Genomic DNA, 72,089 nt, shown 5'->3' with positions numbered 1-72,089 from the left:
TGCAGTAGTTCTATTGCAGAAAAATGATGAAGGTGTAGAGCACCCTGTGGCCTTTTTCAGCAAAACTCAGAGGGATGCTGAACTAAGGTATAACCTTATTGAAAAACAAGCTTATGCTCTCATAAAATATTTAAAGGCATTCAGAATTTATATTCTGCATTTCAAAGTGGTTACGTATGTACCTTCAACCTCAGTAAAAGATGTCCTAGCTCAACCAGATATTGATGGAAAGAGAGCTAAATGGATTGCAAAATTCATAGACTTGAACACAAAGGTGAAGTCCACTAAGCTTGTCAAAGGCCAGGGCTTGGCTGAGGAAAATTGCAGTTTGTTAGACACCAATTGCATAGGTTCAAATTCAGGTGGTGAGCAGATAGAGGAAGCCGCAGAAGAGCAAGAGCATAATCAGTCTTTGGCTAAAATCTAGCCACCTGTGAATGGTATTCCAGTTTAGTTCATTTTTTGCAGAAGCTAGAAGTCCCTCCAGGGCTTAGCTCAAGTCAAGTCTGGGCCATTAAGTTCAATCAACCAAATTCTGCATTAATAAAAACCTTCTTTATTGGAGAGACACATCAGGGATCCTCTTAAGATGTCTAGACAAAGGACAATCTGTGGAAGTCATGCACCAGTTCCATTCTAGCATCTGTGGAGGGAATCATTATTGGAAAACCACAACCCACAAGATCCTGAGAGCTGGGTATTATTGGCCTACTCTGTTCTCTGATGTGTTTTCTTTTGTGAAGTCTTGTGACAAATGTCAGAGGTTTGTAGGAAGACAACAGCTAAAATACCTGCCCTTGAAGCCCGTACACGTCAATGGTCCCTTCCAGCAGTGGGGCTTGGACTTTATAGGTGAGATCAATCCACATTCCAGTGGCCAGCGCAAATGGATCTTGGTAGCCACTGATTATTTCACCAAATGCATTGAGGCTATACCCACTAAAAATGCTAATCATCAAGTTGTGATAAAGTTCTTGAATGAAAATATTTTCACTAGATTTGGTTGCCCAACCAAACTAGTCATTGATAATGCAACAACTTTCAGGGGAAAATAATTGGTGGACATGTGCGAATCCATGGGCATTCAATTGGTGCATTCTACCTCATATTATCCTCAAGGCAATGGCCTGACAGAATCATCTAACAAGAGTCTTGTAAGGATAATCAAAAAACTGTTGGAGGACAACAAAAAGAGTTGGGATTCCAAGTCGAGGTTTGTACTGTGGGCTGACAGAGTTACCAACAAGAAGTCCATAGGAAATTCTCCATTTAAGCTGGTTTATGGCGCTAATGTTGTTTTTCCTATCCATCTGATTCTCCCTGTGGCCAAATTCTTACAAGAAGAACAGGATGAAGACAATGACATGGTGAGAAGAATGAGTAATTTGGTTGAATTACAGCAGATCAGAGAACAACTGGTTGAGAAGTCAAGAATTTATCAGAAGAGGATCAAAGAAAACTTTGATAGAAAAGCAAAAATGGACAGTTTTCAGGTTGGTGACTAGGTTCTCAAATGGGATGCATCGAAGGAAAAGAAGGGAAACCATGGTAAATTTGATGCCTTATGGATAGGACCATTTATCATAGCTCAAATTCAGATGAACAATACTTTTATTCTGCACAATTTGGAGGGGGAAGGTATTTTTGATGGCCTAGTCAATGGGCAGTTTTTGAAACTTTACTTCATATGAGGCTTTAAGGCCTTAATATTGTAATAGGTTTTTCAGTTTTTGTTTTTATGCAAATAAACTCCATGCCCAATGGAACACTAGGAGATAAGTTTGTTTTGGTTGTTACTGGAAAAGCAGTAGTCTGCAGTTCTTAAAACCTCACAGGGAGGCTTTCATCCCCAGAAGGAGCCAGTGTTAGCCCTGAGGTGCAATGCTGCTATTTTGAAGACTAAAGGAGGGAAATGGTCTATTTTGTTGTTGTGGAGAGGTTCCCATACAGTCCTTCACCTCACTTTTCTCACTCATCCACTCCCATTCATGTTCACTCATGTCCTAACCCAACCCTCACACCATAACAAAACCCACTTTCACCTTGGCCCTACTTGAATTAATCCATTTTTGCCCCATGCACTAATGTACAAAAACCCCCGAAAACCTTACCTTTCCGTCCATATGCGCCCTTTGCACATTTCTCGAGGTCATCCCGTACCTTCGTGTCCCTCGCCGTCGATCTTCCCACTGATCTGACGATCCGCACTTCACTCGACCGATGCTATATGCTCGATCAATCATCACCATTAGATCATTTCCGCCAGATCTAACGGCTATCACGCATATCGCTCGGGCAACAAGTGAGAGGGATACCCGCCCGATAAAAGTGGTTTCCTCTCTCTCCTCCACTACTATGTGGTGTGCGATGAATGGAATCGGGCAGGCTCCGACCTTTACCGCTTACCGCCTGATGACCGCCTAATAGAAACCATTTCCGCTTGAATAAAACTGCTCCTGGGCATTATCCTTCGAGCGCCTCCTCCACCCAATAGCCATTTGATCTACCCATATGAGATCTGACGGCTCGGACTTATTCTGCTCCCGCCATGACTTCAAGCCTCCAACGATTTATCTCCTCTGTCCATTCCTCCCAATCCAACGACCCTCGTTCACGATCACCACAGTTCATCCTCCGCCACCCGACCAACATCCCGACTGTCGATCCACGCCATCCAACGGCCCACATGCCCTCGTACCCCACTTCCCATTAGTCACCTGAGGAGGAAATTTGTTGGCTCTGTCAGTGTTTTTGACAGTCGGACAATTGAACCGAAATAACGAAATACATGGCCGAGAGGGGAAAAACAACAGCATGATGCAATCAAACTAACAGAAATGATCGTGGAACATCACAGCACGAGCGAGCCACTTGACAGTGCGGTGAAATTACCAGAATTTGATTACCGTGTTTGTTAGAAACAGAGCCCTCTAAGCTCATGTTTGTCTAGTTATGGCATCAAGTAGTCAGAAGATAGAGGGGATAGATTAAGACATCTCGAGCCTCAGAGAGTTCGAGAGTATTGTAAAAAGCCTATAAATAGCTGAAAGTTAGAAGGAATAAGGGTTCAACTTTTGGAGACTGTGGAGACTCTGTTCCTCCCAGCATCTCATCTTCATTCCAGTAATACAAGCTTCTTTTGCTATTACATGTTCAAATGCCATCTTCTCCTATGTTTTAAGCTTGCACTTGAATAAGTTATTCATGTTTTCTTCTGTGTCTAATGCCAGATAATTGTCATCTTATCTCTGCGTTGATAAATTAGAATTCACAAGCTTCATTTACTTTCTGTAGCCAACAATTCATATGTGTTTATGTATGTATTTGTTGGTACAGTCAGGATTCTCCATCTATTCATTGAATCTATAAACTATTGAGAATTAGTGGTCTAAAGCCTTGTCAAGCTAAGGGTGTTCATGCATGTCTTGAGTGGAAACAGAGTTGAAACAGTCATTTGACTTGATCCAAACCCCAATCCATTCCAATAGTTCTGAAAACGATATTGAAGATTTATATGTTACTAGGCATCTCCGAGCTACAACTTAGGAGAGTTTCCTGGAGTGATAACAGGTATGTTAATTAGATTGTAATTAATGCACAATACATTATTGTCTTCTCAAATCTCATCAAGCATTCATGAATGCTCAATCACGACCTTTACAAAAATTGCTTTGACTCCCAATCAATTCACCGCAGAGGACAAAGTTGTTTTTTTTTTTCACTGGAAAAATCGTAATCTTTCATTATATTTGAAAAATTACATGTAGTAGATGCTTTTCAACATATGCATCATTTGTCCTTATCCATCTCTGTGAATCAGTAAAAAATGGTGCTCTGTCTTACCAAAAATGGTGCATGTGTATCTATCTTGTTTTCACCACGCAGGGTGTTCATAAAGAGACTGTTATAAACTGATATCTACAATATATACATTTACCACGCAGGGCAATGTCCATACTATAAGGTCTGAAAATAAGCATAAATAAAAACATACTGAAAATATATACATATGTGTAGTCTGTGCATGTTCAAAAAACAAAAATTAGGGACTCTCTGCCCTATGATATATCTGATCAGTATATGGCCTGTGATAATAATGGTACTCATTTGTACCCCTTTGTTCCTGTATCAACCACTGTCCTCTGGGAAGTAGCGTGGCCTCCTTGGAAAGCCCGTCAGCACTGCAGTTATGTTCCCTGTAAATATGTTGACAAGAAATAGAGTTAAATTGAGCTTTGAACATATTCACTTCATCCAAAATATTACTGAGAGTGTGTGCATGACAAACAGTAATATTATTGAACCAGTTTACAATGATTTTTGAGTCTCCATATATCTGTAGGTTGATGCAATCATGACCAAGTGAGAAATGCAGTAAATGGCGAAGTGTAATAAGTTCTGCATAATTATTTGTCCCATTTCCAAGCCCCATCTTAACCTTAAAATAATGTTGTTCAGTAAGGTATAGTATAAATCCACCCCCACATCCTTGGTTCTGTGCAACTCCATCAAAAAAAGCCCAGGGTGTATTTTTGTCTATGGGGGCAATATCATGAGGTCTCCTAGGTCGGGGTCTAATGGGATCAAGCAGTTCGTGGAAAGTAGAAATGATTTGGGTCGAGATGTGCGGTCTTCTGAGTGCAATGTCTTCAAATCGCAGAGGACAAAGTTGATTGTCCTCTTCTGCATATTCTCGTTCGACAATCACATGAGGTTTGACTCCCATACCATTATTGGCTCCTGTCCTCATGGTGTGATTGCCCATACTCTACCACTGCCACTCCTCCCGCGACGGAACCCAGTCCACCCTCCATTCCCGCTACTCTTGTGTTATTACCACAATTTTTTTAACTTCGATTTTACAATGTTATTAGCACAATCGTATAACGCATATATTACCCTCCCCTATATTACCCTTCCCCATATACACCCTCCCCCATATACCACCTCCCCCATATATTCCCTTCCCCATATAACCCTCCTCCATATATACCACCTCCCCCATATAATACATTTGTCCTCAAATATCAGAGTGCAATTTTTTACACCATAAGTGAATTTTTTTGCATCAGAAGTACAATTGTTTTACATATTTTTAATGCATTCATTGATATCAATAGTTGGAGTAGTTCTCTCTAGAAAGGAGAACTATCCTGAATGGTCAAGGAAGATTAAACACACTCTCATCTTTAATAAGTTGTGGAGAGGAATTTGTGAAGGAGAAGGAGATAATGAACCTGCAAAGCCCACCTTAGACAAGGAGATCACCATTTGGAAAAACAAGAACATCAAGGCCTATGCCTTGATTGTAGCATCTGTAAATGAAGAGGTGAGTCACCATATTTCACCATTTTCAAATGCTTTTGAAGCCTTACAGAAGTTGAAGGAACTCTATGACTCACACTCTGAACTTGAGTTGTCTGATAGATGATTAAATTGTTCAGTCTTGAATTGAAAAATGATGACCCTGTTGCTTTATCATCAGGACTAAGATCTATTATGCATGATATTAAAACTACTGGTGTTCTAATAGACAATCCTTTCATAGCTTATGTCAAGGCACTATATCCCACTTATTCAAATTATCTTGATTCATTTCAAGAAAGTGGAAACCTCAAGGAGATTACCTTTGACTTCCTCGAGAAGAAGTTTATTGAGAGAGAGAGGGATTTTGGGAATAAGACAACTCCTTAGTCTTCTGAAGGAGTTGTGTTTCTTGCACATAAAGAGAAGAATCATGCACAAGATTCTTCTAGAGGAAGAGGTGGTCGAAGAGGTAGAGGAAGAGGTAATTGTAAAGGCGGGTGGGGGGGAGGGGAGGCAGATAATTCCAAGGAGAAAAATCTGATCTTCATTGCATGCATTGCAATAGAGATGGACATAATGCATCCACATGTAAGTTGCCTTGGGATAGAATTGAGCAGGAAAGAAATGAAACCAAAGGTAAAACCCATGACAAAGAGAAAGATAAACCACCTGAATCCGCTCATTATGTTGTGGCATATTGCAATATTGGAGTAAATGAAGACTTGTTCAATGCTTCACTTGCTTCATGGAAAGATGATTGGCTGCTTGATTCAGGAGCAACTTGCCACGTGACTTATAGGATAGATTTTTTTGAAGAATTCAGTGACAATGTTGATGGAGCAGTATATTTTGCAGATAAGTCAAAACTCAAGCCATCAGGGCTTGGCACCATTAGGCTCAAATTTCCTAGTCTTCTGGACTTTCTTCTACATGATATTTTATACCTTCTAGAGTTGAGGAGAAACTTGTTGTCTTTAGTCCACATCCATCAGCAAGGACACTCTATTCATATATTTGATGGCAAGGTCGAAGTTATAAAAACAACAAATCACTCACTTGTCATGACGTGGAAAGAAAAGGAAAGACTTCTGAAACTACAAGGTACCTCTGCTCATGCACAAAAATTCCCATACAATTCTCATTATGATGAAGGTACATTTCCATCAAGTCTTTTATGGGATACTAGATTTGGAGACTTGAATTATGACAACCTTCGTATGTTGAAGAAAAGTGGTGTTATTGGTTTGCCTACAATTCCTAGGAAACTTAAACAATGTGATGCTTGTATCTTAAGAAAGCACAACAAGCAATCTTTTCATGATTCACATTCCACATCACATAGAAAACCTGAACTTACTCATTCATACTTATGTAGCCCAATGCTTGTTCCTTCTGCAAATGGAAATAAATATATGATGACATTTATTGATGAATACACTAGAATGTGTTGGGTTTATTTATTGAAGAATAGATTTGATGCTTTTTGAACATCCAAGAAATTTCATGCATGGATTGAAAATGATGCACAATATCATATTGGCTCTATTCACACTAATAATGGAAAAGAATACACTTCAAATGAATTTGAAAACTATCTTTGCCAACATGGGATCAAGTATCAAACAACTGTGCCTTATAATCCCCAACAGAATGGAGTAGCTGAAATAATGAACAAGACAATCTTAAATATGGTACGTTCCATGATGTTTTTCACGAATGTAAAATTGATGTTTTGGGCTGATGCAATTCTATGTGTTGTGTATGCAAAGAATAAGTGTACATTTAATGCTATTAGAAACAAGACTCCTTATGAAATGCGGTATGGACACATTCCTTCGGTAAAGCATCTCAGGGTCTTTGGTTCCACCTATTATGCCTTGATACCTAAGGAACAAAGAAACAAACATGGTGCAAGGAGTTGTAAGTGTATCTTCTTGGGGTATTCAAATGCCTCCAAAGCATATCGTCTCTATGATGAAATTAATAAGAAGTTTGTTGTATCTAGAGATGTGATCTTTCTTGAATGTTCCAAGGTTGACAATGTTGTTGAGCAACAACTTGATCGCTTTGATAATCAGATTCCACATCTTGAAGGGGGGATTCCTGTGTTGATTTTTTGAGTAGCTTGGAAGGTACTACAAGCCTTAGGGTTCGAGGATTGGAGGACAAAGTGCCATAAGAGTCACTTGTGGGCTTGGAACCTAAGCTAGGGGTTTTACACCCATCGGGATTTGGGCCAACCATGAGCATATTTCTATGTGTGATGGATGAAGATGATAGATCTCAGTGAGACAAATTTAACGCAACGAGAATCATCCGATTCCAGGTTGTAGAAATGGAGATATGAATTTTTAAAGTTTATAAATGGGTTTTGGACATGTATGTCTAGGTCAGCTTGGTGTTAAGAAGACATGTGACAATTGTTCAAGCCCTATTTTGACATTGGAGGAGCCCTTCTATTGGTGTGTAAATAGAAGGTGTTGGAGGACACTTTAGACCATCCAACGGGTGCAACATAAGGGCAACGATGAAGGAGAATTAGAGCTCGTTCAAGAGGAGGACATCTATGTTTAAGGGTCATTTCAACGAAGGAGGAAGGCTGGTTAGAAGCCTTCTAGTGATTGTTTGAAGTGCAAGTTGACTTGCTGTGGAGGTAGTGAAGGAGGGCAGTTGTTCTGGGTCATTTTTGTGTCTGATATTTGGCTGAAGGTACCTTGAAGTAGGGCCGCATAAAGGTACAAGAGTCTCAACAGAGGCCGAGCATTGTTTCAGAGGTTGCAGGGTGTCATAGAGGTGGATTAAGGGCTGGAACTTAGCCCTACAACCAACATATTATAGGAGCCAATCAAGGAGACTAGGCCGCAGTAAATTGGAGGCTTTAGGAGTTGTTTGGTAGGGCTAACATTGAATTGTTGGGTGCCCTAACTAGACATCCAACGAAACTAAATTTTATATTAGTCCCGGAAACAGCTTAAGGTATGTCATCTCCTACATAATTGCCAAGTGTTGGATCAACATTTTAGATCAGTTTTGGATCGAATTATTGCAACCTATAAGTGCCATGTATTGAGGTCAATTTGGGCAGTTGGAGACCTCAATTAGGAGCAAAACTTATAGTGAAGGAGGGCAGTGTGTTGGCTACCCAAAGTAGCCCTAGACAAGCTATCTTGAAGCGACGAAGAATCGCTGAAGGTTGGGTGAATATTGGTGCGAAAGTGCTGCACTTTGATGAAAAAAGTGACTGCTAGCTTGACAGATTGGAGCTCATGAATTGGCCAACCTAGAAAGAAAATTGGATCAACCCGTGTACATGCAACAAAAGTGACTTGCAACAGTGTTAGGTGGCAGCCCTCCTAGAGTCTCGATGTGTTGTCCTTTGAAGGACGAAGGGGTATATAGTGAGTAGTGCGAGAGCAAAGGACCGACATGACAAGATACGCCATATAGTCTGCGCAACATGTTTGTCATTGTATCTTGTATACCATAGACTGCTGTATTATTCAGATTTTGTTTAATATAACGAAGATTGGGTTGTATATTATTGTATAATATTTGTTAAAAATTGTGTATACTCGTGCATATGTGATTTACTGCTTTATATTTTCTGTTGTGCAAAGTAGTTCTTGTTGAGATTCTTGGTTTGGTAGCGTCAGAGATTCCAAGATTCTATCCTAGACCTAAGATCGTGGAAATTCAACAACTGAATCTAGAGATGTGATCATTCTTGAATCTTCCAATGCTGGCAATGTTGTTGACCGACAACTTGATCACTTGGATAGATTCAGACATGAAAAGTTGTTTCAAGAATTTGGTAATCAAATTCCACATCTTGAAGGAGGGATTCCTACACTGGATCAATATGTGGAATCTTCTTCTCAATCACTCCCCCCCCACATAAAGCTCCAACCACTAATGACACTTTGAGTGAGATGATTGAAAAAATTGGAGACTAAATCTTGATTCAACCCCAACTCTTTCAACTGAGCAGCCCGGGTCATCTCAGAAAGGTCCTCCAAAATGGTTGGCAAAGACACTTGAAAGTGTTCGTCCTAATGAGGTTGGAAAGACAGGAATAAGAAGTACAACTAGGCAAAAATGGAGGTGATGTAGAAGATTCTGATTCACCTATTGATATGGATGTCTCTTATGATTGTGAACTGAATTTGTCTACAGATTTTAAACCAACTTCCTTCAAAGAAGTCGCTTCTCATGATTAATGGAAAGAAGTAATGCAAAAAGAATATGATGCCTTGATAAAGAATGGCACTTGGAAGCTGGTTGCTCCTCCATTGGGAACCAAACCATTCATTAGGATTCAATGAATGGCATATATCTCTATCAGATAATGCTAAACTTATTGCAAAGTGGAAATTAAAGAATCAACCAAGTTTCATGGATGTGTAGCGACAACAATTTTAGTGAGGATGACAACATTCGTTTCCACACATGCCAAGGATTTTCTTCAAATAGTATATCTTGAAAAGTGGATCGACTTAATCATGGATTTAGTATGCTCCACTAATCTCGCTTCCCACTTGATTTTGGGACTACCAAACTCATCTAACTTGTCTAAAAGCATTGGATGTTCCACACCTAGCAACTATAGTATCTCATTGCATTAGTGAATACATAGTCTTCTAAGATGACAGTGATTCTTAGCTCCTCTTTACACCAACTAATGTCTAATTATTTCAAAATTCAAGTAACATAACAAAAATGGTGACATTTCCAACAAAAGAATTTGAATCTTGACAACTTCCAAATTGCCCACAACATCATTAGAGTTAACCTTATATAAATAAATACATAATCAATTAACCTATAATTTTTTTTTTTGTAAGCTCAGGTATTACTCATTCTATTACTGAAATTTTTCAAAAAGATACATCATCCAAACCATAGAAGCCCGCCCTCAAGGGGAAACTGGGTCAAAACCACCTATAATTTTTCAGTCCAGCCCAGAAGTAATAGGCTCTCAGTCTGACCAGAGTAGCTAAAACAACATAGCAGTTTTGAAACTTACAACAAACCCTATTCAAGACTATATTTCTATTCCTACTAGCCATCTAAAGAGACAAGAGCAAAATCAGAACAAAACAGAGTAACAGCCTTAAACATATCTTTCTTCAAGCATTTTCCTTTTCCACAGGCTGGCTGACTCCTTGCGCAGGATTCGGCTGGCTGTCTCCTTGTACAGGATCTGGGCGCTCACTCTTCAGAATTTGAAGAATTTCATCCATCTTTTCTTCCTGCTTTGTCAAGGCTATACGGATATAGCTCAGCTCCTTGCGCGTATCAGGTTTCTCCTGTAGTAAATCAGTCATTTCTTTGGCAACCTGTTCCAAGGCCTTCGCCATCAGACCCTTCATTACCCAATACATGTGTAGAGACTGCTTGAAAAGAGTCCTGCGTCCACGAGTGTGGCCCGGGTCGTGGAGGATAGTTGCCCATTCTTCCATCTCGTCTGACGATTGCTCCTGTAAGGCCTCCTCTTCAAGATATTGCATTATCCTACGAATAGCAGGATCGGCATTGTTTTGAAAGGCCTTTTCCGCCGCTCGAATTTGGTGCATCACTGTTCTTTTAGGCTTCGCGGATTGCTGCTGTCTCTTTCCAGAATTTTCCCCTTCCTCGTGCTCTGTCGTGCTCTGGTTCCTACCTCCCTTCTGAGTTTTGCTTTGGCCACTGCCCAGGGGACGACCCCGCTTGCGAAGCCCCAGACGCCTATCTTCAGAGGCATTCTGTACAGGCTGATTTGTCACCGGCTGGGGCATGCTTCCTTTCGAACTCCTCTTCTGCATCTCCTTAAAACTTTTCCCTGAGACTCCATCGCCTCCCTCTCCTGATTCATCTTCTATATCCCAAATTGTGAATGGTGGGTCTCGTTCTATGGGACCTTTGCCCTTCCATTGCTGACGAGCTTCATCAGCTGCACTCCGCTCCCCTACACCACGGCCTCTCTGTCGAGTTTCCATATCACCTGCAGTCCTGTCACTCTTCCTTCTCTGATTATTTCCCACCTTAGAATGCCTCTGCTGGAAAATACCAAAATACTTCTGAACTATCCCGCAAGGGTGATTATTTATCGATCTTTGTTTCTCTTGACTTCGGAGATTTATAATATGTTTAACATAGAACGAGGCCCGAATTTTAATTTCCGGCTGCTTCCCATCCGACTCCGGTACCTCGCTGCCTTCAGCCGTTCCATCCTTAATCACGTCCTCTGCTATGTACCCTGACGCACCGTTAATCTCCCCTCTCAGCTGATGAGTAATAATTACCGCATCAGAAGTGTAATCTTTGGTACCCATCCCATCTGCCGCCATAATACCCCCTTTTAATTCCTGATTCATCATCGTGTGGATTTTCATGCCATTTAGCACCTTATTCGATCGAACCTTAGGCATGGTTCGATCGTGCCCCCGCCAATTAATAATCCCTTTCATTGATCGGAGTGTGATCCCCGATAGCACCATCATGATCTACCTTAATGATCGCGATCAAATCTTTCCATTCTCTATTTGCCTCCGCATTCCTCCATTGGCTATCTATCCTGCTTTCCTGGCCTCTGCTGCCCCAATTGGCAAGCCAATCCGCAGGTTTATTGCCATTTCTTCTAACATGATTAATGATACAGTAGTCTATTCTTCTAATCATATCCGCTATCTCCTGTACGATACCTGCTGTGCGCCAGCTCTTTGTCACCTTTTCCCACCCCTTACCATTCCTGAGTTTCTTTACCATTTCAATGGCAATCTGGGAGTCGCCCGTAATTTCCAAGTTGGAGTACCCGTTCCTGATAGCAAGTCTTAATCCGGTATGGAGAGCCCAGAACTCGGCCTCATTGTTGGTCATCTCCCCTCCCCAGTCAACATATATCCATCTTACTTGTCTATTGCTGTCACGGAATATACCCCCGAACCCTGCATCACCAGGGTTGCCCTTAGAGGCCCCGTCAAAATTTAGTTTTATAAATTGGTCCCTAGGATAGGTAAACTTGTCTGGGCTTTTAATCCTCATGTCCTGCTCTCTCCTTAATTGATAGTGCACCATCTCAAATTTAATATTGAGTCTGTTCAAAATTTCTTGCTCCCCTGGATCTGCTTTCCAATCTTCGTCTTGCCATCTCTACACCAGAATGGTTTCTCTCATCACCGCAACCACCCGCTCCCAGATCACCTCAGGTTCCTTATTGACATTTTTGAAAATTCTAGCATTGCGTTCCTTCCATACCAGCCATATTATAAAACCTGATACAAGATTCCAGGCTCTCTGTATGACTTTACAGTGAAAAGTTTCTTCCCTCCATCGAAAAATCATTTCAAGAAAATCTCTAACCACCACCCCGGATTTATTAAAGGTGCGCTTGGTATTAGACCATAATTGATTAATAAACGGGCAGTGGATCATAATATGATCTCTGTTTTCTTCGTTTTTTTTACACAGATAGCAGCTCGATGGTCCCGAGAAACCCCGTTTCTGAATGCGATCCCAAGTTAAGATTTTGTTTTTCGAAGCCAACCAAGCGAAAATGGTCACTTTGGGCCACCAAATTAGATCCCAAATTTTTCTCCAATCCTGCTGGCCATCATTATTATTGTGAGAATTTACCAAATAATAGGCTTCCTTAGCTGAGAAAAGACCTCTCATGGTATTACCCCAACGTAGAATATCTTTCCCATCTCTTGCTCTGATTTTCCTTGAGTTCATTTCCTTTTTGAATGCCGTTTGGAAGTCAGGACTAAGATTCTGATCCCACTCTATCCGGTCCTTCCAGGATCTCCAACAGCCTTCCATGTTATCAGGTTTGCAATAATCCTTGACACAGATTCTGTTCCCCTCAATTCTTCCTCTGATTTGATGAAGGCTTTGAATATTATTTAGTCGTTCTCTTTGCTGCCATCTGTCGTCCCAGAAGTTAGCCTCATTCCCACCTCTGATTTCCCAGAACACATGCTGCTCAACAATGTCTCTATTTTGACTGGCCAATTCCCAGACAGCGGATCCGCGGGGAGTTTCTTTTTGTCTTAGAATGTCTACCTGTGAGTCTGGCATTCGATATTTTGTTCTCCATATTGATTTCCAAAGGTCATTTCCCCCTTTCAACCACCTCCACCAAAGTTTAGCTCCCAGTGTTTGATTGAGCAGTTCTGGGTCTCTTAATCCTAACCCACCTCTCTCTTTCCTCTCTGTAAGCTGATTCCAGGCCACTAAGGCCCATTTCTTCTTTTCCTCCGACCCTCTCCAAATGAAATTTCTGATAATTTCTCTAATCTTCCCATAAACTCCTCTCGGGGCCGCCATAATTGATAGAGGATAGATGGGTATGGCCTGAAGAACCGATTTAGCTAAAACAATTCTGCCAGCAACATTCAGGACCCTAAAGGCCCAACTCGAGACTTTTTTTTTCATTCTATCTAAGACTCCCTGCCAGTTCTTTAATCTTTTTGAAGTAAAGTCCAGCATGTTACCCAGATATTTTGTAGGTAGTTCACCCTTTTTGAAGCCCAGAATTCTAATAAGGTGAGTCTTCACTTGATCCACCGTGTTGAAGATAAAAACACAAGATTTATCCCGGTTAATCTCAAGTCCCGATGCCTCAGCGAACAAGTCCAGAATTTTCTTTAGATGTTTGACTTCTTTAACTGTTGGTTCTCCAAAGAGCATTATATCATCAACAAATTGTTGATGCGTTAGAGGAAGTCTGTCTCCCCATAAGCGAAGTCCTTTTAATCTGTGAGCTGCTCTTTCCTGTGTAATATACCTTCCTAGACCCTCTGCTGCTAAAATAAACAAGAAAGGGGACAACGGGTCACCCTGACGAATACCTCTGGAGGCGTTAAACGTGTTCGAAGGGTTTCCATTGACTAAGATTGAAAAGTTAGGGGAAGAAATGAGATTATGGATCCAAGTAATCCATCTCTTGTGAAAACCAAAACATTCCAGAACTCTTTCGAGGTATCTCCAGTTAAGCCTATCGTATGCCTTGGATAAATCTAACTTGATCATCATTCCTTTTCGTTTTTTATCTTTGAGGGAGTGAATAACTTCTTGAGAGACAACTAAGCCATCCAAAATCTATCTCCCCTCCACAAAACCAGTTTGCTCCGCCGAGATTAAACCTTCCAGAAGGGGTTTTATTCTTTTGGCAATTAGAGAGGTTATGATCTTATACACTACATTACAGAGAGCTATAGGCCTAAAGCCATTAGCATCCTCCATATTTTCTCCTTTAGGAATTAGAGTAAAGAAGGTTGAATTAAGAGCCGGCCATACCTTCTGTTGCATCCTTGACTCTTCTACTAAATCCAATATGTCTTTTCCAAGAAAATGCCAGCCAGCCTGGTAAAAATCTACTGTAAAACCATCCGGGCCCGGAGCAGTGCCCTTCCTCATTGCTTTCACTGTATCTTCCAACTCTTCCAAAGTGACCGCCCTCATTAAGGCTTTGTTCTGGTCTTCCGTAACTAGTCTAGGTATAGCTGTACAGATCTCCTGAATGGCTCTCGCTCGATCCACTTGAGGTTCAGAAAGGATTCCTCTATGATGATCAACTAATGTTTGCTCAATTTCATTTTGCTCCACCAACCTTATACCATTATTCCCTTTAATGGAAAGAATTTTGTTTCCCTGTCTATGCTTAACCATTGCCTGATGAAAAAAATTTGTATTTCTTTCCCCTTCCCGAAGCCATTTAATTCTAGATTTTTGTCGCCATAAAATTTCCTCTTGCTTGCGTCTTTCTTCCATTCTTCCCAGCAGAATCCCTTCTTTGGTGATGCTTTCCTCAGTCCTGCCTTCCAAAATTATTTTCTGTTGGAGATCCTCCATTTCCCCTTCTAGTTTTTGCTTATCTTCCAGGATGTTGCCAAATTCTTCCTTGTTCCATTTCTTAATCTTCATCTTCAATTCTTTCAGTTTTAATTGAAACGTGTGCATTTTTCCTCTACCCTGCACTTTACTTTGATTCCACCATTCTTCTACCTTTTTTATGAAATCCGGATCCCGTAACCAGAAGGCTTCAAAACGAAATGGCTTCTTACCCTTGATTTTTTTAATGTCTATTTCCAATCGGATTGGCCAATGGTCCGATCCCAGGGAGGGGATAATCTTGGCCTCAACAAAAATATCCTTGTTTAAGATGTCTTCAGATATTAAGAATCTGTCCAGTTTTGAGGCAATTTGGTTCTTGCCTCCTCTTCGGTTATTCCAAGTGTAGACTCCGTTAATAGTTTTGATATCTACTACTCTTAGATCCTCTATCATCTCATTAAATTTATCCATGAACTGATCCAACCTTCTAACCCCTCCTTTTTTCTCGTCCAGGGATCTGATTAAATTAAAGTCTCCTCCAATGATCCAGGGCTGCACAGAATAAAGATGTCGAATAGTTCTTAAGCTCCTGATGAAGTTTTCTTTTTCTCCAGGGTTTGTGGGTCCATAAACACCTGTAATAACCACCTGTTCCTTAGTCCCTACTATCCTACCCAGCCCGGTCAGGATTCCATGCATGCTAGTCCAATTATCTAGAAGGATTTCATTCGGATTCCACAGTATTGCTATTCCCCCTGCAGCTCCTATAGCATCCTGTCCCATAACTTTGTAATTCAATCTACTTTTTTCAATGATGTCTTCTAACTGGTGTACCACAATTTTAGTCTCCTGCAATATCAAAATGCTAGGTTTTTCTTTTTTGAGCTTATCTCGCAAATATCTTTGCTTTCCCTTACTATTCAAACCCCTAATATTCCAACTAACAACAATCATTTAAAACTTTTGGAAGGAAGGAAAAAATACCTCTGACAGAGGTATCACTTTACCAGAGTTGATCAATGTTTCGCCCACCGATTGGATGGTTTCATTTATCGTTTTCCGACCTCTTTTTCTGCTACTTTTGCCAGCATTGCCCATTCCCAACATTTCATTCTCCTGCTCCCCTCCCTCCGTTATCTGTTTTTCCAAGTTTTCCCCTTTCCGCTCCTTATATTTCTGGAAAGCTTCCTTGAACAACTGTTTTTGTTTTTCTGGTATAAATCTGTTATCCAAATACTTCCACTCCTGGATTAGTCTTTTCATTAACTTTTCCTCTTCGGCCTCGCTTTCCATTTGGTTTTCAATTTCCATCTGCGATTCCACTGTTTCTTCCGCCCCCTTTTCCTCTGTTTGTTCCTTGTTCGGTTTATTTGGGCTTTTTACTTTCTCTTTCTCTTCTCGGGAAATCTCCATGGGCGAGTTCTCTGGATCTTCATCATCATCCAGATTTATTTCATACCCCTCATTGTCATCTTGCAGCACCTGAAACTTATTTTGACTTTTTATTGTATTGGATGTTTCCTGCAATTTGGGTTTCAGGGTTTCTTTATCTTGCCTTTTCTTTCTATAGACTTGCTGGAAGCCTTCCTTCTTGTCTGCTGTCTTTCCGGATGTGTTCATAATCGATCGGCTGCGTCCAGACTTCATCGTGATATTCTAATTCAATATTTTCCGGGAGTGGTTCAGCCAAGTTCATGAAAACACAAATTCTGGCAAAGGCATTATACTTTCCTCTTTTGGTGGCCTCTGCGGTCTTGACAAAGCTACCTATTGAATTTCCTATTCCTTCCAAGATTTCCGGATCCCAAAACTCATCAGGTAACCCAAACAGCCTAACCCAAACCGGGGCAGCCATTAGTTTTTCTTTGTCAGGGTTATATCGCTCTTCCCAGTGCTTCATAAACAGACCTGCATTGTTCAAGAAGTACGGCCCTTCCTCAAAAATTCTGTTCTTGTCTTCCAGATTCGTAAAGATAGCGGTGAAGAAACCCTGCGCTCCTAATTTAAGATCTACATGACCCCGAGGTCTCCATCGCTGTTCTATCCATCTATTTAACTCCTTTTCTGAAGGCCAATAGCCGATAAATTTGCAGATTAATGCATGATCCTTCATATAGCAATTGTATTCCTCCAGTTTATTATAGGGGATGATATACCTGGGTTTTTTCTGAGCTCGAGGAAGGCATTTTCCTCTCATTCGCTTCTGCCATAAGTTGCCCATTACCGGGGCCAGATTTTCTTTGTTTCCTTTTGGTGTTCCTCCTGAACTGGTTTCTCCCATCACTATATTCTTGAAGGAGGGGTTTGCACCCCCCCCCTTGGCTCCTCCATCCCGTTCAGTACTGTCGGCTAGGGTTTAACCCTAGTTCTCTATTAAACCAACCAAACTGAAAAAAATTCGTTGCAGCCGAAAGAATCGCTGACCAAACTAATCTATCTAGTCTTTGATCCGTCCCCCGACTGAGGATTCCTCTGTCAACCCTGCCCAACTGCCAATCAATTAACCTATAATTAATAACCATTATGTAATTGATTAATATTAATTTAATTATAATTTGTCAAAAATATTAATAATAAAAAATCATTTAAAATAAATAATATAAAAATTATACATAATTAAAATTATTAACCTTATTAACATTTAAAATTACATTTAAGTCATTATATTTAAAAAATAAACCATAATTTACTTTAATAAATAATTAATAAAAAATATTAAATTAAATTAATATAACATAAAAATAAAATTACCTAAAATTAACAAAATTTAATTACATAAAGGTTTTTTTCACACATGAACCTCGCATCAGTAACCTCAAAACCGCTCTCACACAACAATTGTATTAGCTGGTGTTGTAGTTCATTTCAAAGTTATCTTTAAAATAATATCTTCTAAACCTAAAATTTTTGTAAAGTTGAGATTACTAATAATAGAAATAAAATATTAAGAAATATATTTTCTTTTAACTACCAAATATTTAGTATTTCCAAGTTTATGTATTATTGTAGATTTGAAGTTAATTTTGTGATCTAATTCAAAATGCATATTTAATTTTATTTTATTGGATTCAATCTCATATAATTAATTAATTAAAATGTAAAAATAATTATTAAATTATTGTGTAATTAATTAAGATTAAGTTATTTGACTTTATATTTTTGTGATTTATATTAATTTTGATAAAGTTTTTTGGATTAATTACATCACAAGTTGTTGGTGGAATTTATGCTAAATCACATCATGATTAATTCATGCGCCCGGAATTTCTCTTTCCTTCTGCTGCTGGTCCTCTTTCTTCACGGGCTAGGATATTTTACATGGGATAGGCTGATAAAGGAATGGTCTGGTTCTTTCCCGGTGTGGAAAGATGGGGTGGACTTGCATCTGCCTCCTTCGATGTTGCCTCTATGGAATTCGGTTAAAGCAAGTCTCAGCAACTTGGGAACCATGCGATCAGGCACTAAATACCTTCTGATTTAGAGCCATAGAAGAACCAATCAGCCTGCAAGCGTGAAGCTTATTTACGCTAATCTGATCTTTGTCATTGGTGGGAGTCCTCTTCCGTTGTTTCCTTCCCGCTTCTGGAAGGCTTCATGTCCTCTCAAAATGATCATCTTTTCCTGGCTGTTATATTGGAATAAAAATCTTTCTTGGGAGGTCCTTCAGAGAAAAAATTGGCAGGGGCCGAGCAGGTGTCCCATGTGCCTCAACGAAGTGGAATCAAATCTGCATATGTTCTTTCAATGCGCCTCAACCCTCAATATCTGGTATGATTTGTCTTTACAGTTTGGGTTTCCTTACATGATTTTTTCTTCTGTTCAGGATGCTTTTATATGGTGGAGCAGGCAATCCTCGGCCTGGAGGTCGCTGCTTATTATATCCTGTTGGTTTTTGTGGATCTGGCGAAATGCACATATCTTCCAAGGTTCAAGGGAACCCCTACATGCTGTTCTTCAGAAGATCCTAGTTTTCCATGAATCTTCACACCAAAACGTCCTCTCGCCAAATGTTCATGATACATGACTCTGTGGCTGTTTATCTTCTGACATCGATGGTTTTGTCTTTTGGGATCTCCGTTAAAAGGAGAAGCTGTCGGATCCTTCTTCATTATGCGGGCTGTTTCTTCCAGTTTTGTTATCTGTGGCAATATTGGACAAGCGGGCTTTATAGATGTGTTTCATGGGTTTTTCCTGGTTCAATCACTGGTTGATTGGACTATCTGTCTTTTGTTATTATGCAAATAGTGGGGGGCTTTATCATATAGCTCATTCATCTGTCTTATGTTTTTCCTGTTTCAGTCACTGGTTGATTTGGACTATCTGTCCATTTACTCAGCAATTAGTGGGGGGCTTTTCTTATAGCTCTTTCATCTGCTTTATGTACTGAAGACCTTTTATATTTTCTTAATATAAATCTATACTGGTTTTTTTTCTCTGAAAAAAAAAAAAAGAATTAATCATTTAATTCTTTTTAATCACATCATAAATTTTCAATGCTATAGTGTTTCATATTAGTATTGCCTTTTATCCCTACAAAATCTCTCAAGGTCAACAATGAAAAAAGTTATCTTATATGATATTAAAGAAGTGTAATATTTTTTTATCAATTTATTATTAAATTTTTATAAGAGTTTAAATATTGGAAAAAATTATTTTATCTTTTCCAATAAGTATTACGTCATTAAAAAAACATAAAAATTAAAAGGGTATTGGAAAAAAATTAATTTTAAAAATTAATGGTCAAAATTTAAAAATATTAAGTTTTAACTCACGTTTTTTTAGATTAGCAGCTTTGGCATCTTTGTTGGAACCACGTTAAGAAAGCATCTTTTCCATCCCAATGTCACTAAATGAATTAAGTAACAACCTTTGCTATATTGAGTTAGTATTGGCATTTTTGAAGATAAATCGATTATAAATTTTAATTTTTTTATTAATAGTGATTTTTTTTTTTAAGGACAAATCTATTCAATGCCAAACCTTAACATTCTCGATGCTTTGGTGTATCTGGTAACTGAGAGGAGTTATTCTATTTAATCACAAGAACTTATAAAATAATTTACGCACAAACCTACATGCAAGCATGGGACTTGCATGAGGTCCATCTGGCCAACGTGTAGCTCTCCCAGATTGAAATTATACACGCACACACACACTCATTTGATGTCTGTTGGCTCATTTTTCTTCACTTCCTCTAGGTTTCCGACCCAGTTTAAGCGCACCGATGGTTTCATGGTCACTTTGCGCATAGATGGAAGTCACAATCACAATCACTTCTCTACGACATTTGCCATGGATTTTAGGCATTCATGTTCAGCTTTGTAAAATGTTACTACCCATTACCCAATTAATGTTTTAACTTCTGTGTGTAGTTCAGTGGAGGGTTAGGTATAGTTAATTCTTTGCAGCCTTAGGGTGAGCAAGATGAGGAGCCTTCGTGGGTTACAATGAGTGGGATTTGAACTCTTGCCCCATCTCCTATAGTATTGTAAAGGAAACAAGTAGCTCCCACACAAAACATGAACTAGTGGTAATTTTGGTAGTGTTTTCCATTTTGGTGGCTCTGTTGATAGTAATTGGTGGCAGATGCTATGTCTGCAAAAGGCACAAATAGAGAAGTGTGTCCCTTGCCCTCAACAATGCAACATACGATCAGTAATACAATGTATTCAACACTCCATGTAGAGTGCTCAATCTATTCATAGTTCAACGACCTTTTTTTTTCATTTCCATTTAGGTTTTGAAGGTTGATTAAATTGCTTATGCCATTGTTGATATTCATTCAGATTTACAAAGAAAGTGCACAGGGGAATACATTCTGCCATCCATGCATGTGCATTAGATAGGTGTGCATGTGTTCACATACAAACAACTATAGTTTGCAACTAATTACTATAGTTTAACCAACATAATAAGCCACAGAGGATTTGGGTCAGTATATAAGGACATTTTAGGTGATGGTAGAGTAACAACAATCAAACTACTCAACATAAATATGGCAAACAAGGAGAACACGAGTTCAGAATCGAGGTATCTCATTGTTAATTTTGAACCATAGGTTGTGAAAATAATTTGAATCAGAGACTGTGAACCTTGAGTTTTATTCTTCATCTTTCCACTGTTGTTATGCTAGGATTATTTGTGGGTTAACTTGAATATAAATTTTCTAAAATATTCTATAAAAATTAAATATTTCATTAATCATTTCTATTTCAAAATATCCTATTACTTAGTTACATCATGCTTCACACCAAAACCATTCTCAATTAAGCTATTGTTATGTCTAAATGCAAAAAGCTATTGATGTTACAACGCATTATATCAAGATTTATCACTTGGGAGATCAGAGTTTTTTCTCTAAAGAATTTTAATTGCAAAACATCAATCCTCCAATGACGTGAAATAAAATTTATAAGAACCTCCTCCAAAGTTGGGCTACAACACCATTTCAAACCTTGCAACATTCCCATATAATTGCTTTGGGTCTAGCTTCAAGTCATCCTAGAAATAAAACAATGCTTCACTACCCGTGGCTTTAGACACAGGATAAAATCATGATTTTGAAAGAGGTAGGCTTTAGAGTCTCCATGTCATATTGAGTTTTTTTTGTGAGGGTGCTTTTGTTCTATATCATTAGAAACCAAAAGTTAGTATAATTATTTATAGTTCCCTAATTAAAATTTCCAAAGATTTGGCCTTATATGTTAGTAATTTTAAATTGTAACATATAAAGGTTTTGAAGAGCACGGTGTCATGTGATGTAATTGGTTAATTAGCAGGTCAATTAAAGTTCAAAAGTCAGTTGGCAAGTGACATGCATCATGGAAAGCTAATTAATTATGAGCACCCTTGTAGAAATTGCATAGATGTTATATATGACAATGTTATGCTTCAATGCTCCATATTATCTAATCCACTTCATTCTTCTTTTAATCAAAATTTTGCTAAGAATCTTTGTTTCCTTGTATCTTATCACCTCAACATCCTTGATTGTCCTCCTTTTATGGGACTTGTATTCAATTGGATTTTAGAAAATATCCTTGTTTTCAAGGGCTTTAATTGCTTCACCCTAGTCTCTCAATTCAACAACTCATCATATTGATAGTAAAATGTCATCTAGCTTTATATTAATTGAAAGACTTTAAATGACACACTTTTAATTCATATTAATATAATCACTTTGTCTATGTTAGTCTAGCACGATTTATTTTTAATGTCAAGTAAATCATTTTGCTAAAGTATATTAGGCATGTTAGTACAAGATTCAATCTCTAGCGTACATTGTTGGACATTGACAAGTCATTTAATTTATATGTTTGCGCTAGTTTATATATAGTGTATTTTAATTTAATATTATAACAATTTTTACTATTAAATTGAAACGCAAAAAGAACATAATTACCTTAAAAGAAATTTAAACCCTCCGTTCGTGACTACTATTAAAAATATTTGATGGATATTCCTTAGAGATAAATCCCTACCATCCACCTATTAATTATTAATGATTAAGTCAAAATTCTAAAAACTCTATTCTAAAATAAACATGTCTATCAACATAATAATAAAAAACTATACTTTTGTATACAACATATCCATTATATATATATATATATATAAGAGATCCATGGACTTCATTTTTCCTCTCCCTATAAAAGAAATGAAGTCTTTGTGAAAACAAAAGAAATATATACCTTTTTTTGTAAAGTTAAAGTTTGTATTGATTGATAACAAGGGTTACAATTTATAAATTTGATATGGTTTGCCATTGGATAATTTCAATCAAATACTGGATATGTGCAGTTCCCCTGCATCCAGTAGGAATTGAACCCGCGAGTTCGCCAATTATGAGTTGGGCGCTTTAACCATTCAGCCATGGATGCTGGATAAAGATCATCAACATATTCATTCTATAATATGAGTATAGACTCAGATCTAAAATTGGGTAGTTCGGGATTGGGACCCATTTACATTCTTTCTTTCTCTCATACTTGATTCATGTCAAATATTCTCAATAGACATTCAAATAACATTTCATTGAATTAATTTGATAATAAGCCATGGACGAAACAAAATATGTGAATCAATTAGAATTGATTGTATTTATTGTTCGGTCCTTTGGTCTTCCACTCATGGTGGGTGGGATAATAATGAAGAAGTTGACGTAAAAATATAAGAATTTGATCTATTTCAAATGAGTATATTCATGTTCCTATTTCCCTAATATAATACTTTATGGCTGGATATTATCATTAATATATAGTCTCATTCCTACCTATTCTTGCATCCTTTATTTCCAGAGCTTTGGCTCCCATTGGTCAAGAACCGGACTACTAGTTACGAATCAAGTATCGAACCAATGGGAAGATACTTGGATCCGATCTAAGATCATTATATGTTCGCTCCAGTTCTTGATGTTGGAACAGTCTCCCTTTCTCTATGGGCTATGAGTTCTAGTATACAGGGTATATCTGCATTTATAGGAGCTTCAATTCTCGTGCTTATTTTCATCGTTGGTTCAGTCCGTGCATGGCAAAGAGGAACATTGGAATGGTCCTTAATTTCCGAGTGGGGGAGGGAAGTAAAAAATGACATAAAGCCAATGATGAATCCTATGAAGTTACCTTTACTTGATCAAACAATTTTGAATCCAGATATTTCAACTACCCCAAACGATCTGTCAAACGAATTGGGTCAGACTCTCCAGTTTATGAACGCTCCTTTACAGTATTAATTGTGGTTTCATCAAATTCGCTTCATTAATAGATTCGCGATTCGACTCCGATCGTTACGGTCCAATACCAAGATCTGGACCTAGACGAGCTTACCTCATTATAACAGCGGGGACTATGACCATGAAAAAGGCTCCTTCTGTAGTGAGATTTATTATACGAACAAATGCCAGAACCAAAATATGTAGTTGCCAAAAATTCAAACTCTTCAAAAGAGTTTTAGTCCAAAATCTGACCCTATCAATAAAATCTTGAAGTCTAAAAACAATAATTGGCCCTTTAGGGTTTGTACTAAGCTGATACATACATAAATGATATATAAAAACTAATAAATTAATAGAAAAACCTTCAAGAGGAATGATTAGAGTTGGTGGCTTCTACTTGGATAGGTTCCTTATTATTGCTAGGAGAGCAACCTCGTTTTGGAGGGAGGCCAACGTGTCTTTCAATGTGCCCAAGCCCGTCCATGGATGCCAATTTCCTTTTCATTCAATCCAGGGAATCTTAACTTAGTATGGCTTGCATTAGGTACACACTCTATAACTTCAACTAACACTTTAGAGTTAGTAAGAGTGCATTGCTCATCTGCCAAGGTGTGTTCTACCTAGGTCAGTTCATCTTGAATGGGTTATGGGGTTAGTTCCTGAAACTTAGTTAAAGAACTTTTAACTCACAGTTGAGTCTAGGTTCATCCATGCTCCTGTTAATACACTGCAATCGCAGTGAACTCATGCTTGTTGATGTAACATATCTTTTGGCTCAAGTTGAGAATGGGGAACTACAGAGTGAACATAAGCAACTAGCCCAGGGTTGAGATTCCTAGAGACATCAGAGAAAAGAAGCAAGAGAACATACATCATGGATAAGGGGCTATGGCTTACACCCTTGAAAGTGATATCTAAGAGTGGCAGGGGGATTTCAAACACACAGTTAGGGGAGAGACCGACACTGAATCCATGTGAGAGAGATACAAAACACATAAAAACAACCAATGTGAGAGTGAAAGGAAAATGACAAGGGGAATAAACCATAACCTTGTGAAAAGAAACATAAACTCGCTTTATGACTAGCACAAAGAGTGGAAATAAGGGTGGAAAGAGTATGCAGGTGTAGTTGTCTCCTTCCATGTTTGAGTTGCGAAGGGGAATGTGCCGACTACGAGCTAGAGAGACAGCGAGAAACCACAAAGGATGGTTAGCGATGCCAATCTATCAAACTCAATTCATTACTAAAGAAGACATAGGTCTAGACTGCCCACAAAATGCCTAGCCATAACACCATAATCCTTGAATCCTTTTGCTTAGAATAAATACCACAAAGTAGAGGAAGAGTGTTTCATTGAAATATTTCCCGAGTGTGGAGAAAAATCTAGAGACGACCCAAAAAAAATACATAATTAAGGTTTCGAGCGGAGTACCAATGCATTAGCTTTGGCAAGCTTGGGAAGGAGAACCAAATTAATTAGGTTGAGCGACATGATAGACCTTGCAAGCTAGCTAAGCACCATGGCAGATACACAATTAGGAGATTGGATTGGACATTGCATCAAACAACATGTAACAATGCGAGGACATGCCGTTGGCACTCGAATTAACTTTTTAATGCCTTACATGACCTTTGAAACCTCAAGTTGGGCGTGTTGCCATGTCCCTTAGTCATGTGTCTCGATGGGATGATAATAGCTCGGCCGCACCTCCTCGCATGTTTGACACCCCATCTGGAGGTGTATATATATTAAATTATAATATTATCTTCAAATCCATACTATGTCATTTTTCCTTTCCTTGTAAAAGAAATTGAGTCTCCATGCAGAAATTTCTCCCTCAATTAAAATAAAATTAAAACTTTACCTTTTGGTTAAAGTTTATATTTCAGTAACTACTTTGTTTTACTATATATAATATATATACTTCGTAGTAACTAATAGATGAAATGACATTTTTTGGATAGAATCCACTAATACAAGTCCTAGCAAGATTGTGTTTATTATTGTTTAAAATGCACTTTTAAATGCAAATGGATTCAACACCTTAAAATGCTCGAGAGACACTTGAATTGTGTAAATTAAACAACTAAAACTTGTGATTCTTAAAAATCTCTACAAATTTTGGACTAAATTGATTAGAAAAAAGTGTTTCGAAAAAGGCCCTTTCAATTGGACTACATGTATATACATACCTATATTAAATTATGTGGAAAATATTTTGGGCATTTACATTTGTTGGTTCAATGTTTGATTTAGTATAAATATTAAATGGATCACAAAATGTAGAGAATTAATCAAACTTTTATATAAATTCAATGTAATTAATTGTTTAAATTAATTTATGAAAATAATTGATAATTAAAATATTTTTTTTCAAGAAAATATATTCTCTCTTGGCCTAAGGGTGAGAGTGAGGTTCCATACAACAATATTTATGGGCATGTAGCCATTACATCAATATTTCTCATCATCACCTTAATTCAAAAAATTGAATGCACAAGAAAATAACAACCATTATACCCAATCGCTTAAAATAATTCTAATTGAGAAAATATAATTAAATTATATAATAAAAAATATTAATTTTTATTAATTAAAAACAGTTTTTTATTTAAAGTAATAAGTTAATAAATAAAAAATATATAAAGGTGGTAAAACTCTGCCGATTAGAAACCACCAACTTATCATCTTAAAGTTTTCTTTAAATCATAATTATAAACAATAATGAATATTTTAACTACTTATCAAGAACTCAATTATGATAAATTTTATAGCCTTTAAATAAAAGGCATAATCCCCTCATTATCTATTAATTAAACCATGGCACTAGGAAATTATGTAGCGGAGGAGTTGTTGAGAAAGTTATAGAAATTTCGGTTATATTTAGAGAAAATCCGGTAAGGATTTTTGTAAATCCAAGTTATAGTTGTTAAACTTCAAAATTTTAGGTGTCCTAGACGTTTTTGATGGTGCTGAATCCATTTCCACCATCAAAAACACGATTCAAACACTGTCTCTACAAGATATTTTGAATTTTTTTTGCCCTCATACAACCAAATTTAAGTATGGTAAATTTTATCGCCTATAAATTGATTCAAAAAATCCATTCGTTATCTATGAATTAAACTATGGTACTCGTAAACAAGACTGGGTGTTACCATGTTAGTGAGTTAAATTCAGACTGGGGTTAACAAAAAGATCTTTGCCGAATCATAGCTTAAAAATTAAGTGAAAATGAAGCTCTCGACCTAATTTTATTCTTATAATGAAAAGTCAACGTATATGATTTGGCATTTTATATCACTCACCGAATTGATAATTGCTACGCTGTATCCCTTTGGCGGTGTCTTGGGCTATAAATTCCTTCTTTGTCTCCCTCTTTCTGCCATACGTTTTAATTCATTCATATAGGTTATTTGTGGAATCCACATAGTTTCTGTGCGGAATTCATATAGGCTTTTATTCTGCCTTGCGTTTTTATTCATTCATATAGGTTTTTATTCTGTCGTACGTCTTTATTCATTCATATAGGGTGTTATGGGTGAAACAAGAGGGCGGAGTAGTTAGCGGGTCTTGCAACCCTCTCCTTCCTTTCAGATTGACCGAGAACTATCAGGGTTGGACGGGCTCGAAACTTTATTCCTGGTATGTAATTTATGTACTCTTAAATATTTATTTGATTTAATCATAAGTAGTAAGCAGTCATGGATCGGCTCTACTTCTTGCTATTTGTGCCCTAATCGCTATACAGGGTTTCCCTTTTTCAAAATTTTAGGGGTTTTTTTGGTACATCGGCTCCCTTTGTTGCTGTTAGGTGCCTTAGTCGCAATGGAGGGTTTTCCTTTCTCCAAATCTTCGGTTTTTGTTTTTTTCTTAAGTATTTCCCTTTTTTATCGAAATATTAGGGGTTTTATCAAAATTTTTCCCTTTAAATTTGATCTTCTTTCCGTACCCTTTTGTGATTTCATGAATTCTCTGTGCTGGAATTGTGTTCATGTGTTTTCCTTTTACGGCGAAGGGCTGCCTTTTGATTTCGGCAGATTGGCTCATTTTCCGACATTACAGTCATTTTTGTGGTAAAATACCCTTTCCTTTTCCGACATTACAGTCATTTTTGTGGTAAAACACCCTTTCGTGCCAGAGCTTTTCGTGGGCTGAAAACCACTGGCTTAGGAATTGTGCCGGAGGGATGTCTATTCTGCCAAAATCGTAGGGATTCCTTCCCTGTTTTCCCTGGAATAGAGGCGGGGGCATGCCTTTACCATGTCCCCTGGCGTCCTCGTATACGTGTTTCCGGTGTCTATCGAGATTGTATACAGGCAAATACATGTTTCAAGGCGAAAACAGGGTTTCCAGGCGAAAACAGGGTTTCCAGGCGAAAACAGGGTATTTCAGGCGAATACAGGGTATTTCAGGTTAATACAGGGTTTCCATGGCGTAGAGAGGCGGATGTCGGTCGCATAGGTTGAGGGATGTCTATAGGTAGTTGATTGTTATGTAAAGTTATTTATAAAATATAACTGATTATAAAGTAGAGCTTTAGTAAAGTAGAATTGTTGTTTAATTCTGTCTTTTACCATTTTTACATATTCATGTTATAATTTTTAATAAAAATTAAATATTTATATTTAATAAAATATTATATATTTTTAATATGATGTTAAGGGATAATCTATGCCATATTTTAAAGCACCTTTCGGTGTAAAAATATTGATCTGAAAAAAGCCAATTACTTTACAACTTGGATTGGAAGATATGCAACGGAGATATAGAGTGATTTGTCTAGTATGTTTATGATTTTAATCAAATAGAATAAAAAGTTATTTTCCGTGTATGAAAGAAAAATTGGATGTTTACTAATTAATAAAGTTATAGATAAATAATTTTTATTGGTGAAAGTTTAAAAACAGAGTTATTATTTAGAAAGTGATATAAATTATAAATTTATTTACTGCTAGCTTTGAGGATGGTGGAATGGGGCGGAGGGGAGCTACACTCCCATATGTTTTTAAAGGGAGGCACACTCCCATGTTTTTAAGATATTATTTAGAAAGTGATATAAATTATAAATTTATTTAGTCCTAGCTTTTAGGATGGTGGGATGGCATGGAGGGGAGGTACACTCCCATGTTTTTAAAGGGAGGCATACGCCCAAGTTTCTAAGATGGGTGAATTAAAGATTTAATTATCTCTTGATTAGCAAATTACATGAAAACTGAGAAATTTAGATTGGTTAATTTTATGGAATGTCCTACCAAATTTAAAAAGAAAAGACAAACTAAACTATGCTTACATACCAATTAAGAAACTTGGATGTGAGAGAATCTGTTCAAATTGAAAATGAACATACAAGCTAATTTGAGATGACGTTGCCAGCACAATTACAAGGAGTTTTCTCAAAGTTTTTTTAGTTACATTTTTACAAACATCAATTCAATCTGGGGAGTTCCTTGAGTCAATGCCATTTTTGTAGGGTCTACGATATTGGTTGCTTCTTTATAACATCATAGCTGTGCCTTTTTCATTAACATCGAAGGCTTGGATCTGAGATGGTACTCTGAGTGGCTCAACTAATATTGAAGGATTTGATTTGCTCACATAAGCTATTTGTTGTTGCATGTTGTCTTGTATGTGGCTAAAAAGTTCTTATATCCTTTTGGAGCTTTGGGGTTTTTGTAATGTTCCAAATTTTAAATTTGTGGAATTTTGTTTCAGAATTTGACAGTGTTAATTTCACAAGCAATTTATGCAAATCAAATCACAAAATCAACGATAAACACTGGAAATATTAACTGCAACTCAAGAATAGACAAAATGCACATGCAACAAAACTCAGCCTTATTTTATTAGGATAGAGAATACATGCAAATCTTGGAAATGGCTGAGAGAATGGCCTCCCACAAATATTTTCCACAACTTGAAACTGGTCCTCCAAAAATAAGCTAGTATTCTTGAAACTCCTTTGTATTTTGAATGAATCCAAATGAATCCACCAATGGACGAGTTGGGTATTCGCCCACTCTCACTACAAGATGTCTTCAAATGGACCTCCTCCTCCTCTTTTATAGACTTATGGATAGATCTCCATGCCTTTAGAAGTATCTTATTTTACTATTTTATTATAATTCTAGAAGCTCCTCCATTGACTTGATCTTAAGTGACTTTAATTTTATTTTGTCACTTTTGGTCCTTTTCTTTCAATTAATTATTTTTCCTTAATTAAATGACTAATAAAAGTCATTTTTAATTAAGAAAATGGGAAATCGCTCACAATACTCTTTTTGACCACAGGTGTCACGCCCCTACACCTGCGGTAGTCTTTCAACCGCTTATAGCGAGGTGCGGCACCACCGAACACTTTCTTTCCACCAATACTTATGTTCGTGGACTACGCCTAACTCACTTTTTCCTACTTAGTTTGTGTTTTGCAACCAAGTATTATTGTGTTTAACCTTTATACCAATGAACACCCATACTCATTCATTATCAACAACATTATACAAGAGAAATGCACAACAGTATAAAGGGAGGGGCAACTCCCTGTAATATGAGTCTGCCCGAATATCAATATATATAATTTTTCCACCTTTACAAAGTACAGACTAAGTCCTTGGGAAACCCCAAATTATACTTAGCCAAATTTCCAACTTCGGCAAACTCGGTTGCCCAGCTCGTCGGCACCTCCGCATGGTCGCCGCACGACTTATCAACCCGTCGTTCACCTTGTCGCACGTCTTCGCCGGTTCGCCCTTCGTTTGGTCGCAAACGCCCAAACAGTGTACACCTGCCCACACGCAATCGCACTTTCCAACTCTTGACAAATGCCCAAATCGTGTGAACAACACGTAGTACCGCCTGCCCAACTCTACGACCTCCAGTTCCAACCTTCGTTCACCTTCGTGCACACTTGCACGATGGGCGGGCGCTCACCCGAGCCACCAAGACACCCATGCCAAGACTTCGCACAAACGAGCGCTACACGTTCACCGTGCATGCCTCACCCGATCATCGGGCGCACCACCCGTGCACGCCTCAACCATTCGTCAGGTGCCACACACCCGTGTACGCCCTCACTCGACCGTCGGGCGCTCCTGCCCGCACCTTCACCCACAACCGCGCTTCACCGTGCACGACCGCCCAAGAACGGGCACATCCTTAAATCTGCGCCTTTTCCTTTAGACTTGCGCACTTGCAGATCTGCGCCTCTCTACATGAGCGAAGATGTATGAGCGAATGACTTGCGATGGTTCAAATGCCTCCCAACATGCAGCAATATATACCCATCGCAATGTGTGTGGGTGGGGCTGCCCAGCCGACCACCCAACCTTGTGCGCACACCCCTTGACCATGTTCAAGCGCCCACACATGAGTCGGCCCGACCTCCATCGTCGTCGGCCTCCAAGTGATTGTTCCACACTCAAACCGGTGTATAAGTGTCATCGCATATCCATTATCACATGTCTTCGTCGCAAGTTATGTCGCACGTCTGTCGCAGCTCCATCGCACAACCTTCGTGCGGCCCAACTCGCCTCTCGCCCGCGTGCGTGCTCGGTGCCCAACTGCGTTGTACAACCAAGGACGTTACATCCTCCTCCACCTAAAATCGTTGTCGTCCTCGCCAACATATCATCCTGGTAGCCATCCACCAAGATCATAAATATCCATGATGTCAACTCCTCCACATACTGCAAACCTCTCTGCAACATATCTAGAACCACCGTCTCCATCATGTCTCGCCTCGGCAACCATCTGTCACCATGATAACCATACAAATATATACACCTCGTCGGTATGTCATACATCAGAGATCATCTCAATCCATGACCATCGACCATCCTGTCACAATCTCCACATGCTGCTCCTCATCATGGAAGGTTGGTCCCTCCATTTCAAGCTACATGCTCACTGCAACATCTCGTGTCGACCTCATCAAGTGTCATCGTCATCTGAACTGCTGCCATGATACTCCAACAAATGCTAACACATCTCTGTACACTGACGTCCCCCATGTCTGAACTAGTTGGGTAGCTAATCCAACTGTCACGCTCAAACCATGAGAATGCACATCCTCATGCCACCATCAGTTGTTTCTCAAAACATCCCGTCACATCCTCAACTCGTTCAAGAATCCATCTCCATACAAGTGTAAGCCATGCTCAGGTCCATGAAGTAGTTCTCATCTCATCTGCAACACGCTGTCCATGATGTTTGGTGTCAATATTCTGCATGAAATTAGCCACATCTATACCAACATCATCCATGTGTGTATCTCCTCAATATGAAGAGATCATCTCATCAATCTCCAACACTTGGTGTGCCACATCCAAGTCCATGAAGCAACCTCCATCATATCTACAATGTGTCATCCCTAAAGTCTGTCATAGAAACAAGTATGCACTTGTCTCATCTATCCATGCACTGCCCATGATCATAGATCAATCAGCTCCCATGTGTCAAAAGTAGTTGAGTCTCGGCTCAACCCATGCCCAAGTGTTGCCACCAAGGCATCATCATCGTTGTAACTCCATTGCTCCAAAGTGTCCCCAAGTCCACCATATATGAAGTCACCAAAAGTCACAACAATCTCATGTCATCATGAGCTCCTTGAGTCATCTCCAACCAACATCTCAGCAAGCATACAAGTCTCGGCCCAAAGGTCTCTGCAAGATGCCTCAGCTCTCCATGTAGTAGAAATGCTCCATAGTCTGCTCACAACTCCATCCAAGTCCATGGCCTTGTTGTACAAGAGTGCACAACCTCTCCATCGGCTCATAAGTAATAAGTCTCCATGTCACATCAGCAAATCCACCTGCACGACATCCCTGCTTTGGCACTCCTCATTGGATGTCCATAAGTGACACCTTTACAAGTGCTCCCGCATAATGTCCCTGCATAAGACTGCCATGCTCCATGTCTCCAACCTGATGTCCATGACTAAGTTGCCCATGTAGTCCAACCAAGTAGACCCATCACAACAACCGGTCATCCTCATCCAAGCTGCAATCTTCCGTTTAGTGAACTCGGCCACCCAAGCATATCATCATCCTCACGAGTCCCTTCCATCATAGCTCCTCCACTGAAGGTTCCACCAAGAGTTGCTCTTGGTCTAGGCCATGAGAAGTCCACCCAAGCATCATCGTACCCCAAGTGTGTGCCCTTCAACCTGTCCATGAGTCATGCCGGGCACTTAGCCAATTCTGCATGTGGCTAAAGCATGACCCAATTCTCCACAATGATCATCATGTTCCTCCCTTGTCACGGGCCTTTGTACCTTCTACCATAAGGTCACAGACAACCCCAACAAGTCTTGCAACAATCAACAATCCTTGCTTCTCCATACAAGGTCTCATCATATACATCCATGTGAGATGCTCCCTTGCATTGACAAACTGATTTTGCCCTTCCCTGCATACGGTCCATCTACCAAATGCTCAAGTGAAACACAAGTATCAACAATACTTACATCATCATCATGAGGCTCCTCCATATGAGTATCCTCATTCATCCATGTCTGCAAACTGCACGATCCTGGTCCAACTTGATCATCCTCAAGTTCATCCTCCATCGTTGTCACATCTGCAACATTCTCAATCATCACGGCTTCCTCTTCCTTGTCAGCACAATCTGCAACTTCATCTTGCTCCATTGTCCAACCAAGTTGAAGAAGTTCGTCTTCAACATTTTTTTCCAAGACTTCAAGTTTCTTTCGAATTCGGGGATTTTCTTCTTTTATCCGCTTCAACCTGTATAAGGTAAGCAAGAGCTTTGCTTTGCATTCTTCCAAACCTGCCATGCCTTGTCGTTAAGCTTGGTCCAAGCACTGAGCTTCACCTCTGCTAAACCTGTTTTATCATTCACCAGCTTCACCAAGTTTCCAAGTGTACCCACACCTGCACTTCGTCACGATCAACCCTGCTCTAACACCAGCTCTAACCAAGCTCTGATACCAACTGTCACTCCCCTACACCTGCGGTAGTCTTTCAACCGCTTATAGCGAGGTGCGACACCACCGAACACTTTCTTTCCACCAATACTTATGTTTGTGGACTACGCCTAATTCACTTTTTCCTACTTAGTTTGTGTTTCGCAATCAAGTATTATTATGTTTAACCTTTATACCAATGAACACCCATATTCATTCATTATCAACAACATTATACAAGATAAATACACAACAGTATAAAGGGAGGGGCAACTCCCTGTAATATGAGTTTGCCCGAATATCAATATATATAATTTTTCCACTTTTACAAAGTACATACTAAGTCCTTGGGAAACCCCAAATTATACTTAGCCAAATTTCCAACTTCAGCAAACTCGGTTGCCCAGTTCGTCGGCACCTCCGCATGGGCGCCGCATGACTCACCAACCTGTCGTTCACCTCGTTGCACGTCTTCGCCGGTTTGCCCTTTGTTTGGTCGCAAACGCCCAAACCGTGTACACCTGCCCACACGCAGTCCCACTTGCCAACTTTTGACAAATGCCCAAATCGTGTGAACAGCACATAGTACCGTCTGTTCAACTCTACGACCTCCGGTTCCAACCTTTGGTCACCTTCGTGCACACTTGCACGATGGGCGGGCGCTCACCCGAGCCACCAAGACACCCACGCCAAGACTTCGCACAAACGGGCGCTACACGTTCGCCGTGCATGCCTCACCCGATCATCGGGCGCACCACCCGTGCACGCCTCAACCGTCCGTCGGGCGCCACACACCCGTGTACGCCCTCACCCGACCGCCGGGCGCTCCTGCCCGCACCTTTACCCACAACCGTGCTTCACCGTGCACGACTGCCCAAGAACGGGCGCATCCTTAAATCTGCGCCTTTTCCTTTAGACTTGCGCACTTGCAGATCTGCGCCTCTCTACATGAGCGAAGATGTATGATCGAATGACTTGCGATGGTTCAAATGCCTCCCAACGTGCAGCAATATATACCCATCGCAATGTGTGTGGGCGGGGCTGCCCAGCGGACCACCCAACCTTGTGCGCACACCCCTTGACCATGTTCAAGCGCCCACACATGAGTCGGCCCGCCCTCCATCGTCGTCGGCCTCCAAGTGTATTGCTCCACGCTCAAACCGGTGTATAAGTGTCATCGCATATCCATTATCGCATGTCTTCGTCGCAAGTTATGTCGCATGCCTGTCGCAGCTCCATCACACAACCTCCGTGCGGCCCAACTCGCCTCTCGCCCGCACGCGCGCCCGGCGCCCAACCGCGCTGTACAACCGAGGACGTTACAATTGGAGTCACTTCTTAGTATCCCATCCTGTAGATATTCTCATTTCGCTTCCAACGAGCTATTACATTGAGGTGTTCCATCAAATAATTTTCTTGGAATGCCACTTTTAGCATAATTAATTAAGTTAGGCCCCATAATAATGCTATTTTTTGAAAGTTGTCAAAATGCAATGAAACAAGAGGAAAGCTATGTGGATGATGGAATATGCCAAGCGAATGCCGTTGGAACCCACAAAAACTCCTCAAAATTCTTTTGGGACTCTTGATGATGTAATCTTGGTCTTGTGGCCTGACCATCACATACCCTGGAAACCCATCTTGGTTGTATTGTAGAGGAAAATAAAAATGGGGACATTACAATTTTGCCAATCCCTATTCTTTTTTTTGGCATTTGGAGAGGGGAGCCCTTGGGAAGAAGGGCAGTCATTCTAGAGATAACCTAGTTGTTGACAGATCTTGTAGCGGAAAGTTGTGTTTTCGTAATTTGCACTGGCTGCAAATAAACTAGACCATTCCAATTTGTGAGGATGTGGTTAGGCAACCCTTTGTTGAGATATATTTCAACACTTACACAAACAAAGGTTACGATACGCCACTCAAGCTTGTTTGTGCCTATCTTAATGAAATGGTCGAATGAGTTTCCCACACTAGCTTAAGACATCTTAATGTAGTAAATGAATGAGCATATTAGGGAGTCTTATCCAAATTGGAGTGCCCAAAGTTGTCATGGATAAAGGATCAAATTCAAGAAACCATTGTTAAAATGAGAGCCAACAGTGGCCTCAAAATCAAAGTCTTTGATCATAATAAACCTTTTGATGATCCTCTAGATTATGGAAATATACCATAAAGAAATCTTTTGAACAAAAATACAAATTCTTGACCAGGGACCAAGTTTGATGCACCCATTACTGGAGTGCAAGTGCCAATGGCCAAAACCCACTAAAATTACAAATAATGGCGTATTGCTTATATATTGCAAGAAAGGTCAGATAGGGGATTATCCACTTCAATTGTTGGATTATCTTTTGCTTGTTTCACAACAAAGGTTCGCCCTAAGAGGTCTTTGGGAGTGAGTTGTGAGATCCCTGACATCCTTAAGAGATCGAGATTGAAAAGAAGAGAGCACACCTTGGCCTTTGGTTCCACTGTTTAATCTTGAAACTAGGAAGATTGAAGCATCTGTGGATATATTGTAATTTCTGAGCAAGTTCCTTTCTTGAAGTTTACTACTTTTATGTAGAAGCCACACAAAGACAAATGAGATTCCTATTTGATCTTGAATTAATTTTTGGCTGCAAGTGAATAAACAAGATTGATAGCTTTCACTTGCATACTAAAGGTGCCCTTGAGCTCATGAAGACTGAAACGTTTGAGAGATCTAGCATAATGACCTTAGCGCTTTGTTGCATGAAGAACCCTGCTGCAAAAGTTCTTCCTGATTTACCATATGTGCAAGAAAAGGGGTTTCAGATAAGAAAGAGTTCTGAGATTGAAAGTCTCCTAGAAACGGGGTGGTGGCTGAAAACATTAGGGTTTACATCATGGCTAAGGCTGCCACATATATATATATATAAAGGAGATTCATAATGGCTGTTTTTTGCCCCTGGATCATCCAAAGGACAAGGACACGGGGAATGTTCTCGATCCTTGGATGTCGTTTAAACCTTGTAGAGGGTGCCCCCAGGGCGCCGACTAGCCCCACCAGAAACTACTAATAAATTATAAAAAACTATTTTTCTTCCGTTTCCTTTTGATTGCATTAGAGAAAGCGAAGCGCTGGAGTTGAATAGATGTGTCGGGTATGTTTATGATGTTAATGAAATAAAATTAAAAGCATAGTTTCTCTTAAAATCGATTGATTATTTAGAAATTAATATAGTTTCTCTTAAAATCGATTGATTATTTAGAAATTAATATAGTTTCTCTTAAAATCGATTGATTATTTAGAAATTAATATAGATGTAGCTCTGTTATAGCTCATAGGGTCTTATTATTAGTAATCTTTTAATCATTCGATTAAACGTATAGTTTTTTTTTATTATTATCATATTTATTTGAAAAACTAGTAATGTAGTATTTTATTTGAGATTATAGTCTTTTGGAAATTAATAAAATTATAAATAATTATCTTTATTTGGATTCATCCATGGGATTTGAACCCTACATACTATTTCATAACAAGGTCCCATGGGTTATAAATAAATAAAATTAATATAAATATAACTGGCATAAATTTATTTTAACATAAAGAGGATTAAATAAGTGATAGTTCCCTCTAGATGTTGTAAAATTCCTCAAGTATTGGAGAGATTTGGGCCAAAATCCAAGTTAAGATGATTTATATTTTTAAATAAATCTATGCTAATATCCATCCAGCTATATATCTTCCTTCTTGTAAATGAAAATTATATTCCTTAATGTAAATGACAACAGCTTCCAAGCTTCGAGCTGTTCTAATGTTGGTTATAATGACAGGAGTCATTGCATGGTGAAACTGAAAAATGCAAACGTATATTTTAAGATTTGGGTTTGGACAATTATCTCATATTCTGTTGATCAGTTGTATTTTTTTTCAAGGTAAGGTTTCGTCAATTGATTTCTATTTCTAAATTCATATAAACTGCTGTGATTCTCACTGAGTAAGTCTTGTATATAATGTATGAAAACATATGAAAATAAAACGTCCGTTTTGGTAAGGTAATTTTTTGTTTTTCGTTGTCCAAATTATTTTCTATACAGATTACATTTGTTTCGAACTTATATGTTAAAAATTTGTGCTGTGGACTATTGCCATGGAATTGTCTATTACATTTGGTTGATTGAGTGTGGTAGTATTTTTCATGGGTGCGATTTTTTGAAACTTTTTTGATGGGTTAATTTCTCTAAAATTTGATAGGAATTTATTGAAATCACAAGTTTGATGGGTAACCCCTGCACAATCAAAGTGCCTTAGGGGATTTTCAGGGCGCTGAATCCATATATACAGTCAAAAAATCAGTTTAAATAACACAAATTAAGATTTCACCTCAAAAATTTCCGCCAAATTCCGGCACTGGAAAGTCCAAAAAATCGCACTAAAGACAACGCCTTTTCCATTTCCATGCATATTCTTTTTAAAAGTATGCTTTTGTCAACTGCTTTCTGATTCTTGATTTTTTAATTATTGCGACACGAATTGAGTAAGTTTGTATATTCTATATTTAGTTTACACATGAAAGTTTATCGTTTATGGTATGACGAACTTTTCGTCCTTTCTGAATTGTTGTGCTACGATCATATTTGTTGGAACATATTTTAGGTTGTAAAATTTGCAAATTCGCAATATATGTTTGCATTGAGTTGTTGCAAGGGCCCTAATTGTTTGGATTTGTAATTATGAGCAAACCAGCAGAAAATTTCACGTTGGTAACATTAATTGTTTATATTAAATATCTATATTTATAGATCGTGACAGTTGTTGATCGTATATCAATGCAAATATCTAGTTAGTCTTCCTGTTATAACTTGCTCGCTTAGAAATTTCTGAAATTTATCTAGTAACATTTATTTTTATGGATGCTATTGTTGGGTGAAATGCACATTTGTATGTTTTTTCCCCGATTGATATCTTTTAACTTCATAGACTGCATTTTGTTTTTAGTAAATTCATTTTATAAATATGACTACTTGTAGTTTGTTTTAAATATTTAATGTGCTGATAGGTTTTTGCTTGTTGTATGCACTGTGTAGGCAACTCAGGCTTTTTAATGAACCCTGAAAAACACAATATGCAGGCGGATGCTCGGGCAACCGAGCGTAGCATGATGTCAGAGTTTCAAATTGCCATATATAAGTTTACGAGGCTGTCAGAGTTTCAAATTGCCATATATAAGCTTACGAGGCTGTCAGAGTTTCAAATTGCCATATATAAGTTTACGAGGCTGCTATTTTCATTGCGACATATAGTTGTCATAGTTTCCGGGAGAGTGGTTTTTTTGCTAAATTCTATTAGGAATTATACACTCTGATTTTAATCCCAGACGTGATTTGGATTTGTCTGGCTTCAAACAAGATAAATTCTGTAAAAGGACTTGATGTGGTCTTGCGACAGATTATATACTTAACTAGTCTGTTCCATGTATATTTTGTGGGCTTTTGCCTACTTATTTTTGTAATGTAGCTATCAAGGATCTTACTCCGTTGGGTGCGCTCGCGGAGTCGGTCCACAAGTAATAAAATTCCTTTTTTTTGGGGTTTTGGCGGGGTTTTACCCCCGCGCGTGTTTTATGGTTTTCTGTTTGACGGTGTGATTGTGATGTGTCTTTGTTACAGATGAGGCTGATGGAGGAGATAAGTCTGTCTGTTCTTTATGCCATCAAACGCTATTGACATGAAGTCTGTGACCAATATAGCTGGATGTATAGCGGGGATTTGGATATTCACAGAGTATCAGTTTATGTTATGTGGGGGGAACTGCCTTCTATTGAAGCTATTATTTATGGGAGATGGACCTCTTCTCGATCTTTGTATCGTTTTTGGATCGGAGAGACTTATTGATGCATTGATGCTGCTTGAAACTTTATATTTTCTCATCTCTAAGGAGATCATCAGGATAAGTTATGTAAAAAAACACTTGATGTGTTATTGGGACAGATTATATGTGTTACTAGGCTGTCCCATGTGGTATTTTTTGTGGGCGTTTGCCTATTTATTTTAGTGATGTAGTTGTGAAGGATCTTACTCCGTTGGGTGCGCTCGCGGGGTCGGTCCACAAGTAATAAAATTCCTTTTTTTGGTTTTGGCGGGGGGCTTTACCCCTGCACGTGTGTTATGGTTTTTTTTGTTTGATGGTCTGATTGTGATGTGCCTTTGACAGATGAGATTGAAGGAGGAGATAACTTTGTCTGTTATTTATGTCAGCAAATTAAGCTGCTATTGACATGACTTCTGTGACCAACTTGGCTGCCTTTACAACAAGGAATTAATTCTTCACATAGTATCCATCTATGTTATGTGGGGAGAACTGCCTTCTACTGAAGCTGTTGATGGGAGATGGATCTCTTTGCAGTCTTTGTATCGTTGTTGGAACGGAGAGACTGCTCCGATGCTTTATATTTTCTCATCACTGTAAGGAGAGCACTACATAAAGATTATCTGTAAGAAGACTTGATCTGGTATTGGAACAGATTATATATGTTAGTAGTCTGTCCCATGTGTTTTTTGGCGGATTTTTCCTGTTTACTCTTGTAATGTACAAAGTGATGTATAGCTATCAAGGATCTTACTCCGTTGGGTGAGCTCGCGGGGTCGGTCCACAAGTAATAAAATTCATTTTTCTTTGGTTTTGGCGGTGGGCTTTCCTCCGCGCGTGTAACGGTTTTTTGTTTGACAGGGTGATTGTGACGCGTCTTTGTTACAGATGAGACTGATGGAGGAGATAACTCTTTGTCTGTTCTTTTATGTCATCAAATTAGGCTTCTATTGGCATGACTCTTCTGTGATCAACTTGGTTGCATATGCTATACAGCAAGGATTTAATTCTTCACACTATCAATTTATGCTATGTGGGGAGAAACCGCCTTCTATTGAAGCTATTTATGGGAGCATAAATCATTGTTGGAATGGAGAGGCTTATTGATGGTGCTTGAAATTTCATATTTTCTCATCACTGTAAGGAGAGCACTGCATCGTCAAGTGCATTCTGGTCGATTCTTATTTACAAAAACTTAGCAGAAGTAATGGTATTCTTCCAACCACCGGAGGATTAATATCTCTGTCAGTACCGACGAATATTTGATCAGATACAATGGAAAAAGAGGTGGGTTGTAGTTTCCAATCGCTTTGAATGTTATTTCCGACTTTAAGGTAACAAAACACAAATAAAAAGGCAATGGTATGGCTATTCTTACAGTAGGCCATACTGATTAGATAAAGCAAATAATAGGTGATGGTAATTATAGCTAGTGTGATCAATTTACCTGATTATTTGATTCTAAACATAGTAGCATTTTAGCGAATATTTTAGCTGTTATTCTAAGATTAGATTTTAAAGCTTAAAGTAAGTTGAGGAATTGAAACTTCTTTGTTTAAAAATGGACTACTGAAGAATCTCTGAGGCCAAACTTCCTTTGAATTTTTTTTAACAAGTGTAGTCCCCTTAGATCGGTTTCTTGAGGTGTATTGTAAGATGTGATATTGGATATTTGTAGCATTATGATAATTAGTGCAATATAAATATGTAAACAGTCGGGCGGTTATGGAAAGTGTGCAAAATCAGTATCGATTGAAAATTTAGAAAGTGGGCTAGTGACCTGGAGGGCTAAGACTATCCATGGAAATTTTAGAGACCAACGTCAGGTATTTTGGGCCCTTGGCACATTAATTGATAATCGAGATTTGTCGATATTTGTACAGAGATGAGATCTTTTATGCATTTGATAGGAGAAAAAATGCTCTTTTTCTCGTACACGAAATGAGAACCACTTAATTATTGAATTACAGATAAGATGTTTTATGACTTTGATATGAGAAGATTTGCCCTTTTTCTCATACACAAAAATGAGAACCACTTAATTATTGAATGTCATTAGTTAGAAATCAGAGTGTTATAGGAAAAGGGATGAAAATATTAGTTACATTTTGACACTGAAGATTTGTCTAAGCTTCTACAAAACTCTAAAGCTGTTATATGGTTAGTTTATTAGAAAAATATGCAATTTTTGAGAAAAAAACAAATGTTTTTTCCTTCGCCTAATTTATTAGGCACAGAAAGAAGAGGCTTAATGTCTACCACCACTCCTATATGAAACTATTAGCTACGATAATGGGTATAAATTTTTAATTCATTTAAATACGAAACATATGTTATTAATATGATGTTGATTAAGACTACAAGTGTCAATATGAATTACGTATATTATTGAACTATTGGTACAGTGCTATTAACTTATTAGTCTCTGCGTAGACTAAAGCGATCGCCACGTCGTTTGACTTACATGTAAGGGATCGCGTACCCATGCTTTAAAATTGCCTTGCCAAGCCACATGGAACAGATTGCCAAGCCACATGGAACAGATTACCAGAGATTTACAGAAAGATTGTCCCCAACTGATCAGAGTGGGAAGCAAATTTTTTATGATAGAGGCGTTCTTCGGTAATACCACCATGATTCCTTTTTTAAATAGATCCGATTCACAGAAGAAAACAACTTTGATGAGTGTTTTAAAAGGGTTTAAGTTAAAATCCGGGTCTTTATTCAAACTCGATCTTATCAAGATGATTTATTATCCGAAATCTTTTCCAATAAAAACCCGGAAATGTTTCATCGTATTCAAGATTGGTTTGTAACCGAAAGTTTAAAAAACATAATTGGAAACGAAGATAGATGGGAGTATCCTTTCTAATTCATCTGAAGAGGAACAGAAGATTCTACCATCACCGTATTTTAATGAACCTCCTAAGAAACAGGAGATGTATAGGATATTTCAAATAGATAAACAGGTTTTTTTGCCCACGGATACATTGACCAATTAAATCATCGTAACGAAGTTTATCCCTCTTAGATAGTTAAACCAGAAGTTGCTTATGTTTGCCCAATTTTTTTCTTTCTGTGCATTTGACTTTTATGGGCTTGACTGATATTAATCTCAATTTGACTTTTATATTTTCTACCACTATACTATCATTCTACTTAACATATAAATAAATAATAAATTTGAATTTTTATTGGCCAATTTAATTCGATGTCTTATTGCAGGCACCACAGTTTCCCATCTATAGTTTTTCTATAAACTTAGGATATAAGTTGCAAAATTATATGTGAATTGAACTAATGCTAACTACTTCATAAACACTAAATGTCTCCGGTGTATAATCCACTCCATAATGCCTTCCTATGTATAATCCAATCCATAATGGTGGTGTTGTTGCGCTCCCTACTGTTGGGCCCCGGCCAGACGTCTTCCGCTATCTGTTGCTCCCCTGCCAGATGTTCTCCGCTGCTCCCCTACCAACATGTTCTCCATTTTACTCTCATCCACAGCTTTACCCATCTTACTGCTTTCTGGTCAGAAATGTGTCCAATTTTTTCTTCCGCTCTGTTGCTCCCCTGCCGGATGTTCTTCGCTGCTCCCCTACCAACATGTTCTCCATTTTACTCTCATCCACAGCTTTACCCATCTTACCGCTTCCTGGTCAGAAATGTGTCCAATTTTTTTTTAGCTTGCTACCCCTTGATGCTTCATTGCATGGGCACCACCTACAACATTCAACGTCCAACATGCCCAGCAATGTGAAGCTTCTCTCCTCTACAGCAAGCATACAACCAAATGGCTGAATCAGTGTCCCCCTTTGCAGCCCTTGCAGGTATGCGTTCATTTGTCTCAGACGGAATGATGCTACTCTCTCAATTGATTTTGATTCTGACTTACTCCTGAAATTCTGACTGCTTGGAGCTTAGCTTGCTACCCCTTGATGCTCAACACTGCATAGGCACCACCTACAACATTCAGCATCCAACATGCCCAGCAATGTGAAGCTTCTCTCCACCGCAAGAAGACAACCAAATGGCTGAATTAGTGTCCCCCTTTGCAGCCCTTGCAGGTATGCGTTCATTTGTCAATGACGGAATGCAGCTACTCTCTCAATTGATTTTGATTCTGACTGACTCCTCAAATTCTGACTGCTCGGAGCTTCGCATCCACGGATGTCTCTAGTATATGTATATATATATACATATTCACAAATCCTGAGAGATTATCTCCATATTTCGACTACATAAAGTACAATGTCAAGGTGTTTGTGGATCAAGTTGATGACCTAATTTAGCTCAAGGTACGTAATCCACTAACGATAATTTTGGTTTTCCTGTCATGGGGTTTTGGCTATTTGGCATATAATACAAGAAAATATATGTTGTCCTGGTTAGTGATGAATACGTTGGTTGGGCTATGGGACAGTTGGTTGGGCTTATGGGACAAATGGGAGCAACGTTGCAAATTGCAGGGGAAGAGATTTTGAGATGTTGAAACTATTGAACATTTCCCGGCTCAGAAACTAAACTAGGTGCTCTCAACACCTTAGCCACTTAGCCACTCCGGCGTTGCGAGTTTCTGATGAAAATTAAGCCACTCCGGCGTTGCGAGTTTCTGATGAAAATTACGCCACTCCGGCGTTGCAAGTTTCTGATGAAAATTACGTTGATGATGAAAATACCCACCTTCTTAGGGTCTTTAATAAGAATGAGAATGGCCTGATCTCCGGTTTTTTTTTAAATAGCTTCATTAAGTTTTTAACATCTTAGCCACTTGGTTTATTTATTTATTAAAATACAAATACCTAATAGTACCTCCATAGTAATATTAATTTTATTATAATATAAATATTATTTAATACCTCCATAGTAATATTAATTTTATTATAATATAAATATTATTTAATTTGAAGTTAATTAGAATTCAACTTTCCAAAATATTATTATTATTTATTTATTTATATATATATTTTAATATTTATTTATTTATTTATTTATATATATATATATTAATTTGAATTCTAATTATTATTATAGCATTATAATTTATAACTTAAATTGATTTGTTCAAAAAATAATAATTAAAATTCTTTTTAATCTCGGTAAAAACATACAAAAATTAAAAATAAAAATAAAAATAAAAAAATTAAAATAATAGTTATTTTTGGTGAAACTAGCCATTTTTCCTAACAGCGAGTTAGCTGCTGTCTTCATCTATTTATTTCATAGCCGGGATCTGATTCATCATCTTGTCCTGAAGATTTCCAAAAGATTTTGTTATTATTAATATATATCACAGAAATCTAAACTCAAAAACTATGGAACATTTCATTTTGGTGGAAGTTTACCTTTTATCAATTGTATAATGATGATGACTTGTCTAGGCCACAAGCCACAATATTGTTAGAATAACTCCTCTGAATGTGTGCACTCTCACATACTGATCATATCACGAAGTTTTTTTGTCTAGTTGATCATATAACAACAGCTGTATGAAGGAAAAAAAGAATTCCTGGTTCATATAAAAAGAATTCCTGGTTCATATTTGTATTTGTAATTTGTTTTATGGCACATCTACAAGCTGCAATAGTCAGTGCACAAAAATTCTGGAAGCAAATCAATTATTTACACACAAAACAAAGGTTCATAGCATTCGGTTACATAAATAATGTTATGTGAAAGCTACCAATTGACAAAATCAGAGTGAGATACAGGAGAAACAAAAGTTAGAAGAAAGTGCTCATAATTAAATTTAGTTTAGTTTATAAACAATTTCAGCGGATAACAGTGTGCAATAGCGCATAATGTCATGGATGATATGCAATCAACATTCTGTGGGTGCTTTGCGTCATAGTGTAGATATATAAGGAGAAGTTACAACCCAAAGGTGTCCCCCGATGAAACAATGGTTTATGGCCGAGGCTAAAGTAGGGCTCGGCAAACTTAGGACTTCAATATTTCTCTGTTACTCTTGTTTGCACCACTGATTGTATTTTTGAATCCAATTAACCTACTTTGTGGTCATTTGTGGCAATGTTAGTCTTGTTTGCACTACTGATTGTATTTTTGAATCCAATTAACCTACATTTTGGTCATTCGTTGACATCGACATGAATAAATTAGGAAATATTATCTAAAGTGCACTACTGATTGTATTTTTGAATCCAATTAACCTACATTTTGGTCATTCGTTGACATCGACATGAATAAATTAGGAAATATTATCTAAAGTGAATTTGAACAACTCGCTACGTATCAAACTTTTGCTGAAGACTTCCAATTTTCATCTTGTTATAACTACTACTCCATTTTTAATAACTAATTTATTTTTTATTTTTAATATGTAAGAGAATTGAATTGTTTTCATCATTTCTCAGCAATTACATGCCCTTATTATTGCATGCCCATATTAAATTATTGATTACTTGAAATAGGTCTCCTGTTGGTAATGATAATTATTTTTACTCTATTTAATTTATTCAGTTTTCCTGTGTATACAATGAAATCTTGACTTTCTTTTACCATATAACCTCATTCATGCACGATAAAATTGAAGCACCGCGCCTCCCAAAGACGAATAGTAATCCGAATCATGAATTGAAAACCGCATCTCGCAGGGACTTCCGCCACTACTGTGGCTCTTGTTAGATATGATGTTGATTAAGAAAGTATTAACATTAATTTGGTATATTGAATTATTGGTACGATGAATAGTGCTCATGTCTAGTCATATCGAAATTATAATAATGTCATTTAAATTGCATTTTTATTTATGAAATGATATTATGTATCAGAGGCCTTCTTTTTAACACTTGATTTTGGTGGGAATCATAAATATCGTCCGAAGTGGGTTTTCTAAAGTGGACTTTCAAATTTTTAATTCACACGTGTTTGTTAGGTGAATGTGATTTACCTAGCGGGTTCTAATCACCCACCTGTTATGAATCGTCTGTTCACAACGCTAATCACCCACCTGTTATGAATCGTCTGTTCACAATGCATAAAACTGTTGATCTAGAGTACAAAAGTTACACAAATTACGTATATTGAAGTATTGGTGCAATGAATGGTGCTTATGTCCAGTCATATCGAAATTATAAGAATGTCATTAATATTGTATTTTTATTTTTATTTGTGAAATGACCTTTACATGTATCAAATATTTTTCTAAAACATTTGATTTTGTTAAAGTAATAAATATGTCGTTCGAAGTGGGTTGCCTAAAGTGGACCTTTCAAAAGTTTAATTCACACGTGTTTGATAAGTGAATGTGATTTCCTATTGGGTTCTAATCACCCATCTATTATGGATCCGTTTGTGCTAGCGTGATTTGCTTAATTTGTTTGTTTATATATAATTAGTGGAATGGCGGATCGTAATCATTAACACTATTATTGTTAGGCCACGGGAGAAATGTTATCAAAGTAAAGCCTTTTTCCTTGATGAAACCTATTATGTTACTTCTCTTAGTATGAAACACCAACTTATCGTGTTTCTCCTGTTTCACTGCCTTTTTCCTTGCGTCACTTCCCTTTGTTTCATGCCATGTCGCAAATTTCTCACACATCACAGCAGCAAAGACAGATGTAAATGTAACCAGTTAATAATCCACGGGAAAAGACGTGTTCAATTAATGAATTGTAAATTGGTATCAATTCATAAGATTGTATCAGAAAATTTATGGATAGGTTGAACTTTTGTGATAATGTGCTGGTGGATTTGCTCAACTTGTTAGTTTATATAATAGTGCAACACCCGTTGGTAAATAACTCAGTGTTATTATTTGTTATCAAAATTATGGCATTTTTCTTAGGGCATAGTTAAAAGATGATGTTCCAATCATTGATCAATTGGTTCCTGCAAGTTGATGAAAGTCATTAATAGGCTTTTTGTAAAGGCAATATACTCTTTTCGCATGATTGATTGTTAATTGGGCAGTTCAGACTTTGACAACAGATTTTAGTGATGGTCAAGCTAGTAGGTAAGCAAATTGTTCTTTATCTGATTAATTCTAATCAGATAAGCTATCTTGAGATATTGTAATTGGCAGGATCAATCTGACGGAGACAATTATATAAATTCGGGATTTATTAGTGGGATGATTATACATTCTGTGCATTGAAGAATTAATACACTTGAATTATTGAGTTGATGTACAGTTCAGACTAAATTGCTCCTGGGTCCGCAGTAATTCAAGGCTAGGGTATTATATTTTTTCTTTTGCTATATTCTCTGGCAGGTGCATTTATAGCATTTTGTTGATCTTAATATATCTATTCATTTATTTGTTAAAAACCAATTAGCAGAGTATGTATATATCTGAGGTGAGTGTTTCTTTTGTCAGTGATGTTTTGGAAGGATAGAGGATTGTAAAAGTCGACCTATGGATTTTTTTTTATTGCCATTCTCTGAAATTATAGAATTTTAGCAAAACAGGTGAAGCTTTATTAAATTGTTTTTGGACTCGTAGTGTGACGACTAAGCAGCAAATCTTGATGCATAGTTTGTCTTCATCGCTGGTTGTAATGTTTTCTTGATATGTAACATGTATGTTAATGATAACTTTGGAGAAATTACATGTTCGGCATGTGAACCATATGTTTCTTCAATGACTTGTATTCTTGCATTGAAAAGGAACAGAGAGTGCGGTTGAAGAAGGGGAGCAGTTATTCATAGGTCTTTACTGATGAATGTTAAGTGTAAGTTTAACATTGTTGAAACTTGAAAGTCAGTTTCTTGCAATGGATCAACTCTGTGTGTAGGTTGACAGTTCTGAAAATTGATGATTTTATTGTGTAGTTCAATGCTTTTTAAGCTGGCGTATCTTTGTAGCTGGAAGGGCGGATTGATATTGACATAGTCATTCAGGCAATTTTCCAAGAACAAAGTTGCATTTTGGCAGTCATGGATTGTATTTTTGGAATGTGGAGAGCTCTTCAGAACAGTCTGAGATCTTTTATTACTCCAGATCACAGTTGCCATGTGTGCATTAATTAATTATAGTTTTAATATCAACAAGGGGTATATATCATATTGGATCAAATGTATATGATATTGTTTAAAGGGATATGCATGGAATGGAAAGTTTATGTCTAGAATAGGTAAATATCTGTTACTGGGCAGTGGGAATCACGTAGAATAGGCATCTGTTACTCGGTAGCGGTGAACAAACCTTCATCGTTACCTTGAAAGGCTAGGGGTTATAGTTGACATTGATTATTCATTGGCTTTAATTTAGAGCCGAACATATGATAATTTCATGTCATTTAGCTCCTTCATGGGATGTATTCTCATGTCATTAGGCTCCTTCATGGATGTATTCTCATGTCCTTGGGCTTCACGGGATGTATTTATATTAAATCTTTGTGAAAAGAGATTTTTTTTGGGCTTTTTAATTAATTTTTTGGGTTAAATGTATGTAATAGACTAAGTGGATATGTAATAGTGGTTCTATTAACAAAGAGGGGTTACATGTGCAAAAGCGTATATAGATATTATATCTACGAACATGAAACATGTGAATTGGGTATATGAATCATGTGAATTGGATATATGAATATATGAATGTATTGGAGTGATTGGAAGAAATTTTCTCTTCTTTGAAAAGCTGTTGTACTACAACTCATCTCTATTATCTATCTTTGAGTTATCATATATATTTTGAGTAGTTATATATCTTTGCCCAGATAGATCTCTCAAGCTATTATTTCTTTTCATATTTTACGTCTATAATTTAGATGCAAGGTAGTTAAATGGTCTGGTTATTAAGCTATGGTTTTTGTTGTTAGAAAGGGAAATCACCGATGGTAACCTGAAATTCACCAAACTAGGTTTTCGGATTGATGTTACGGTACATGTGATAAGGGTATTTTGACTCTTTTCGTTCATAAATGGAAAAGACGTAGTTGATGTGTAGTCTGGTGTTTGTTTAGGGAAAATTTAGTTGTGTTCATATTGTAATAGAATCTCTTAGAAAGTTGCTGCCCCATGAATGTGAAAATTATAGATCTGAAGGCAAGAATTTGATTTTCCAGTTCATAACTGCATTGAAGCTTGTGATGTACTTAGAGTCTTGGAGAAACTTTGGTGCAAAATTTATCTTTCAGTCAACTAGGGTGCTTTGAGATTTGGTATCAATGAGCAATTTGATTGCTGATAAATGTAATGCTACAGTAGGCATCGTTCCTTTTTGTTTGAAAATGTCCCGCTGATGGGGCTGCTGCTAGAACATTGCTAATCCAGGGAAACTTTCCAGTTGATGGTTTTTAGAATTCTTTCATTGTAGACTCCAGAGCCAGGAGTATAGACTTTCCGATCATTTTTGGACTATGAATTTTGTTAACTGTTTTTGTGAAAGAAGGGAATCTTGGGCTGAGGATTCCGTTGTTGCCGAAAAAGGAGTCCCTCCGTGGTATATCTGCCTGCCTAGAATTCGGGCGTACAGAGAGGTTGGAGGCGTGAAGACAGGAGGAGAGGCAGGCGGTGCAAATGTGTCAAGCATCTATGGTCAACTGTCACATGGGGGATTGTTAGCAGTTTTGTTGGTTCATTCTATATAGAACTCGTCCTCTCAAATTTATGTCCCTGATTAATAACAAATGAACACAATACAAAGTGAGAGTGGGGTGTGTAAACAACTCTTAGATGAATATAACAACTTGATATTCAGCGTAATGGTGAGTACAGTAGTGGCACAACTCTCTCTTTGAAAATGCCTAGCCATGGGCTGACAGATGATTGCAGTGTAAGAATTTTCCACTGGATAGCATTTAGAATCCTTTGATTTTAGACTCCGTTTGGGGGAGCAGGATACAGAACGAGGAATATGGACTTTGATCATTTTGGGCTATGAGTTTTGTGAACATTTTTATTTGAATGGAAAGGAATTTTAGGCCGTTTATTCTTTTGCTGCCGTAAAAGTGGGCACGGCATCTCTGCCAAGAGTTTGGCCCTGCAGAAAAAAGTTGCAAAAGCCTGAAAACACAATGATAGGCAGGTGTGCAAAGGTGGCAAGTACCTATTCTACCAGAGCACATATATAGGGTCAACTGTGTTATATTACAGGGGGGATTTCTCTCTAGTTATGTTGGTTCATTCTATCCAGGACTTGTCCTTTCAAATCGAATCTATATGCTTGTTCCAAATCTTTTTATTTTTTATTTGAATTAGACAAATGGGATTTATTTTGGTTCATTCCATCTAGGACAATCATAGGCAGGGGTGCAAAGGTAGCAAGTACCTACCCTACCAGAGCACATATATAGGGTCAACCCTGTTATATTACAGGGGGGGATTTCTCTCTAGTTATGTTGGTTCATCCTATCCAGGACTTGTCCTTTCAAACCAAACCTATATGCTTGTTCCAAATCTTTTTATTTTTATTTGAATTAGACAAATGGGATTTGTTTTGGTTCATTCCATCTAGTACTTCCCTTCCAAATCAAATCCATACGCTTGTTTTAAATCAATATTTTTGTTTAGTGTTAACAAATGATCATAAAGCATGTCAATGGGATTTAAAGAGTACATCGGGATTGATATAAAGTGGAAATAGAAGTGGAATGTTAAAACACCTCCCAACAGCTAAACCACAATATAGAGTTGGTTGCAGAGGACGAGTGAGGAGATCACGAAGCATATGCTCGTCATAACATCCTAAATCCCTTTGAAAGGACTGCTGCATTAGCAGATAGTATACCCAGGGGAGTTATAGGAATTGAGGGGGCTTGGTTGCATAATCCTGAAAGAGTGGTGGGTTCAACTTTCCTTGCTTCCAAAGTGACGGGGAAGAAACTTTTAAGTGGGGACTATATTGCTGGATAAGGAAAACTGACTTTGGGCCTTCCTAGAGCTGATCACTCCAGCTATTTGTGTTTTTTTTTTCACCGTTTAGGTGGATAGGGGAACCTGACTTTGTGTCCTCCTAGAGCTGATCCTTCCTGTTGTTTGGTGCTGTATTATGCCCCCTGAGAGTAGGCCTGTTGTTTGGTGCTGTACTCTGCCCCTGGAGAGTAGGCCTTATGAACTTGGAACTTGAAGTAACATGGGTCAATCCGTTTTGCGAGTTGCTCTGATCAGACAGGGCATCAGGATTTATGAGGTGATCCTCCTAAATACCTAGGACCGGGGTGCAGTAAAAAGAGATGGAGATCTGTGTCTGAACATTGGTAAGAGAGCAAAACATCTCTGACTATTATATGGTTTATAGTAATGTGAATACTGGGTCCGGTGGTTTATTGGGGACCTGACTTTGTGTCCTCCTAGAGCTGATTATTCCTGTTGTTTTGTGCTGTACTCTGCCCCCTGGAGAGTAGGCCTGTTGTTTGGTGCTGTACTCTGCTCCTGGATAGTAGGCCTGTTGTTCGGTGCTGTACTCTGCTCCTGGAGAGTAGGCCTTGCGAACTTGAAGTAAGGGTCGATCCGTTTTGCCGGTTTCTCTCATCAGACGGCAACAGGATTTTTGAGGTGATCCTCCTAAATACCTTGACCGGGGTGCAGTAAAAAGATATGGAGATCTGTTTCTGAACATTTGTAAGAGAGCAAAACACCTCTGACTATCAAATGGTTTATAGTAATGTGAATCCCAGGGCCGGGGGTTTATTGGGGTTTCACTTGTAATGAATGTTAAACCATTTTGTCTTGGGACATTTTCAAAGGTTTCTTTCCGATTATCCACAAAACAAATTATATCGTTTTGCTGAACGTTATTTTGTCGGCCAATTAGCGAGGCCCTTGGTTGGCAGTTCCTTTGATGTTTATAGATGTTCTGTTAAAAATTTATAGTGGCGCACTTGATCCAATTTATTTGGTAATTTTCCTGGATGGTTTACACTTTTTTTGGTTAAGATGATAGGACAAGTTCATCAAATTCACAACACTATGATAGGATACTATGATAGGATAGGTTCATCAAATTCAACACTGTCGAGAAATGTGACTTTTGTATTGAGTTTGTCAACTTTTTCAATCTGGTCTCCCATCCATATGATTAACTCTTGTTGTGTGTCATTGTCAATGCAGATTAACTGTTTGCATGTAGGAGGTGGTAGAATTCCCAACATCATGAAACCCATTCCATAGTTTTTTCTGTTCTATAGACCGTTGAGGATGAATCTTTGAGATTGACTGACCTGTTCTTCCACTTGAAATAGCTTTCTGAACCGCTGCAAAGATTGTCCCTGTAACGTTCCATGGCTGGCCTAGCAACTGCTTGGACTTGTGTGTTTTTAAACTTTAAACCAATGATGAACTTTTGCTTCAAGTGAGTTGAAAGAACACGGGGGAGCAGGGGATGGTAAAACCAAGGCGTGTGGGTGAAGACAATTGACAGAGAGTGAACTTAAAATACAGAAAAATGGCCCAGAGTGACCCCGTGAGGAATAGACAGAAAGGGGAACAGAGGAGATCAAATGGGAGTGGCGTGATATTATTTTGGATAATCCAATCCAATCCAGGGGTTAATTAGGCAGATACCCACAAAACCAGGGACAAAATTCAAAGCATTGACATGAATTTTTAAAAATGAAACTGAATTTCAGATTGATAAAAATCCCGGACCTGCAATCGCCGAAGACGTTGCCTGTTGATCCGAAGGCTGGACTGACTTCCACGAAGGGCAAAAGCCAAACCCAAATGCGTCTCTAGTCCCATGGGTCAGCTATAAATACGTTATTTTGATGCCAACTATTCTAGTTATTTTTATAATTATAATTATAATGATATTAATTTTTAAAATTCATCATAAAAACCTGCAATCGCTGAAGACATTGCCTGTTGATCCAAAGGCTGGAGTGACTTCCTCCAAGGACAAAAGCCAAACCCACATGCCTCACTAGTCCCATCGCTCAGCTATATATATGCCCACATGCCTCACTAGTCCCATGGCTCAGCTATATATATGTTATTTGGCTCAGCTATATATATGTTATTTTGATGTTAGCTGTTATTTCGATGTTAACTATTCTACTTATTTATAAGTAGGACTTTGGTTTAAATCACATAAACAGAGATATTTGTCGACGTGTTTTGAACCAACCAGCGTGACTCATTGTGAGGACAAGTTATTTTTATAAAATTAAAATGATGAAGGTATCTTATAAAATAGATCGAAATTGTAAACTCAAGTTGTGATTATTTTTTTCCAAAAAAGTTATTTTTATATTTTGTTTTTTTAATGACCGTGTTTTTAAAGTTTTTATTGAACTAACTAGGTTGAGTCAGCTTAAATTACTCCTAAGCTTCTCTGATTCATTTAATTGTTTTTTCTAGTTTTAATTGAATTAATTGTATTGTTCTTTGGCTTCTCTGTGAAGATGATATTATTCTTGAGGTTTTTTTGCAACTATCGAGTCATTTAATCGCAATTTGAACGAGAGTTTGGAAAGCATTTTAATAATTTATAACTATTAGATTTAATTCTATTTATTTACATTATCTTTATTTTCTAAATATCAAATTATGTTAGATAATATTTAAGTTTAAATATTTAAAATTATTTATTTGATTTTTTTTCGTACTAAATGCCCATGTTCATTGGTTTGTACTCAACAGTAATTAATCGACACCACATGGTAAATTTACAAACTCATTTTTAAAATATAATTTTGTCTTGTAAATTTGAATTTAAACACTTATCGGATTAAAATCTAATCTTTTTCTGTTACTCATTTTGGTAAAACTGCAGTTGATTTATTACAATTTAAGAACACATCATTAAATATTTATCAATATTTATTTTATTATTTATATATTTTTATTTTTTAAAGAAAGAGAGTTTATATTAAAAGAGAGTTTGGGATCTGGCTTGCTATTACATTTCTTCAGTGTTATCAATATTTTTTTTGTTAATTTGAAATTGAGCACAACTAAGAGAGTTTATATTAGAAGAGAGTTTGGGATCTGGCTTGCTAATACATTTCTTCAGTGTTATCAATATTTTTTTTTAATTTGAAATTGAGCACAACTTAATCTAAATCCTCGAGCGAAAAAACCATATTATAAAAAAGTTTTTTTTTTTTTTTTTTCAAAATTCTCTGAAAATCCAAATATGTTTATATTCCATTTCTTATTGCTTGTGAGTTTGATTTTAACTGACTTTTTGTTTTCTTTATAAAAATGGCCTTTTTTCTGTTAAATATTTTTCAAAATACCCCCAAAATTCAAGTATATTTATATTCCATTTCTCAATGCTTGTGAGTTTGATTTTAACTGACTTTTTGTTTTCCTTGGCTATATATTTTTGGCCTTTCTCCCAACTTGGATCAAGCTTGTATTTTCTATTGAATTAGGGGTCACCCCTCTGGGAGTGATCTTTGTTGTCTTTGTCACTTTTAGTAGGTTGCTTTTCATGATGTTTCTTTTCCTACCTTCGTTTCATGATAATTATGAGGAGGGTCCAAAGTTCACAAGAGTTTGCTGAATATGGGTTTCCTTTGTCACTGGGCACGACCCTCTTTGACATGCACTTTTTTTTTGGCTGATTTTTGTTTCTTTTGGTAATTTTTTTTTGGAACAAGAACTTTTTTTTGATTGCTTTTTTGTTTTTGTTTTTGTTTTTGTTGGAATCACGATTGCCATTTGACCAAAACTCGCAAGCATTTGCCCCCGCTACAGTTGGCAAATGTAGGATCCATGAACGGCCGTTAGTCATGTCACAAAACACATGGGGAGCGGTGAACAACACGGATTAGGTGAGTTTCAAACTTGAGACTTGTCAATTTCATACCACTTGTTGGAATCATGATTGTCGTTAGACCAAATCTCGCCAAATCTCGCAGGCACTAGCATCTTGCTACAATTGCCAAAGTTAGGATCCATGAGAGGCGGTTAATCCATGTTGCGAAACACATGAGGATTGTTGAACCCAATGTCCAACATCTCTCTTATTTTGGGTCCATTTTTATTTGAATGTTGTATATTTCTCTCTGAGCTCCTGGTTTTTTGGACTATTATTTTGCAATCTCTTGGGCAATTTTTGATACATGCCTTGTTTTGTAACACTTGACTTTGAAATGAAACATTGCAATCAAGCTTTTGAACCCATACATAGTTTGGCGATGTAAGATTTATCTTGATAGGAAAAGCCTTATTAAAATCCTTAGTTGAATGTTGTATAATTCTCTCTGAGCTCCTGTTTTTTTGGACTATTATTTTGCAATCTCTTGGGCAATTTTTGATACATGCCTTGTTTTGTAACACTTGCCTTTGAAATGAAACATTTTTGCAATCAAGCTTTTGAACCCATACATAGTTTGGCGATGTAAGATTTATCTTGATAGGAAAAGCCTTATTAAAGTCCTTAAAATCCATCTCACGTATATTTGAACGTAAGTGGCCTTAAAATTCTTATTTTTTTAACTAAACAATAATCATTTTTGTTGCATTTGCAATAGAAATTAACACTTGGAGATTCTAATGATGCAGGGGAAGATTCGAGACCTTGAACCACATTGGAGCTGTAAATATCGACACCATAACTAGATCAAAAATTGGAGACTAGGTTTGCATGAAGAGCCCAACACTACCTTGGGACTAGGACCCATAATCACGAATAATCTTCTTATCTTCGAGAGAATCAATGACGACAACAAAAAAACCTGAGCCAGTGGGTAGAGATTCAGTTCTTGAGATATTATAGGTTTCCATGTATTAGAGATCCACTTATGAAGATTGATCAGTGGCTGCCAAAATCAAATCAAATCTACAAACCAAACAATTGAAAGGACAGATTTAGATTGCAACATGGCACTGTAAGAAACCCCGTCTTGATTCAGTTGCCATTCCTTCAAGAGTAATCATCTTCTCCTTGGGTTGAGATGTGAGCATAAGAAAATGCAGATTTAGTCACCATTCCTTCAAGAGACATTGATTTCATACCTAAAGCACAAGAATGGCAGTTGGTTCTGCAAGCGCTTCTGCTCGTGCAAATCAAGCCAAAGTGTCTTAGAGTGCAATTTTGAAATCCGGATCTGTGCTCCAGATAATTCAAGAAGGTCCTGTTGTTGATGTTGTCTTGGGGGATGAAGCCTTTAGTTGTGCAATTTTTATTTTAGATTAAGGTTGGTTTGTAGGTGTAGTGGGTTTGGCTGCAACTAATTGATTTGAACATTTACACTTTCGCTCGTGTGTTATTTTGTTATTGTCTGATAATCATGAAGCTAAGATAACTGTTTGTGATTTCGGGTCCTGGTTCTAGAGAAGTGCAGGACTCTTATGCAGCTCTGTTCTCTGTTTTTTTTGTTGATCCAATTACAATGACAATCTCCTTGGCTCTAGTTTGGATAAGGCTTTCAAACCTTCCCTTGCATCTTTGGAATCTCCCTTTGTTAACTTCTAATGGACATGCAATAGAGAAATTTTATTGCAGTGGTTTAGAAACTAGGTATTTCTTCAAGACCTATACTCAAATATGCCTAAAATGGATTCTAATAAAGGTTTTTTTTTGTAGAGATTAACTTAACGGTTCTAGATTATGTATGGGTTTAGAAGATTGACTATGACAATATTTCATTCCGATGTTGAATGTGTTATGAAACATGATATGCAATCAAGAATTGCTTAAAACGATGCAAAATAATAATTTAGAAAAATAGGGAAAATCCAAATGGTGAGAAGGTGCTCAAAGAGAACATTATACTATATATATATGGAAAAATTGATCAAGACAATAAGGAAGCAAAAGAAAACCAAAAATTGATCCAAGACAATAAGGAAGCAAAAGAAAACCAAAAAGAAAAATGTCAGAGAGAATTCATTAAAGGAAGCAAAAGACACTCGGCGAGAAATGCATGAGGACCAAGCCTAGCAAATCCTTGTGAATTCGAGATAGTGCATTGAACTTTTAGGGAACAAGACTGGAAATGCAATTTTTTGGACTGATCAGGCATATGGAAAAAGCGGAAACAACAAGACCATTTTCAGAAAAACAACTTAGATCCACCATAAAAGATCCACCAGAAAACATAAGGTTGGATTCAAGTGGGGGAATAAAAGCAGAAATACCATCAGAAAAGACAGGTTGAATTCAAGCCAAGGAAAATGAAGCAGAAATACCATTAGAAAATACGGGTTGAATTCAAGCCAAGGAAAATGAGAAGTTAGTCAAACTCAAATCAATAAAAAAAAAGAAAAAAAAGTAAGAAATGAAAAGCAAATGTATTTGGATTTTGGAAGTATTTTGGAAAAATAATAGTTGAAAATGGAATAAAATTTTTGTATTATGGAATTTTTGCCGAAGGGTTTTAATTCAGTCGCCCTACTCAAACCAACAAAGATATTAACAACTTTGAAGAAGTGTAACGGGTTTACGCTGGATTTCAGCTTTCTTTTTTAATAAAACTTTCGTATCCATTTCTTTTAAAAAATGAAAATGAAACATAATTCCGCTTTTTGTATTTTTTATTTTTTTTGGGCAAAGGGGTGAACGTTCTCAATAATTATTATATATAGATATTGTATCAGTTTTTTGAACTCAATATTTTTGAAGTAATTTTTTTTTCATCTTTCTGAATAGTAAGAAGGATTTGCTTCATACTTACAAGGTTAACCGGCTGATATTGTTAGTTAATGTTGATGGAAGCATCTGTTTGCAAAAAAAATGTGGCAAAGAAGTGTAACTATTCTTAATACGGTGTTTGGAAGTTTGCATCTAGAACGTTTTCTTTATATATATATTATCTCAGTTTTTTAAAGTAATTTTTGTTTTTTAATCTTTCTGAATGTTTATTAAAATCAAAACCAAGAAGGATTTATTTCATACTCACAAGATTTGGAACCGGTTGATATTATTAGTTAATATTGATGGAAGCATCTGATCGCAAAAAAAATTGTGGCAAAGAAGGGTAACTATTCTTAATACGGTGTTTGGAAGTTTGCATCTAGGACGTTTTCAATAATTATTATGTAATTTTTTTGATCTTTCTGAATGTTTATCAAGATCAAAACTAAGAAGGATTTGCTTCATACTTACAAGGTTTGGAACCGGCTGATATTATTAGTTAATGTTGATGGAAGCATCTGTTTGCAAAAAGAAAATGTGGCAAAAGAGGGTAATTATTCTTAATACGGTGTTTGGAAGTTTGCATCTAGCATGATGCTGGCATTTTATACTTGAGAACCTTTGCAGGCTCTAGTTATTGCATCTCGTCGGAGAACCATCTCAGGGAAATTCCCGTATCTCATTCCAACTGATGTTTTTGATTGCCTATTCGTTCCTTTTCCTTCAGTGTAAAGACCTGTCCAACAAAAATTTCAGGTTAAAGATTTTGCTGTAGATGATCCAGATTGTTTTTAAATCCATTTTATTCAATGGGAACAAGCTAGTACGCTTTTTCACAATTTTCAGTGGTCAATCGCACAACAATTTCGGCGACGAAAGTTCCTTTTTCTGTGTTAAGGAGAATTTAAATTTCGAGTTTATAATATTTTCAACAATAATATGGAGTGTCCTATTTGGTGGGGAACGAACTTGATTAAAGATGGAACTCTGATCCTAGCGCTTTTTAGGCAAATCTCAGGCTTTATACAAGAACAAGAACAGCCATAGTGTTTTCACCATCACAGATCTTAGGGCTGTAGCGCCATTTGAAACTTAGCAGCATTCTAGCGCTGTCTCCGAATTATCGTGGAAATAAAACAGCACTGCAGTCCCTGCAGCAATGAAGGCATAGGATAAAAGCATGATTCTAAAAGAGGTAGGCTTTGAAGTATTCCAAGTCGTCTTGTGCCTTTCTTCTTGTGATGCATTTGTTATATACCCTTGGAAAACAGGAGTTGGCAAAGTGATTTACAGTTCCGTACTTTAAATGGCCAAGGATTTGGCCTTATATGTGATGGTTTGGACTCTGGAGAGCAAGATGTCATGTTATCCAGATTGTCACTTAGCAAGGTTAGTTACAGGCCAAAAGCCAATTAATTAAGTGACCCTTGTAAATTCGCACTGATCTTATTAAGGAGAATATTATGCTTTATTGTTCCATATTTATGCTTTATTGTTCCATATTCTCTAATCCAACCCATACCTCTTAATCTTTTTTCTGTTGAGAGACGCTGTTTTCTTTTATCTTTTTATTTGGCCGACTTGTTTGTCCTCATTTTCAGGTGACTTGTACGCCGCTGGATTGTGGACAACCTCCTTTTCAAAGGCTTTAATGGTCCGATCTTTGCTTTTCAACTCGGGAACTCCTGATATACTGATAACAAAATGCCATGAGACAACAATAACAATTAGTTCTGTTGACTGGTCTGTATGAATATTATCTGAAACAAAATAAATAGCATCCAGCTAATCTCTTGTAAGCTTCATGTGATTTAGCTAGATTGTTATCGTCAGCCTTTCTCTGTTTCCTTGCACGGTAGTTTTTAACAAACTAAATTCTTTTAAAGATGTTTGTTTTTTGCGAACCAAATCTTTTAAAGATGGTTTTGCATTAAGGTATTTTTTAGAGTGCCTGTAATAAGTTTTTTGTGGTTGTAATGACCAATGAAAAATGAATCAGACAAAAAAAGGAAACAAAATACTTACATAGCCTAATTTTTAAAGATTGATGGCGCTTATGAAAAACAGATGTACTAAATTTGAAACCTCTTATGAAATTGAATAACTTCGTGACCGTGGCAATTTTTTGGTCCATAGGATGCACAGAAGTGCTCGATTAACCTTGCTTGAAGTTATGTTTGAAAATTTCCTAAATGTTAAGCTTTTACAGTCTCCACTATATAGAGCCATAGAATACAAATCTCAGAAAACCTACAGCCAAAGGGCGAACTGTAATGGCAATAGTAAAATACATAAAGTGGCTGTTTACTTTCAGCGTGTCTCTATTTTATTAAATCTTTGCTATTTGTGTCTTCTTAAAAATTGCTTCTTTTTCGTTTGATGAAAACGATGATGCAGATCAAAGTTTTATTTATTGCAGAGGCTGTAAAAAATTTCATCACATTGGCAGGACTGGGAATTCATTCAACCATGGTTCATGCTGTGTGTTGTGTTTGTTGATGTCAGCAGAAGGGATTACATTATGCCGGCCGGAGAAGCAGCTTAAAAAGTAGGGGCATGAAATAAATGTTAGTACCGCTCCAATAGCTGTCACCATACTTTTTACACCTAGCATCAGCACGTCGGGGATTAAAACCAAGCCAGTATACAGCTACTCTGATGCAAACTATTCAACGTCGAGAATCTTTGTTTTGTGGATATTTTAGGGTTGTTGAACTTAATCAGGTAGAAAGTTTTGCAGCTTTTATTCTGAGTCTCTAAAATCATCCATTGGGTCTGCATTCTTATGAAAGAAGACATTAACAAGCGAAGGCCTCCTGATTCCTGTTACTCTAGTGAGTTATGACTTAACTTCACATACGAAGTTATTCACTTTCCTTATTTATGTTCATTTATTTAATTTCGCTTCAGTGCAACCATCCTGTTGTTGGACCGGGTGGCATGCCTACAGTGAATGATTTCTATATTTTCCTCAAATTTTTAGAAATTGAAAAAAGTGAGTAAATTCAGAGATGCTGGATACTATATTATGCAAGACAGCTTGGGATTTTATTTTTCATAGAGGCTGCTAACGGGGCAATTTAAATGAAGACCCAGTTTTTTTATTCAAGATGACACTTATTTGTATCTGGTGTAAATAATGTCTGTATAGAACGTTAATGAATGAAAACTTTGGTGATTATTAAGGCAGATTCTGCAAGTGAATGGGATTGCTCACATTCTCGTCTTTTGTAAGAGAGCCACTAGTTGAGGTTAATTGATTCTTATTCTTTAACTAGAGCATGCCCATAATTGCCCTGACTGCATAAAGCCATCCATTAGGTGGCCATTACATTAATGGCAGTGAATGCTATAAGGCACGTCTGACAATAGTGCAACATTGATGCCCAAGATGATGTCGTATTTAGGATTTGCAAAACGTTCCAATGCACACCTATATCAATTGCAAGGAATGCCAGAGAACTCCAGAGAACTGAACTGCTTTGTAAGAGCCACATTGCTTTCAAAGATATTGTGTGCATGTTAATTGAATATGCTTTATTTGTCTTTGGACCCATGTGTGACTGAAATATTTAGTTAATGTATGGATGCATGGAATAAATAATTCTGACTTTTTATCTTTCAGAGGGGGTCTTGAATGACATCATTTATTTTACGCTGGCATCTACAGACAGGCTCTCAGAGCACTCTACTGGTAATGCTTCTAATTAGTTCTTGTTTTATTGTCTTAGGTAGGAGTATTCGGAGTCTGCTCAATTTGGAAAACATCGGGTCTGACTAGAGATTTGGAAATGTTTCGAACTTAGTGGCAGCGTACTTCATGTTAGCACATGTAGGCAAACTCAAACTCTCAAAATTGCAAGCATGTATTTACATCTCAAAAAGGGAAGAGCTTGTGCTACAGAGAATCCCAAAAAAATGGGACAATAAGTGGAAATGGAAGGGCGTAAGGCAGTTACAAACAGCTCGGGATGATATAGAGAATCACGCATTTGCTGCTTTTTCAGAAAAATGCATTCATTTGGCAGTAAAGTATATTTTCGAAAGTTAAATGATTTGTTTGAATATTTTCAAGTTTCTCTTTATTCTTTACTCGGCAAAAAGAAAGCTTTACCAAAAAGCATCAGATGAGCTCACTGCGAATATATCTTGTCAGATTTTTTTTTTTTATTCAGATCAGGCCTCTAGCCTAAGTATGATAACATTATGAGAGAGAATCTCACGAGAACATAGCTAATAGTTTTACAGTTTACTACAATTTAATAATTTATCTAACTTTCCAGACCTTTGACTCTCATGGTTTCACTGGACCAGTGCTTAATGTAAAAGTTCAGATGGTGGCCGCAGTAGTGTGTTTGTGGAAAACTTTCAAGTGGACCAACGATTTCCTCAGCATTTACTCCAACAATATTAAAATGGTTACAAGGGTCAATTGAGAATGGAAAAGAATCCCAATTTTGGAAAGATATTTAAATGCTGAGAGAAATGTTTATCAACTATTGCATGGTGCATAAATTTGAAAATTTTACAGCATGAATAGAAGATCTACTAAATCATGCCGAGGGAGCATAGGTAATCACAATCTAGCACATTCCTCTTCATACATGGACTGGAGTATAGACTGGAGCATAGGGATCACAAAATGAATTGGCGATTCAGTCAATGTAAGCCTTGACAGCAAGCAGTTGGGAAGAATCACCCAAATACCGATCCATTCTTTATTGATAAGGCTAAAGTATCAAGGATCAAGCAATAATTGATAAGGTTATAAGTGATACCAAACACTGATTCATGGGACAAGGTTACAATTGGTACCCAACAAAAGATCATTCCGGAAGCTTAGTTCAAGGATAGTTAACAAAGGAAGCTGCGGAGGAGCAAGTCTCCCTGCATAGTGTGGGGTGGTGGGCAAAGGGTTATAATTGATACCAAAGATTAATACTATCTTAAATCTTAGCTGAAGGATAGTAAGTTGACAAAAAAAGCTCCATGGAAAGAGTGGCTCTTATATTTTGATCTGGTTATGTGTAAAAGCAGATTCTCAGTGCACAAATTTTAGAATTAAGAGAAACTACTGTGTACGCTGAGCGCTTGGACTAATAACGCGGGTCTAATCCCAGGTAATTTTCCCATGAGACTGATCGGGTAATGAAAAAAGAAATAATTGTTATTGAACAATTATAAATTTTTGGAGGGAGACGCCGTGTCTGATCGACCCCGTCTCTGCCGGTATCTTCTTTTCTTACGAATAGATACGAATTAACAACTTCAATAATCTGATCGACCCCGTCTCTGCCGGTATCTTCTTTTCTTACGAATAGATACGAATTAACAACTTCAATAAATAGACCTTAATCAGCGAGCAGCATCTATCGTCACGTGCTAGAGCTCTGAGTTCAGTCGCAGTAGAAATATCACTATTAACGCTGGAGACACAGGATATGAAAGTTTACCCAAATTTAAAATGAACTGCATTAATTGCAAGTCTCAGTACCTCATGAATCGAGAGTTTCCGGAACATAAAGAGCATATACAAAGAATATGGCACAGATCTCACGCCCTCCGGCCGCACATGGAATTGGGTTTCTTTCGCTTCATGTCCTTGTAGATCAACACTGCTGTCCGTCTCTTGTTGTCCACATCTGCGGATTTTCATTAAACACAGCATGTCCCTCGATTAATGGCCAACTTAACTCATCGACAAGTGATATTTTCTTATAAAATGGTTATTGCCATTGGAGTTCCGTTGCTTGTCCCTGCAGGCTTCAATTTTCTTTGGCACTCTTAATCTTTTCGAGTTGACTCTTTGAATTTTCTAGTAAAAGTATTGTTTAATATGATTTCAAGTATGTATTATAATAAATAAATGGGTTTCAGTATTTCTAAAAATGAAAATCGTGTAAAGTGCTGTTTTTTGGAATTTCATTAAAAAATGTATATAGAATTTGGTTAAAAATTATATATGTATAGATCAGCACTTTCAAAAATCTGAGTATTAAATTTGTGATCTCAATAAATTTTTATAGTTTAATGGGATTTCAAATGTGTTATAATAAATAAATGGATTTCAGTATATCTAAAAATGAAAATTGTGTAAAGTGCTGTTTTTTGGAATTTCATCTAGAATTTGGTTAAAAAAATGTATATATAGAATTTGGTTAAAAACTGTATATATATAAATTCAACGCCCTCGAAAATCTCTGAGATTTTAAATTGTTAAAAATTCACATATATTAAATTTGTGATCTCAATAAATTTTTATCATATTCTAAAATTTGTAATCTAATAAATCCTTATCTTAGAATTAATCTCAATAAATCCTTATCATATTCTAAATCAACTAGATTGGAAAATAAACTAAAATTTTCTAAAATATTATAATTATATTTAGATGGTATAAATTTCACAATTTAAATTTATGATTACTGCCAATCAAAATTTATGAAAATTTATTAATTTTAAAACAAATTAGATTAGAAAATAAATAAAAACTTTCTAAAATTTTACACTTATAAATCAACGAGATTAGAAAATTAATTAAAACTTTCTAAACTATTATACTTATATTTAAATTGTATAAGTTTCACAATTTAAATTTATGATTCCTGCGAATCAAAATTCATGAAAATTTATTAATTTTAAAACAAATTAGATTAGAAAATAAATTAAAACTTTCTGAAATTTTACACTTATATTTATGTGGTATAAATTTCACAATTTAAATTCATAATTCCCTGCTAATCAAAATTCATGAAAATTTATTAATTTTAAAATCAAACTTTTAATACAAAATTCATGAAAATCTATTAATTTTAAAACCAAATTTTTAATATAAAATTCATGAAAATCTAATAATTCTAGAACAATGCTTTTAATATAAATCAATCTATTAATTTTAAAACAATGCTTTTAGTATAAATCAAAATAATCCCTATTAATTTCAAAACAATACTTTTAATATAAATAAAAATTTATAAAAATCTATGAATTTTAAAACAATATATTTTTCTTCATCATTAAGACGATCTTTTTAAAACAATACTTTTAATATAAATCAAAATTCATAAAAATCTATTTATTTTAAAAATATATATTTAACGAACATAATGAAAATCAAGATAATCACTAACAATATACTTTAATGAACATAACGAAAATCAAGATAATCATTAATTAAATAAATTATGAATACATTTTAATACATTAAATTAATATTTACTATATTTTAAAAAAATTAAAATTATTTTTTAATTTTTAAAATATTTAATTTAATATTTTTATTGTCAAAATAATATATTCTAAACAATTTCTGTAATATTATTGTAACATTTTCGATTATTAATTTAGAACATATTATAACATTTATAATTGTAACATTTCCGGTTATTAATTTAGGCATATTATAACATTTATAATTGTAACATTTCCATTTATTAATTTAGAACTTAAATTTCCGGTTATTAATTTAGGCATATTATAACATTTATAATTGTAACATTTCCATTTATTAATTTAGAACTTAAATTTATGTTATAGAACCCATTTCTTTTAAGTTAACTAAATTCTGTGATAATAATATTTATAAATTTTTATTAACTTAGAATTCGAAATGATCTTCTATTGTTCCTTTAGGCAGACCAAAAATTATATAAGAGAATTATTAAAGTATCAATGTTAGGTAAAATATTAAATTAAATTGTTTGTAAATATTAAGAGATATGGTACAATAATATATATTTGTAAATTATAATTTAATATGATAAATTATATCAAATATTTTACTAGTTCATGATAATAAGGTTTATAAACAATAATTTATTAATAATTTAGATGTACGGTATTAATCATTGAAATAGTTAGTAATAGTGATAGTGTAAAGAGTAATACTTTTGTAAAATTATTAATTAATTAAAACATATTATTATTTATATTTGATAAAATACATTGTGATTTAAGTGATGCTAATTACATAATATAAATAATTATATAACTTAAAAAGTTAACACTAAGATTAAAAGAGGAAACAAACAAGGCTATATCATTTGGTCAATGAACACCATTTAAAAGACATACCATGAGTTATCAACTTCTTCTTATTACTACACCTAGTTCAATAAGTGATAAAAAGATGTATTACTAGATATTAGCATAAATTGAAATCTATTTAGGTAAGAGCTTTTAAAGCCTCATGAACTTATCACATATATCTAAGTGCATTGACTAAATAAGCAATATTACAAGTAAAAAAAGAAGGATGCTATTTGTGGGGATACAATTAATTCACTTGCACAACACAATAGGAAGTTCCATTGTTCACTCACCTATCAGGGGCATTTTAATTTGAATATAGAGGATAAACATAATAATATAATTTGGAACACTGGCTAGCTAATGCTACATGTGTTTTAGAGGTTTTCGATTTTAAAGAAATTGTTTGTTGGTCTCTGGATGGTAGCCCATTTTGCTGTGGGGGCAAAAGTCTCCTTATAATCGACCCCTTCCTTCTGTGCAAAACCTTTTGCCACAAGCCTGGTTTTGTGCATGTCAAGTGAGCCATCAACTTTACACTTGTTCTTGTAGACCCACTTGTAGCCAATTGGTTTGGTTCCCAATGGAGAATCAACTAGCTTCCAAGTGCCATTCTTTATCAGGGCATCATATTCTTTTTGCATTGCTTCTTTCCATTCATCATGAGAAGCAGCTTCTTTGAAGGAAGTTGGTTCAAAATTTGTAGACAAATTCAATTCACAATCATAAGAAACACCCATATCAGCAGGTGAATTAGAGTCATCTACATCACCTCCATTTTGCCGGTTTGAATTTCTAGTTCCTGTCTTTCCAACCTCATCAGGATGAACACTTTCAAGTGTCTTTGTCAGCGACTTTGGGGGACCTTTCTCAGATGGTCCAGGCTACCCTGTTGATTGAGTTGGGACTGAATCAAGATTGAGTCTCCCAATTCTGTCAATCACATCACTCAAAGTGTCATCCGTTGTTGGAGTTTCATGCGAGGGAGAGTGCTTCAGAAGAAGATTCCACAGGTTGATCTAGTATAGGAATCCTCCCTTCAAGATGTGGAATCTGATTATCAAATTCTTGAAATGATTTTGCATTTGCGAATCTATCCAAGCGATCAAGTTGTCGCTCAACAACATTGTCAGTTTTGGATGATTCAAGAAAGATTACATCTCTAGATACAACAAACTTTTTATTGACTTCATCATAGAGATGGTATGCTTTGGAGGTGTTTGAATACCCCAGGAAGATACATTTACGACTTCTTGTACCAAGTTTGTTTCTATGTACCTTTGGTATGAAGACATAACATGTGGGACCAAAGACCTTGAGATGCTTTACCGAAGGAATGTGCCCATACCACATTTCATAAGCAGTCTTGTTTCTAATAGCATTAGATGGACATCTATTCTTTACATATATAGCACATAGAACTGCATTAGCCCAAAACATAAATTTTAAATTTTTGAAAAACATCATGCAGCGCACCATATTTAAAATTGTCCTATTCATTCTTTTAGCTACTCCGTTCTGTTGGGGATTATAAGGCGCAGTTGTTTGATGTTTGATCCCATGTTGGCAAAGATAGTTTTCAAATTCATTTGAAGTGTATTATTTTCCATTATCAGTGCGAATAGAGCCAATATGAGATTGTGCATCATTTTCAATCCATGTATGAAAGTTCTTGAATGTTTGAAAAGCATCAGATTTGTTCTTCAATAAGTAAACCCAACACATTCTGGTGTAGTCATCAATAAATGTCATCAGGGAAAATTTTTAAGAACCCCCCCTAAATTTATAAATATAATAAATGGGCGAATCTCCATGGTATATAGGAAAAATGGAAGGCGATTTTATCAATAATATAATATGTATATATAATTTTTTGGCTAATCTCTCACCAGGCATGGCGAATATTTTACTCAATTATAAAATCTTGTAAGATCTTGGCAAGTCTTTCACTAAATAATAAAACTTTGTATGGATCTAAGACGATAGAAGTTCCCCTTTAAATACTTTATCGTCAAACGAATACCATGGTATTACCATGGGTCAATACCATGGGTTATCATAAACCTGGAGTTTAAAAATTACTATTAGTAATTTATAAAAATTAATAAAATTAATAGTTGATTTTTATTTTATTTTTTATTTTAACCAAGCTAAAATTTTTAGCCTACATTAAATTACAACATCCATTTTTATTCTTGACCAAGCCCCAAGAGGATCAAATGTTTTTTCACTCTATGCTAGTTTGCATATCACGATATTTGATACCTCTGGGGGGTTAGTAGATCCAGAGATGGATCTATGCTGGTTTAATTAATTCCCCCATTTAAATAGGCTACATTCCAGGTGAATACCATGGGTCAATACCATGTGCCATTTTGGTGAATACCATGTGCCATTTTTATTTTTATTAATTCTAATATTAGGGTTAATAATGGTTTTTTGCATGGTATTAAAAACAATCTAGTCCATGGTATTTGTCCCATAGTATTTTTCCCATAGGTTTCACCTAAATATAACCCATTTTTTGAGTGTTCGTAAATATAAGGTGGCTTATGGAGTAAATATAAAAAAATGTTTTATTTGTTTACCATACCTCTTGTTTATTTATATTTTTATTAATTTACCATACCTTTGTTACAAATATGGTATTTGGCCCATAGGATTCACTTAAATAAAACCTCTTTCTTGAGCCTTCATAAATAGAACGAGGGTTATGGACTAAATATAAAAAGAGGTTTTATTTATTTACCATACGTCTAGTTTATTTATATTTTTATTTATTTACCATACTTTTTGAGTAAGTATAAAAAGACGTTTTATTTATTTACCATACCTCTCATTTATTTATATTTTTATTAATTTACCATACCTCTTTTATAAATATGGTATTTGGCCCATATGATTCACTTAAATAAAACCTATTCTTGAAAATGGGCGAATGGATTCACTTAAATAAAACCTATTCTTGAAAATGGGCGAATAGAAGGTTGTAACTCCTAATTTCAAGGGCTAAATGTACCTTTTTTACCCTCTCCCTTAAAATAAGGTGGGCTATTTGAGGTGATTTGTAAAAATGTACTATGATACAAAATATTCGCCCACTAAAAATTTAAAACCCCTTAATTTCGCCAAAGGGCGAACATTCACCCCTAAAATTATCCTTGAATGTCATCATATATTTATTTCCATTCACAGACTTGGCAAATCAGAAGGTAATTGTTATTGGAATCGTAAATCAGGAGGAAGTCCTTGCAGCAATCAGAACAAAAAGAAAAGATGCCCATTTCTTAAACGAAGAACTCTGTAGAATCGACAAAGTGTCCGATCCTTCACCTCAATATGTCAAGACTAGAACCAACAACGGTACTTTACCGATTGAAGTCTCTAATTTAAGAGCTACAACTATAAGTGCAGTGAAATCTATCAAACGTTTAAGAAAATCTCTTTCAGGGGTCACTTGTAACGAAATTTCCTTTCAATTGGCCAATTTCCACAATACCCAAATATTTTCATGATGATGTACGTAGTAATGGCCATTGCGTTATAATAATTTATTCAACAAACTACCCCTTAAGAACAATTTGAACTCAACCAACTTAGATCCATCTTAACTCTGGATATACGAAGCACCGAGAGGGATCAAATCTCTTTTTACTCTAAAATATGTTTGTTTATCAAAATATTTGATTTCATTAGGTGCTTGGTAGATCTAGAGTTAAGATAAATTTCGGGTGAGTTAATTTCCCCCCCTTTAAATAGGTTATATTCCACATGAATAGTCTATGTCAATATCATGGGTTCTCAATACTAGAGTTAAGATGGATTTAGGCTGGTTTAATTCCTCCTTTAAATAGACTATATTCCACATGAATACTTGGTCAATATCATAGGTCTTTTTAATTTTTATAGGGCTATTTTTATTTTGTTATTTTATTTTGCTTTAGTTAAAGTGTTTACATTACATTATATTAATCTTTTTATTTAATTTTATTTTTATGTAATTTGACTTAGTGAGAATGTTAAACATTGCAATATAACATCTCTTCCAAACTTCTTCTTCTTCTTTTTTGTTTTTGTTTTTGTTTATAGCTTTGTGCAATGTGATCGAGCCAAAATGTTTATGAGCATTCCAACATCTCCCTTGTACATGTTTGCTTTCAAATCTAATTTAGAAGATATATATATATATATATATATATATATATATATATTGATTTGAAACGACTTATGGTTTTTGGGCATGGGTTATTTGCATGGGGTATTAATAAGCCATTGGTCCATGGTATTGCGAAAAACCTATTTGCAAATTAATAATATCCATGGTAAAATGAGGGTGAATATACATGGTTAAGAATCTTGTTATATTGTAAGTTTATTGTAAGAATTAAGTTTTTATGCACTTATTAATTAAAATTAAATATGGCTACAAAATCATTTTTTACGCCACATCCCCCTAATACCTTTTTGTTTTGCATTTAATTTAAAAAGTATTATAAAACTAAAATAAACTAAAATATTTAAAAAATGTTGACATACAATCTTTCTTACATTACACCTAACACCTACACATCTCCCTAACACTGGGTTGTAGAGCACCTCTCGATGCAAAAATATAATTAATACAATTATGATACCTTGTTCCATAGAGACACAAGGCTTTGTTTCATTTTTTCCTTATCCAAGATTAATTTATTAAAGAATTTAGACATAGTAATAGAAAATAAGCCCCGAAGAATATCTTTAGAAGCTCAAGAGTTTCTTAAGAGGAAAACAAGTGCATGTGGAGAAAATCATATATAAACTAGGCTTTATGAATATGAAGAAAACCATTGTCACTACTTGTGTTTTTTTAGACACGATTTTGTTGTAAACCTTTACAAACAATATCATTCTTGGTTAATTATGTTTGATAGGGAATAAAAATGCAATTTATTAAACTACAATTAGATGTTGCATATGTTACAATGAAGAATTTTGCACATCTCCTGTAATATTTTGAAAATGAAGCCTTTGAATTTGATTGAAGTTGAACCCAAATTCTCAAAGCATTAGGCAACTATATGATACATTAATTTTTTCACGAGGACTATTGAAGAAAACAGAGAAAATGAAGCATATAACTAAATGAAAAGGAGATCATAACACCAAATGATGATGTAGCAACTGAAGTAAGCACTAATTATGAGGAAAATACCAAGCAAAGAGGGAAAACTCCTACTACTGCTCAACCTCTTCAACCCCACAAACCCATTGAAGTTCCTCCTGAATGCACACAATATATGAAAGCAATACCCAAGGAGAGAGTAATGAAAGAAGATTCGGCGGAGATGATGGGGAAGAACCACCCCCTCGTGTCAGCGTGGAAAGGTCCAACATTGTTACTTCTTCCAAAAGTAAAAGTTCAAGTGAAAGAGGATCATAACAAGGAGGCATGTAGTATTAACAAGAAAGAGGGGCATTAAAATCAAGTGGATGTCGGGTACCTTGATATATATCATCCCTAATGATAGCACCCAATATTAAGAGGAGAGATATGATATTGGTTTGGTATGGTGGGTAATTTTATTTCTTAATATCTCACCCTAGTCTAGATTAGAGTAAGAGAAAATTGTGATCCATGTTGCTTATCCTTCCTCTTTGTTGCAAGGAACCATGGGCTACGACATAGTTTTGGGAACTACCCTAGCGTGGAATGCTTTGGAGGATTTCTGCATGGGGTTCTCTTTATTTGGTTTATTGGAGCCATCAGGGTCTTGTCTAGAGATTGGGTTTTTTAGTGGCCTTCTTTGGGTCTAGACTAGCATTGGATTAAATGCACTGTCAAGCAAATGCTAGAAGAATAAGAGGTTGGCAAACCACAAATACCCTAGATGTTGTTTCTCTTGTAAAGCTATGAAGTTGAGACAAATTACAAGGAGACACAACAAACTTCTTGATGACACTTAGGCAATAATTTTCAATTTAAGCAATAA

General features: G+C 36.5%; 1 long non-coding RNA gene across 18 annotated transcripts; it reads left to right on the top strand.

Moving 5' to 3' along the window:
• Positions 1-27,171: 27,171 nt before the first annotated feature.
• LOC149244377 (uncharacterized) lies at positions 27,172-63,889 on the top strand. Of its 18 annotated transcripts, none has more exons than XR_016246744.1 (6): positions 27,172-27,480; positions 38,813-39,678; positions 39,939-40,257; positions 40,455-40,880; positions 60,509-61,573; positions 61,821-63,889. It is a non-coding gene; the product is annotated as an uncharacterized LOC149244377 (long non-coding RNA). The 18 variants fall into 18 exon arrangements; XR_016246746.1 differs by adding an exon at positions 37,559-37,660 and having other exon boundaries at positions 38,813-40,257; XR_016246734.1 differs by adding an exon at positions 59,691-59,743 and having other exon boundaries at positions 27,173-27,480; positions 38,813-40,257; positions 60,598-61,573.
• Positions 63,890-72,089: the final 8,200 nt, after the last annotated feature.

Source organism: Pinus tabuliformis, chromosome 8 (assembly GCF_031772625.1).
Source record: "Pinus tabuliformis cultivar Carrire ecotype Pingquan chromosome 8, CPIR1, whole genome shotgun sequence".
In the NCBI taxonomy this organism is placed as follows: domain Eukaryota; kingdom Viridiplantae; phylum Streptophyta; class Pinopsida; order Pinales; family Pinaceae; genus Pinus; species Pinus tabuliformis.
The sequence above is the reverse complement of the archived record's forward strand: the minus strand, read 5'-3'. Positions and strand labels throughout refer to the sequence as shown.